A 65,294-nucleotide genomic window follows, 5' to 3' on the forward strand; every position below is an offset into this window, starting at 1 on the left:
CTTTGCTTCTTCCCTTTTCCCACGGTAGCTCTTCCCAGCATTTTAGCTTTATGTCTTTACCATCTTACCTCCTCCTGACTCATTCCCTACCTTCTCCTCATTATGTCTATGCCTCAGTTCTCCCTTCTAAATTCTCCTAAGTTTCCTCTTCTTTTCTTTAAATCTTCCTGGTTTTACTTCATAACAAAATGACCTTCCTTCAAAAAAGCCACTAGTAAATTTCTTAGACACAAACAAGACATCTTCTGACCTCTGACCTGCCTGCCAGCCCTATTTCTTATACCCTCACACACAAGCCTGGAGGCTCAGTGTCAAGACTGAGTCTTTTGGCCATCTCTGTGTCTTCTTTGGAGAAGTGTCTATGCAGGTCCTTTGCCCATTGACCCAGTGATTCCACTTCTGAGAATATATATGAAGAAACTCAAAACACTAATTCAAAAGAATATATGCACCTCCATGTTCACTGCAGCATTATTTATAATATATAATAAAAGCCTAATCTGAACAATAGAGATTTAAAAAAAAAAAAAAACTTAGTCAAAAGAGAAAAAAAAAAGCCTAAGCAACCATTATGGTGGAACAACCAGAACGACCCATAGCTATGATGTGCACTGACCACCAGGGGGCAGACGCTCAATGCAGGAGCTGCTATGAAATGCATTGGCCATTTAAAAAGAAATAGCACCAAAGACCTGGCACCAACAAAGTAACACTCGGCTTCCCCCAAGTGGGACGCTGGCCCCACTACCACCCTGGAGCGACAGCCCACCATATCACAGTTAGGCCCAATCCCGTAAGCCAGCAGGCAGACATTCCCAGAGGGGTCCCGGATTGTGAGAGGGCACAGGCCAGGCTGAGGACCCTCCCCCCCACACACACACACACACACATTCCAGTGTACAAATTTTATGCACTGGGCCTCTAGTTATTTGTAATAGCCAAGATTTGGAAGCAGCCTAAGTGCCCATCAGTAGGTGAGTGGATTAAAAAGCTGTGATACATTTGTATAATGTAATACTACTCAGCATAAAAAAGAAGAAAATCTTACCCTTCGTGATAGTATGGATGGACCTGGAGAGCATTATGCTAAGTGAAATAAGCCAGTCAGAGAAAGACAAATACCATATGATTTCACTTATATATGGAATCTAATGAACAAAATAAACTAACAAACAAACAAAATAGAAACAGACTCAGAGATACAGAGAACAGACTGACAGCTGTCAGAAGAGAGGGGCTGGGTGATAAAGGTAAAGGGATTAAGAAAAAGGAAAAGACGTCATAGACAGACAATAGTATGGTGATTAACAGATAATTAGTATGGGGGCTGGGGGAAAGGAAGGAAAGGGTATAGGGGAGATAAATGGTGATGAAGGGAAACTTGACTTGGTTGGCAAATACACAATACAATATACAGATGATGTATTATAGAATTGTACCCCTGAAACTTATAAAGTTTATTAACCAATGTTACCCCAATACATTCAATAAAAATAAATTAATTAATTTAAATTAAATAAAAAAGACCGAGTCTTACCTCTGCCTAAAATGCTTTTCCCCTTTCTCTTCTTACCTCCCACTGTTCCTTCAAGATTATCCAGGCTGTCACCTTCCCCAACCACTAACCCAGTTAGTCAAATATTGTCTATGCTTCTGGGTTTAACCTCCTCACCAATCAAAATTCAAGGTGGGACTATAAATTTAACCTTTAAGAAAGGTGTTAACGATTTTAATGTCACACATAGCAAAATATGAAAAAAGTGCATACAATGAACATACAGGACATCAAATAATTATTTAAAAAATCCGTACAACCTCCTCCGAGGTCATCACTCCCTGAAAGCTTAAGTAGTTAGGTTTAGTCACACCCTGCTTACTCTCCTGAAAATAACCATCATCATGACCTTTATACTAATCACCACCTCGCTTTTCTTTAGCCTTTTACCAGCTTTGTATGCATTCCTAGGCAATAAAGTTTAACTTTGCCTGTTTCTGAATTTTATAGAAATGGGATCTTTCTGGAGATGGCTCTCTTTTGTCTTCACTCAAGGATGTGTTTAAGATTCCAAGCTATTACATTCAGATGCTGTATGATATCTTCCCTCTGTCAATTTTTCCATTGCATGCAATATTCCACCATTTGTTTATTCATTGACGGACCAGTTTGGGGCTGCTAGGAACATTCCTGTGCAAGGATCCTGGCACACAGGTGCATGCATTTCTCATGAATGAGAGAGAATAGTTGAGTCATGATCAGCTTTAGTAAAAAGTGCCAAGCTGTTTTTCCAAAGAGGTTGTAATGATTTGCATTTTTACCTGCATGCAGTCTGTGGGAATTCCTTTTGACCCAGAAACTCACCAACCTTTGCCCATCTGATGGGCACGAATGGACTTTTTCATCGTCTCCGGCTGCCTAGAGCTACCCAGTGACTAACGTGTAGAAGGTGCTCCCAAGAATTTGTTAATTCAGAAAGCTCCCTTATGTTCATGAATCACCACAAATTTATCCCAATATCTGAATATTTACAAGGATCTATCCTAGGAGGACTTGTGGTCAAGTGTGTATGGACAACATCTACTCTGATCATTTGTTTTTCTTTAACATGTAAAAAGATTTGCTGCACTAGTGTTATTGGTATAGAGGACAAAGTTGTATAAGCCTTTTACAGAGCAGAGTGAGGGAGGCTGCAGTGCATCAACCGGCCAGTACCTTCAGCACAAAGACAAAGGATGGAGAGCACCACTGAGTTTCCAAACTCTTGGGCTCAGGGGGAAACTTCCCACCTTGGCCTCACAAAGCAGTTCTGCATTCAAGAGATCTGAGCTTTCCAGGGACTTCTGTGGGGTTCTGCTACCTCCAGAGGCACAATAATACATTCTTAACCTAGCCCATGGAGTCCCTCCTTAAACTCTCACCTCACAGTAAATTAATACATGTCCACCAGCAAATTTACTAAAATTACAAGTCTTTATGGGTTGATATTTTTATTAAAAGATGTGAAAATGGAACTTTTGGAAAGACCTGACACCGTGTGTTCACGCTTCTCCGGAGATCATTTACTAGAGTGGTCATGGAAGGGAGACAGAGTGAAGCTGTGGAGCATAAAAGAACTGCCACTTGTGAACACACATTCAAGAATTTTTGTTAAATGCCAGTGAAGTATTGCTAATAAAAATTTCCCCACCTACAAATGATGTTTCCCTGAACTCAGATGTTCATTGAATGTATGAATTAATACTCCATAATTTTCTTAAATGCCTTTTGGTGAGAGCCTCTGTAATAAGTTGGTCTAAAAATACATATCTCTAAATCTCTTCCACCTTCAGTATTTTCTCTTTTAGATAATGTGTTTTTAAAAAGGTTCTTCAGATTGAATGGTAGGTATGTGGGTATCAGAGAAGTTATTCCCTTTAAGAAGAAATTGCCAAAAAGTTGACAGGAAAAGGGAATATTTGTTGTTAGAAATTTTTGCCCTAACATTCTCAAAAAGTGATGTTTGAGATGTGTAAAATGAAAGAACCTCCAGGCTTTAACCCTTTCAGTTGTCAGCCCCTACAAATCATTTCCTAATTGATGAATGAATCCTTCTTAGTCAGTTACAGTTGAGTCAATGAAACAAGAGGTTAAAACTTCATTCAAAACAATCGCATTTGTCATCCTCATCAGCTATGCTAATTTTTTAAAGTCAGGATTAAGCAACTAACTTTTTGCAAGAAAAAAAATGTCATCACCAAGGTGGAAAACACGTAATCAAATGGCAGGGGCTTTTACAATAGAAAGAGCACTGGGCTGGGGCTCTGATGGTTCACATTCTAGAACGTTCTCAGTATATGCCTGAACAAAATCCGTGAGCCTCATTTTGTATACCTGTAAAAAGAGTGAATAGGTAATATCTAATTTGGGTTTTTGGTTTGTTTTTTTAGTCCAGTCCCTACCTCTTTTTAAATTATGTGTAACTCAAAAAACCTCTCAGGTAAAAGTCAATAATGATTTTCAGAGTCTCAATGGTATGAAACAAATTCATGTTCTTAAGAAAATAAAATAAAATCACATGGAAGCATTAATTTCTGTAATTGATTGATACTAAGTCTCCAGAAATAATGAAAAACTAAAACTTTTTTAAAAATCAGAGAAAGATCATAATCTTTTACACATTCAAGAGATAAAACTAAACAAACAAATATACTACACACTTACCAGAATGGCTACCAAAAAAATGTTGGCAAGGAGGTGGAGCAACTGGAACACCATGCCTGGTTGGTGGGAGTTTAAAATGCCATAACCATTTTGGAAAAATGTATGGCAGTTCATTATACAGCTAACTATACATTTGTTCTCTGACCCAGCAATTCCACTCTTTATTATCCAAGAGATATAAAAATATAGGTCCACAAAAAGACTTTACAAGAATATTCATGGCAGCTTTATTCATAGTAACTGGAAACTCTAACCTAGCCTGTGTCCTGTAGTCAAAATGACCTTTCTAAAAAGATCTGGTCACTTTATTCATCCCTCCGTGATTTAGGGTGAAATTCCAAATCCCTTTGCCTGCCTCCTGACATACTCATTTATATTCCCCACAAGAATCAGACAAGTGACTTTGCTTTACTTCATAGAAATGCTCCTGATACCAAAGATTCCTTTGTTTTCTCAGTGTGATGAATATTGCAAATTGGCTCACTCAACCTTCATTTTACATTTCTTTTTCTATTTGGAGAGTTTGGGAAATGAGAGCAACATTTTGCAAACATCCTTTCACCTGGGGTATAAGGATCTAATGTTATCTTCCTATTAGATATACTACTTCAAGATTTGGAATGTAGGAATAAGGCAGGGTCATCTTTACTTTTGTTATATGGCAAAGCCACAAAAACAGGAGTTTTCTCTGCTAGCATTCCCCATCCAGGGGCATGAGCTATTGAGGTCCCTTGATGAGGCTTTCTAATGCCTGGATAGCAGGTCAGGGTTTCCGTTTTTCCACTTTCTGTCTAGAGGTGGTTGAAGAGGTGGCCACAGTGGCAACAATAGCTGTTGGTGATTCAGCCAAGAGTCTTGCATCCAACCTAGTTCCCCTGGTGGGTCAATTCTTTATGGTTCTAGAATCATTCCTGGAGACCCAACTTTAAACCCATTCTCTCAGACCTTCCAATCATTTTCTAAGATCTAATTTCCTTTATTAAAAAACTTTCCTAATTAAAATAGCCACAGTGGTTTTCACTTTATACACTGAACTCTGACTGATAACATTGTTTGAGTCTGAAACACAAGTATCTAAAAAATAAGATGTTTTGAAATAACATGAACTTATACTTGAGCAGGGATTTCTAAATCTGGAACATCCAACTACCTTAGACACTTAAGAAAAAAATAGATTACCTGACTCCACGCCTAGCCTACAGGAAAAGAATCTCTCTAGGTGGAGCCTAGGATATATTTTTAAAACCTTTCCAGATGCATATGATGCAACCTGCTTAACACAGAAGTACAAGGACAGGCACGTCAGAACTGAAGCTGTAAAGGCTCAAAGACGTCATGAGACCAAATTGGCCATCTGATGCAAGTCTCAATACTGACATTTTTATATTTCCCAACCTTCCTCTCCCACAGATTACATTATTGTCTGCAGTAATTTATCAGTTTAGCAGGAATTTTATTTTAAAAAGCCACCTTCACAGAAGAAAATGAAATAACCTCTTTCAAGACTATGTAGTAAAGTAAATACCCAAGTTAAACTGTGACTTAAAAATCCACAGTTTAATAGTATGACATGTACTACTAAGCTCTTTAATAATATTTTATTAGCTTAAAGCATATTCCAGATATTGTTAATATAACCAGAATAGGATCTCAAAGTAGTATATCATCAAATGAAGGAATAATAAGATTCAAGATTAGAAGCAATATTAAAGATAATTATTTTAAAACAGACACTTAGACTAAAAGGTACAACTTAAAAATAAACACAGAGGTCCTTACCTTGGTCTTTTACTCAGTTGTTGGATGAGCAAAGAGCAATGTATTTAACACAGCACTTGGGGCTCTTTTAAAAGTACATGCCAACATATGTTCACTTGCCTACTTTATGATTCTTTCATTTTCACTGAGGTCTTACCTTGAGATGCTCATTAATCTTTCTCCTTCTGTTGATCCAACTCTATCATAAATAGAGAGTAGAAAAAAAACAGAACAAAATAACAAAAAACAAAAAACAAAAATCTGTGCTTTAAAAAAAATGCAAGTGATAATGGAAATGTTTATAATGAACTTAAATCACAAAGCAAAGGTGGAAGGACAGTTTCTTCCAAAAGCACCTTTGAGAGCCTGAGGTATAATTGAGAATGGAAGCCCATCCAACCTTCCAACATGGACAGTTGCTTCCCATTGATGACAAAGGGAGACCACATCTGTGCCCAAATTCCTTTAAATGTTCACCCCTCTTTTGATCATCAACAAAGTTGAGTTCTTTGAAAACTGAAAGACTGGGTGGCTAACGTGAGAGTTAAATATCATAGGGATAGTCTGATCTGAGTTGTAGGGTAGAGAATTTACATCAGTAAGTAAATAAACACAAGAGCCATCTGGGTCTGGTCAGAAGTAGGTTCATGGTTGACAACTTCATACAGATTCTGCATCTGATAAGCAGGGTGAGCAGGGTGTCAGAGTCTGGGGTAGAAACGGGTCCCTGCTTCCTAAAATAGTGATTGTCAATAAAGATTAACTTTACTTGTTCAAACCACATAAAGAAAATCACGCATTCATGCGTTGTAGTTCAGCGGGTGGACTCTCGATCATTCACTAACTTGGCAGGTATTTCCTGGGCACCTAGACTGTGACAGTCACTCTGTGGAGCCCTGGGAGAAGGTGGTGAACAGAAGGGTTTGACCCTGAGTGATTGGAGAGAAAGAAAGAAGAGAGAGAGACAGATGAACTGACAGACAGACAGACAGACAGAGAGGCGTATTAGTCTCAGGTGGAGTTTGAGGAGAGGGTACTTATCGTTAGTTGAAGGTTTGTTTGGTTGTGTGTTTGTTTTCCAGCTACAGTTTGTTTAAAACCTTTTCAAAAGTCAGGGGAGAAGATATTGAAGAAACAGGACAAAGAAGGGAAAATTTTGGGAGCCAGATCCTGGGAAGGCTCACAGGCTGGTTCTGGGAAGTCAGTGAGGGAGGCCGAGGATCCCTGTCAGATGATGTCAGTGTTCCTTGTGGAGCAGGAAGCAAGGCTGTAAGAGGACCACCCGGTGGGGAGCTGCCTGGCTTCACGGGCGGTGCCAAAGCAAGCCCAGCCTGGAGTCCACACAGAGGAGAAGCTGCTGAGTTTACCTAAAGGGGATCACTTGGCCGAAACCTAGTTTCCTCCAGTTGGAGGTGACTTTCAACCTGTATCTTCCTCCCCATAGGCTTCTTTTCTTGGAGCATCTACTTTAGAAAACTTGTCATTAGAACTATTCTCTGATGCTTTGAAATGTAAATTCTTTTAAATGCCTCCTGTTAGTTCTGGGAGCTACTCCTTTGAAATATAACCATCTAAGACAGTGGTTCTCAACCTTCCTAATGCCTCGACCCTTTAATACAGTTCCTCATGTTGTGGTGACCCCCAACCATAAAATTATTTTTGTTGCTACTTCATAACTGTAATTTTGCTACTGTTATGAATCGTAATGTAAATATCTGATATGCAGGATGTATTTTCATTGTTACAAATTGAACATAATTAAAGCATAGTGATTAATCACAAAAACAATATGTAATTATATATGAGTTTTCCGATGGTCTTAGGCAACCCCTGTGAAAGGGTCGTTCGACCCCCAAAGGGGTCGCGACCCACAGGTTGAGAACCGCTGATTTAAGACCATAGTGTTTCTTCCTCCCAGCCTCTGTGGAAAGGTGGGAGCCCAACTTTGGTGGGCACCTTGCTCTAAGTTACAAAACTACTTCTTGTTACTAAAATGCAAGAAAATTTACTTTTCTTTGGGTAAAGCCAGTTAGCAAACACAGATGGACAATAGTACCCTACCCAACTCTGAAAAAAATTTCTCTGACCTTTGTTTCAGCGGAATTGAGTTGAGACTTTAGTTATGGCCTCGCTCCCTCATTGTAATAGCCTTGGATAAAATCATCTTTGCCTATTGAACTTTGTCCAGTGCAACTTTCTCTCATTAGCTGGTGAAAGCCCAGCTAATGAACTTTCAGCAGTACCAGGCCCAACATTGTGGGGCTCATTGTGACCAACAGTTAGTCATCTGCAAATTAAGATAAAGGACTGGGCTGGACCTGTGTGGGGTTTTATAGCACAAGGAAGCAAATGACAAGGATGATGACAGGAAAATTGGTTTGGTGACACATCGTGAGGTTTAGTTAGCTGGGGAAAGAATCAAAGCCTGCTGATAGACTGAAAGAAAAGGGAGGAATCAAGAAATTAAAGAATTGCATGAGATTAAAAAATAAAGCAAAGCAGATGTAAGAAAATTGAAGTAAGTAGCAAGAAGAGAGGCAGCCATTCTCAGAGAGGAGTTGACCCAGTCTGACCATGTCACTCCTCACTAGAATCCCTTTGGTGGTTTTTTCATTGTCTCATGGATGGTTCCTTCTTGTAACGACCGCCTCTTCCAACCTCATCTCCAGCCATTTCTGCAACACACACACACACACACACACACACACACACACACACGGCATATGTGTGCTTGCGCACACATGTCCCTTCCCCCACCTAAAACAACCTGAAGCATACTGTTACATGCTCAGCTTGGGTCTTTCCTGAACTTGGATGACTTCTGCAAATTCAAGGACTCATGGCTTGCCCTTAACTTCCTTAGCAGTTCTACTACAGATAGTGCTTTTATAGGTTTTTAAAAAAGTTTCTTTCTCCTTTTTCTTAATTGTAGGTTTTTTAGTTTGTTTTGGAGAAAACAAGATTTTTTACTCCCTGCCCTTAGTTGCAAAATGGAAAACATCTCTTAACTCCAATGAACATTTCCACAGAGGCTGACTCATCTGCCGGCAGGGTTCCCATCTAGAGATTGTCCTGATGGTTTGAACAGCAGGGCGGGCAGAAGAGTGGCAGGCCCGGTCGGGCCCAGACAGCATCAGAGCTAAGCTAAGCAGTGTGGTGGCAGCAGGAAGGGGCAGAGGGAGGGCAAGCTTCACCACAGAAACCCTGAGGGTGGAAACCAAGGAAATCAAATCCCTGAAACAAGTGAAACTCAACATCCGGGCCAGATGAGATTGCACCTGATATGCCGAATGCAGGGCAACACTGGAACACAGTGACAAAAGGTCAAGGGAGTCAGTGCAACTGCCTAAGACTGGATGTTGTTAAAGAAGGTAGATGCCACCTGGTCTTTTTACTTGAAGCCTCCACCCTACATGCATTAAAGCATGAACAGATCATCAGGTGCTGAAAAACAGAAGAGAGGGCTTCTTGTCACTCACATTATTGAGGGTGGGGTGGGGGGACTCGATGCCATCCTTTACATCTTCCAGATAAGAACCATGTGTGTCAGCTCCTGCCTTGAGATGTGAATAAAGTGCTAACAGATGATTCAAGTGAGATGGGATTTTCATTAAGTTTTCCCAGGACTATTCCACTCCATGAACATAGTTGCATCCCAATAACAGGGCTAAGACAGATGTGAGAAAACTTCTGTAGTAGAAGAATTCACATACAGAACTGAAGATCTCATTCAAAATGTGGTTTTCATGAACGGTGTTAAGAGTGAATTTATGAATACCGGTGCAAAATCCCAAAGGACCTGGGTTCAGCATCTATTTGCTCTTCTTGGTATCTGTGTTAGTTTGCCATGATTGCCAGAATAAATACTACAGAGTGGGAGGCTTAAACAATTAATTAGTTTTCTCATATTTCTGGAGGTTGAAGGTCCAACCAAGATCAAGGTGTCAGTAGGGTCGGTTTCTTCTTTGGCCTCTCTCGTTGGCTTGTAGATGGCCAGCTTTTCCCAGTATTTTCACATGATCTTTCCTTTGTGTGTATCTGTGTTCTAATCTCCTCTTCCCATAAGGACACCTGTCATTGAATTAGGGCCCACCCTTATGACCTCATTTAACCTTAAATACCTCCTTAAAGACCCTATCTCTGCATATGGTCACTTTCTGAGGTGGTGGGGATTAAGACTCCAACATATAAATTTTGAGGAGATGACACAATTCAGCCCATAAGAGATCCCCATTCTTTGGAACCTGTACCCACCTGGGTTATCCTCTAGATTTCATGACTCAGGAATCCAGCAGCTCTTGTCTTCCATGGATTTGCTCAAAGTTCTAAGCTCATTATGGTCTGAGACTGAATGAATCTAAATCTAGCAATTTCCTCATCCCCTGGAAATTTAGGTGAATTTAAAATTAACATAAGGATACTAGAGGCCCCATGCATGGGTGGGTCCCTCAGCCTGGCCAGCAATCGGGGTCAATCAGGGCCAGCCGGCCAGGGGAGGGACTGTGGGAAATTGACCGGCCGCAAGAGGTTGGCTGTGGGAGCACACTGACCACCACTGGGCAGCTCCTGCGTTGATCATCTGCCACCTGGTGGTCAGTGTGCATTATAGTGACTGGTCAACCAGTTGTTTGGTCATTCAGTTGTACAGTCACTCTTAGGCTTTTATATATATAGATTGATATTCAAGTGAAGGTGGAAGGGAACAGGAAGAAAAGTGAAATAAGTTTCCCCTACCAACTTTTCAAACTGTGACCATTCACTGTAAAAAAAAAAAAAATGCCTCAGTTCTAATAATGGAGACTATGTTGTATCATGCTAGAGCCACGTTATTGTACCAGATTTATTCATAAACATTATGTATTCAGAGCCAGAAGAAGACAACAAATTTGAAAAAATCAAACTCTGTGAATATAAATAATGCTATCATAGGCAAATTCAGTCACCAAGTTTGAGTCATATTTAACTTCTTCTAACTTGAGTTAGCCCCCTATTTTTTTACTGTGAAAAAAAAAGTCAACCCAATGAAGAATAGTTTATTTGGCCAGCAATCGGGGCCAATTGGGGTCATCTCGTCCAGTCCCGATCAGGGCCGATAGGGGCCAGCCGGCCAGGGAGAGGGACCATGGGAAGTTGACTGGCCACAAGAGGTTGGCTGTGGGAGCACACTGACCACCATGGGGCAGCTCCTATGTTGAGCATCTGCCCCCTGGTGGTCAGTGTGCATCATAGCGACTGGTCGACCAGTCGTTCAGTCATTCAGTTGTGCAGTCACTTAGGCTTTTATATATGTATTTATAGATTGATATTCAAGTAAAGGAGGAGGGGAGCAGGAAGAAAAGTGAAATAAGTTTCCTCTACCAACTTTTCAAACTGTGACCATTCACTGTAAAAAAAAAAAGCCTCATTTTTAATAATGGAGACTATGTTGTATCATGCTAGAGCATGAGCAGCATGTTCTATAACCATGTTATTATACCAGATTTATTCATAAACACTGTGTATCTGTTTCGATTCAGTTAGAGTAAGAGGAAGACAATAAATTTTAAAAAATCACCAAACTCTGTGGATAATAATGCTATCATAGGCAAATTCAGTCACCACGTTTGAGTCATATTTAACTTCTTCTAACTTGAGTTAGCACCCTATTTTTTTACTGCGGAAAAAAAAAAGTCAACCCAATGAAGAATAGTTTATAGTCCTAGGGATTCTGATTCATGACCTACCCTTTCAGTCAGAGGAAACCAAGGCCTAGCAAAGCAACCCTCCATGGACCTTATTTTATCTCAGAAAATTAAGACCAAACTCTTGGGTGGGTTTAATTATATTTGTCTTCCTTACCTTACATTAGCATTATTTATAAGGGAGCAGGAATAAATTGTTATAGGTTGAGAACAAATATAGTGAAGTTCTCCATCCCCAACCCCAACCCCAATCTCTATTCCTTTACCTGACTTTAATTTTCTTTCATAGTAGACATGTCTTTGGTTACTTGTTTGGTTTTTTTGTCTCTCCTTCCATAAGTCACATGAAAGCAGAGACTTTGTATTGTTTATTCCAAATGACCAAAACAGTACATAGTAGGTGTTCAATAAATATCTGTTGGTTGAATGGGTGGAAACATAACTTTCATTCAATTAACTATGATTTAATGAGAGAGAAAAAAACACAAAAGTTTGATATAGGTCTGGCACTGCTAGGGAAGAAGGTGCCCACGTCACAGATGTAGCTTATTCCTTGAAGAAACATACCTTTTAAGTTTTTTGATACAAAAGAACCCAGCTAAGATATTCTATATTCCAATACTTTGATATTTTATAAGATAGCAGAGCACATAGATGACTATGAAGATAACAAAGAACCAATAAAAGAACCAACATCGCCTCATTTTTAATAATGGAGACTATGTTGTATCATGCTAGAGCATGAGCAGCATGTTCTATAACCATGTTATTATACCAGATTTATTCATAAACACTGTGTATCTGTTTCGATTCAGTTAGAGTAAGAGGAAGACAATAAATTTTAAAAAATCACCAAACTCTGTGGATAATAATGCTATCATAGGCAAATTCAGTCACCACGTTTGAGTCATATTTAACTTCTTCTAACTTGAGTTAGCCCCCTATTTTTTTACTGTGAAAAAAAAAGTCAACCCAATGAAGAATAGTTTATAGTCCTAGGGATTCTGATTCATGACCTACTCTTTCAGTCAGAGGAAACCAAGGCCTAGCAAAGCAACCCTCCATGGACCTTATTTTATCTCAGAAAATTAAGACCAAACTCTTGGGTGGGTTTAATTATATTTGTCTTCCTTACCTTACATTAGCATTATTTATAAGGGAGCAGGAATAAATTGTTATAGGTTGAGAACAAATATAGTGAAGTTCTCCATCCCCAACCCCAACCCCAATCTCTATTCCTTTACCTGACTTTAATTTTCTTTCATAGTAGACATGTCTTTGGTTACTTGTTTGGTTTTTTTGTCTCTCCTTCCATAAGTCACATGAAAGCAGAGACTTTGTATTGTTTATTCCAAATGACCAAAACAGTACATAGTAGGTGTTCAATAAATATCTGTTGGTTGAATGGGTGGAAACATAACTTTCATTCAATTAACTATGATTTAATGAGAGAGAAAAAAACACAAAAGTTTGATATAGGTCTGGCACTGCTAGGGAAGAAGGTGCCCACATCACAGATGTAGCTTATTCCTTGAAGAAACATACCTTTTAAGTTTTTTGATACAAAAAACCCAGCTAAGATATTCTATATTTCAATACTTTGATATTTTCTAAGATAGCAGAGCACACAGATGATTATGAAGATAACAAAGAACCAATAAAAGAACCAACATCAAGGAGCATCAGACATCGTAGATGCTACTGTCTTCATTGACACAGAAGCACCTTTATGCCTGATGCCTTTTAGAACTTTGAAACCAACTAATTCTATCACATCTCTAAAGTCTGTGTGACCTTGTGCAAATTCCTTAATTCCCTTACCTTCAGTTTCTCTATTCATACTATGGCATAAAAATAGTACCTACCTCATGTTTAAAAGAGATAATATATTAGCAATATTAGCAAGTGATACTAGCACTTAGTGCCTAATAGTTTTGATATTATATATGACACTAGAGGCCCATGCACAAAAATTTGTGCACTCGCGGGGTCCCTCAGCCCCAGGAATAAATTGTTATAAGTTGAGAACAAATATAGAGAAGTTCTCCATCCCCAACCCCAACCCCAATCTCTATTTCTTTACCTGACTTTTTTTTCATAGTAGACATGTCTTTGGTTACCTGTTTGGTTTTTTTGTCTCTCCTTCCATAAGTCACATGAAAGCAGAGACTTTGTATTGTTTATTCCCAATGACCAGAACAGTACAAAATAGATGTTCAATAAATATCTGTTGGATGAATGGGTGGAAACATAACTTTTATTCAATTAACTATGATTTAATAAGAAAAAAAAAGCACAACAGTTTGATATAGGTCTGGCACTGCTAGGGAAGAAGGTGCCCACGTCACAGATGTAGCTTATTCCTTGAAGAAACATACCTTTTAAGTTTTTTGATACAAAAAACCCAGCTAAGATATTCTATATTTCAATACTTTGATATTTTCTAAGATAGCAGAGCACACAGATGATTATGAAGATAACAAAGAACCAATAAAAGAACCAACATCAAGGAGCATCAGACATCGTAGATGCTACTGTCTTCATTGACACAGAAGCACCTTTATGCCTGATGCCTTTTAGAACTTTGAAACCAACTAATTCTATCACATCTCTAAAGTCTGTGTGACCTTGTGCAAATTCCTTAATTCCCTTACCTTCAGTTTCTCTATTCATACTATGGCATAAAAATAGTACCTACCTCATGTTTAAAAGAGATAATATATTAGCAATATTAGCAAGTGATACTAGCACTTAGTGCCTAATAGTTTTGATATTATATATGACACTAGAGGCCCATGCACAAAAATTTGTGCACTCGCGGGGTCCCTCAGCCCAGCCTGTGCCCTCTCGAAGTCTGGGACCCCTCTGGGGATGTCCACCTGCTGGCTTAGGCCCGCTCCCCGGGGGGATCGGACCTAAGCTGGCAGTCAGACATCCCTCTGGAAGCCCGGGAGCCCTCGGGGGATGTCTACGTGCCAGCGGGGAGCGGGTCTAGCTGCAGTCGGACATCCTTAGCGCTGCTGAGGAGGCGGGAGAGGCTCCTGCCACCACCACTGTGCTGGCAGCTGTCAGCCTGGCTTATGGCTGAGCAGAGCTCCCCCTCTGGGAGCATACTGACCACCAGGGGGCAGCTCCTGCATTGAGCGTCTGTCCCCTGGTGGTCAGTGTGTGTCATAGTGACCAGTCATTCCCAGTCATCCCGCTGTTAGTTAGGGTCAATTTGCATATTACCCTTTTATTATATAGGATGATTAACATCAAAATCCAAACCCTTGCATTCATCTTCTCTTCTCCTCCTTCTCATTATTCCATCCCAATACTGTTTTGTGCCTCCAACTCATCTCCATGATGTCCTGCTCTTGGACAACTCTTCCATGTCCTTCCATCTTTCACTCCCCTGACTCCTTGCCTCAGTTCAAACCTGAGTCTATGGCAAGAACATCACCTATCCTATGATCTTCTCAAGTCAACCACAGGGCCAGGAGCAGGTGGAGATTTAATTCCCTTACCTTCAGTTTCTCTATTCACACTATGACATAAAAATAGTACCTACCTCATGTTTAAACGAGATATTAGCAATATTAGCAAGTGATACTAGCACTTAGTGCCTAATAGTCTTGATATTATATATGACATGATTAACATCAAAATTCAAACCCTTGCATTCATCTTCCCTTCTCCTACTTCTCATTATTCCATCCCAATACTGTTGTGTGCCTCCAACTCATCTCCATGATGTCCTTCTCAAGTCAACCACAGGGCCAGGAGCAGGTGGAGACCGGCATTCTTGTGCTTCTTGACGGGATTTCTCCATTCCTACACACCTTTCCCATCGCCTCCTTTGAAGGACATGTATGACCATCTACCTTTCCTCCCTCCGGCTGTGAATTGGACTTGATCAATTCTTCACATTCCTTGAAGACTTTCTCATAGTCTTAGAGCTTCCCCTTTTACTTCTGTTTCTGGCATCAGTTTAGACAGCTTCACACCAGAATGCACTTATAAAGTGGTTTTGTCCCCCACCCCCAGTGAAGTTTTAAGCCAGCCTTTATTTCTAAGAGTCAGAGGACATGCTAAATGACACCATAGAAATGCAATCAACAAAACCCAAAAGTTGGGAAACTTTAGAACAATTGTCCTGGTTTCTCCAAAAAATAAATTGCAAAGGAAAAATAGAGGGGATGAGGGTGATGATAAGAAACATAGGTTAAAAGTAAAAAGAAACAAACAAATGCAGTGTATGAACTTTTTTGGATCTTCATTCAAACAAATCAACTACCAAAAAATAAAAAACAACCTTAAAAAAAAACACATAGAAATTTGAACATTGACTGGATATTTGGTGATATTAAGAATTTAGTGTTCATCTTTTAATCTATGATAATGAAATTGTTATTGTATTCTTAAAAATCTCCCATAGTAACAAAAATGTTACTAGAAATTAAGAGGAAGTTCTAAATTGCAAAGGAAAAATAGAGGGGATGAGGGTGGTGATAAGAAACATAGATTAAAAGTAAAAAGCAACAAACAAATGCAGTGCATGAACTTTTTTGGGTCTTCATTCAAACAAATCAACTACCAAAAAATAAAAATAAAAAACAATCTTTAAAAAAAACACATAGAAATTTGAACATTGACTGGATATTTGGTGATATTAAGAATTTAGTGTTCATCTTTTAATCTATGATAATGAAATTGTTATTGTATTCTTAAAAATCTCCCATAGTAACAAAAATGTTACTAGAAATTAAGAGGAAGTTCCATAATAATAAAGGATCAATCCATCTGGAAGATACACCTCAAAATACATGAAACCAAAACTGACAAAACTGAAAGAAAGAATAAGAGTTGGATACATCAATACCATATATTCAATAATAAGTAAAAAAAAAAACAAACAAAAAAAAGCTAGACAGAAGATCCACAAGAAAATGGAATATTTGAACAACATTCTAAGCCAAGTAGTTCAAATACCCTCACACTTGACACTGTAATGTTAGTATTGTGATTAATATATTAGCATTCTGGCCTAGAAATTTCAGGCTCCAGAACCTCAGGTAATAGTTATTAGTATTTCTGGTCCCAAAAGATTCAGACACCATCACAGCACTAAAAAAAATATGCTCCTTTTCTGGCTTTGCTGGGCTCACCTGGTGAGGCCTCCCAGCAATCAGCAATGGACCTCACTGGCCATGTGGTTCAAAGAGAGGATGGCTGGTGGGGGTGCAAGGGAGGGTGGTCTGAGATGATTCTCAGAAATCACAAAACTTTCTTTTCTGTGCCCTTTTTTTCCCATGGCTTTTCTGAAGTCTCACCATTTCTCACCTTGCTCATTGAAACTCTCCCTGGTACCTCTGCTTCCATCTTCCTTCCTACTGCCCCTTCGTCCTCCTTTGACTTTTTCAATGGCTCCCAAGTTTCCACATTCAAGTTCAAACCACTACACTTAGTTGAGGTAACAGTTTCATTTAATCTGCAACTACTCCGCTCCTACCTCTGCTCCACCCAAGATTGCTCAGTTGGTGGCATGGTTAGTATATTGGGTGAGGCAGTTCTTCATTTTGCAAGACTGTCCTGTGCATTTCAATAGGTTTAACATTCCTGTCTCTTGCCCACTGAATACCTCTAGTACCCCTCCAGACATTGTGACAAATAAAAAATGCCCCCAGATATTTCCAAACACCCTCTGTTGTCCCTTTACAACTGGGTGGCTGCTACTGGTCCCTCATACCTCAGCTCAAGTATGAACTGAACCATACACAAATGCCATCATCATAGTTCAAGAACATCATACATTGGCCATTTAATATGGTTCAACTGATTATTCTTTCCTTCTGGAAGCCCTCACGTCGAATGCCCTTCAGCACTCTGTGACTTTCATTATTCAAGTGCTAATCACCATGTGTCATAATAGCTGGTTCACCTGTCATCCCCTCCTTCTAACCACACTTCTCAACCCTAATTACCTGGGAGCAAAGATCAAGTCTTGAATTTGCCTCTTGGTATCTCAGTTTCCTTTGGCTCAGGGCCTGGCATATAGCAGATACTAAAGCCATGTTCTATGAATAAACAAACAGGATATTGAGCATACTTTCCCTGATGATTCAGTGTTACTATTCCTGGGAGATGTCTTCAGAGATTATTGAGCCACTTAACAGGTTTGGGCTCTCCACTAAATAACCCACCACTGCTCTGCTTTATGGATTTGTGTGTCTGGGTTTTGCATCATATCATCCGGGTTCCTGCCTCCAGTGATCTTCCCAGGGGCCTTTGGCATCTGAAGCAGATTGCCCAAGTGCAGTGTGGGGGCACAGCATAAACTTTGGTAACTACACTGGTTCAGGGTCCTTTTGTCTTGTTTCTGGGTTCTCGCTAGCTTTCACACATCTGAAGTCTGTCCTCTGGTTAGTGAGGCTCTATCAGGTTCTAAGAACATTTTGCACGGTCATGTTCTTTTTGGAAACAACTGAAAGATGCCTCAGTAGAACTTTTGAAGTAGAAGAATATTCCTGTGCTGAGATGCCCATTTCTAGATCCCTAGCTGGTGACAAAATGATGGACTAAGAGATTTTTCTCAAGGCAATTTCAAAATGGTTGTTCTGTCTCTGTAGTCACAAAGTATCTGGGTGCATTTATATATATTTTTTCTCTTTTGCAGAATGCTGTCCTTTTTAATGGTCTAAATGTAGGAAGGGGCAAACATCTAGGAATGTTACATTTTAAAAACCTTCTAAAATATCCACATATTCCAAGATTTTTACATCAATGGACTTTGATCATGCAGACAAATAGGTGCAATTTTTATTTTAAAAGTTTTATATCAATAAACACTGAGCTATGAAACTCAGCTATAGGATCTTTCTAATTTCTGGTTTGGATGACTCTGAATCAAAAAACCCACTTTCCATTAGAATTCACAGAGAATGAAGTCCTAGACCATCACGGATAGAGATAAAAGTAATAAGTAGGCAGAAGTAAATAGGAAATACAAATTTTCAGAAAATGTTTATATTTCCTACTAGATCTTTAATTTTTTATCTGTCTTAAATACCATATAACTCAAGCAACAAACAATTTTTGGTTATTTTAGTTTTAGTATTTATTCTCATCATTTTTCTCTTTTACAGGTAATTACAACAATTTAGGAAACAAAACTACAAACAGAAGAATGTTAAATAGTTTTTTAAAAAGAGCTGCTGCTTGCAAAAAACGTTTATATAATCTTATTCCTCCATGCATAATTTTATACCTCATACTAAACTAAGTAGTTTATGAGAAATTATTATTAAATAGTAAAACATACACAACAAAAGGCCCACATATATAAATAACTTAACATGAAATAGTTTGGCTGTAATGCAATGTTTAACAAAGTAAAGTATGATGCAATATGTATCAACTTCATTAACTGGATAAGTCCAATGACACAAATCAGATAACTGCTAAACCCTCAACAATGTGCAAGTGAAACCACCAACTCCAGCGAGGTTCTTTTTGTTTTTGGGCTGTATCCAATTTCATTCCAAAGAGCATCTGTTTTTACATCTTCTTGACTCTTTGGCTGTAAAGAAAAAGAGAAGAAACAATTAAGCAAAAACAGGGTGACTGGCTGGTAGGAAAGGCTGTGGTACCTAACAGTTGCCTCTCGTTCCCTAATCTCATCTCAGGATGCCAACCAGCTCTGAGTGCAGATGAGGACATTGAGGTTCAGAGAGGAAGGGCCTGGACCATCTTAACTCAGTTAGTGATGACAGAAACAAGATGTGAACACTTATAGTATGTCTTCAAATTCCATGTCTATAGCACTGTGAAGTTAGGTGATTTCTGTCCATTGATAAAAGGTGGCTCTATTATCATCAATGTAAATCAACACCATTGTTCTCTTTTTCATTGTTTATATTTCAGTTTTTAACAAACGAATGTAAATTATATAAACAGGAGATATTTTTGCAACAAGAATCAAATAGCTTGTGACTATCAAATGCATAGAGGAATTTAGTATGTCGTGTGAGAAAATCACTAAGTTTAAAAAAAATAAAAATGATTTCTAAGTGGGAAAAAAGTGAATTTTTGTTTTGATTGTCCAATTCAAATTTCCCTTTTAAAAATTCCACAGTGCATAAGCTAGAAAACACCAGCAAGCCTAGGATCCACTGCTCTGCACACTGCTCTTGCCCCAGATGTTCGGAGAGAGGCTACTAGATTGGGAATGCTTCATACCTGAGGACGTGCACAACATGTTTCACCCATTTCTTCTTTGGATCTGCACACACAGCCAACCCTTTCTTTGTGTAAAAGCTGAAAAATCAGAAAATTTGATTTGTGTTTAAAGAGCTTCAAATGGCTTTTTCACCAAACATGCAATGGAAATTTCGTATTCAAATTGATAGTTCTATGCACTAAGCATTTCATTTATATCACAGGTGAAACAAAATGCAAAAAAAAAAATCCATATTATCTCGATAAAGCTTGATGCAACAAATAAAAGGGATGCTTCTGGAAACGAAGGTCAACAGTAATTGATATAAATGTGAGGAGTCCATCAGAAGGCTGGCCTGGATTCCTTTGATATTCACAGGGTGAATATTTACATTTTATTACCTACTGCTGACTCAATGGCCCAAAGCAAACTCCCCCCAAACCTGGTAATCTTACTGTTTACTAAACATTACCATTGATATGTCTGTTTGCATTCCTAAAAGGCAATTGTGTACTCTAGTAAATAAAAGCAGCTGGGAAACAGACTCAGCGGAACTTGACTACTATAGTTGAGTTTTTCCCTGGCTTCCCCCCATAATTTCAAAACTATTATTTCTTATCTTGTATGTCAATTTGCTCGTCAGCTCTTTCTCCAAGCCTTTGAACCCGAAAGCCACGCTGGCTCGGCAGTTTAACAAATGCATTTTTAATGAAATTTTCTGTTCAATGGCAGAAAATAAAGTCCCAGAATATATATATGTGTGTGTGTGTGTGTGTGTGTGTGTGTGTGTATATGTATATATATATGTGTGTATATATATATATTTTTTTTTTCAATAACAAATTATCCCAAAGTATAAATCAAGACTATTATATGTGACAGTACAATTACTCTGAGTTTTTACTTATAGCCTCAACCATTTTCTGGTAGAAGACTATCATTTTAAAGTCTAGTCTATGTTTTATATATTTTCTGGAGCTATCACGTTAGTAGCCTATTATTTTATCTCGAAAATTATTCTGCCCCCTACTGTGCTGCTTTTTTTTTAAAGCAAAAACCTTTGCCTTAGTCCAGTCTTATTTAAAGTGAGCTTTGAGTCAAGTCTCCTTCCGTCACCATGGAAGAAGACTTGACTTGGGGTGGTGATCACACAATGCACTATACAGACGATATTCTGTAGAATTGTACACATGAAGCCTATATAATTTTTTTAACCAATGCCAACTCAACAAATTTAATAAAATTAAATATCTATAAAAAGTGAGCTTTGAAATAGACATGCACTATTAAAACATATCTTTGCCACATCTCATATTTCTGAGTGAAACAAAAAAGGCAAAAATTTTTATGCCTGAAATTCCCATGTACTTGGATACAATTGAGTTAAAAGCAGTTAATAACTTACATGACTGCATCGATGTCACAAGCATCATTGGCCCACTGCTGTGTGAAGCCCTTGATAAATCTGCTAGGAATGGCTTGTTCTCTATATCGAAGGCAGCAATCGAAGGAGCTTGCTGCTAAAAAGAAATGAACAGTGTTGAGTCCATATGAATGAACTATTCTGTGACAGGTATTATGAAACTACTTGTAGTTGTGGGGAAGCCTAGAATCTGATCTATGTGGTAAACTATTTAAAGGAGGAGTTTCAGTGTCTTTGAGACTGAATTAAACATAGTTCTCAGTTCTCAAAAAAAATAGTTTGTGTGCTGGGAAATTTTGGTTCAATAATATAGTTTAGAAGCACATGACTTCTCATAAAGGGAAAATCTTTAGTAAGAAACACAAACTGGCCCTCTTATTTCAATCCACTATAATTACTCAAGAATATGAGTAACTCTCACATGAAGAAATTCATAGATAATCTTTTAAATTGGCAGATTTTCATCTATCATCTTGGTGCTGAGTACTGAGAGGAATGAAAGGATAAGACTTTACAAAGGAAAGTGTGATTCATGAAAGCTGCTTTTATATGAGCTATAAATAAAGCATTTTGAAATTATAAGAGTTCATAGAAATTTTTCATTTTGTTCATTTTTAGGAATGCACCTGTTGCTAAAAAGTGATGCTCTCTTACAACAATAAAGCAATACTTGGACACTCCTCCTATTGAATTAATACCTGCTATAAGATAGGGAATAAATGTTATCACAGAGTTGGCAAGTGATGTTCCAGAGGCCTTGCAAGCATGAAGAACTCGGGTGCCATAATCCACCCCTAAATAATGAGTTTTGAATTTTGCTGAAACTATTTAGTTGGGAGATGAGAAAGTTGGGAAAGTGGGAGCATTCCTTACATTTCAGAATGACCCCATTCACTGGTAATGCTCCTCAATTTACACCATCCCAGAAATAGCAGTTTGGCAGTATTCTGGAGCTTAGGGGTCTCTGTGAGCCCACCCACCCCCCAACCTGCTGTGATTGACAGCAAAGAAGAAAGCCTGGCCAGCAGCAGGAAACTTTCCCTCCTTCACTCACCAATGAGCTGACAACTCCCATGACTCCCTTTTGAAAACTTTCTAACAGGCTTCTATCCTCTGGGGACACCCCAGATGAGTTCAAGGCTTAGAAGAAAATGAAAATAGTTCTTCCTGCCCTGCGAGCAGAAAGAGTGACACCTACCTTCTGTCTCACTGCAGAAGTGGAATAGCAGCACTGACATCAAAGCAGCCAGGAGCAAACTCTTGCTATAGCCCATCATTTTCAGCTCAAAGAATAGAAGTGCTCAGTGCTGGGTACCCAGTTCTCTGGGGTGTTGTGGTGTTCTGATTGCAACCTGGGACTGAGATGGCACTACTTATAGCAAATATTGGGAATGTACACAAAAGGCGTGTTCTCCCATGGGGTTTTCCCCATTGCTGGACCTGCCCCATCATGTTGTCACACACACACACACACACACACACACACACACACACACACGGAAAACTTCCTGCCTGGGAAGGTATGAAGGTCAGTGTTGGGGTGGGGGGAGAAGGGGGAAATCCTGTTACATCCTTTGAAGATTCCCATCTAGTTTTAACTTAATCTCTTGTCTCTGAAAAGAGAGGATAAGAGTTAACAATAGTACAAACACACAGGAACATTCCAGAACTCCTATTGTTATACTCTATTTGCTTTCCAAAGCCAATCAGAGAGGGGGAGGACGGAGTAGGATTCCAGGCATACTCAGGAACCATTCACAATTGCAAAACTGGAACTCAGCTGCCACCAAAAACCTTGAATTTCTAGGCTACCTTTCAGAGCTGGTAATATAACAATGCTGTAGTAGTTCCCCAATTTTTGTGGAAAATGCTAACCCTTAAGTAAGACTCAAGCTTAAGCTTCATCTTGAATTTGTGACAACTCTTCTAAGAATCTACTACATTTACATGACTCTAATCAATATTTCAGCCCAGAAAGTAATTCCCACCAACCCTAAACGCTTCATGCTAATGTAGTTATATCATTAATCCAAAGTTCAGAAAGGTTGGAAAAGAAGAAAGACTATCAGCAATGGTTAATCAACAAAAGAAATGTCAAATAATAGTGATAATGATAACAATGGCAATAAGCATTCCTAACCTATGATGGTGTAATAAAAATTTTCCACTAGGAAGAATATCATTGTATGCTAGGGACTGGCTTGCAGGACATGTGAACTGTAAAGAAACAACACAAGGGAGCTTTGGGGGTGATATAATTAGTTTCTGTCCTACTAAGGGCATCTACACATGTGAAAAATCATAAAGCTGAACATCAAAAAAGGGAATTGCATTGTATGATCATCTATACTAATAAAAGGGTAATATGCTAATTAGACCGGGAGACCTTCCGGGAGCCTTTCCAGACAAAGCCATGGTGGTGGGGCCAAGGCAGAGGTGGTTAGGGGTGATCAGGCCAGGAGGGGAGGGCAATTGGGGGCAAGCAGGCTGGCAGGGGGCACAGTTGGGGGCAAGCAGGCTGGCAGAGGGGGGCAGTTGGGGGGGAGAAGGCCACTGGGGGGGCAGTTGGGGGCGAGTAGGCCAGCAGACAGAGTGGTTAGGGGTGATCAGGCAGGCAGGCAGGTGAGCGGTTAGGAGCCAGTGGTCCTGGATTGTGAGAGGGATGTCCAACTGCCGGTTTAGGCCCGATCCCCCGAGGGGTCCCAGATTGGAGAGGGTGCAGGCCAGGCTGAGGGACACCCCCCCACCAATGCATGAATTTTGTGCACTGGGCCACTAGTTTTTAAAATAAAAATATTGACATCATTAAAAAAAAAACTGTGCACTAAACACAAATGAATTAAAAAATATATACCCTCAGCTCTAACTGATTTGGCTCAATGGATAGAGCATCAGCCTATGGACTGTAGGGTCCCAGATTTTATTGAGCCTCAGTTGCATGCTTGATCCCTGACCCCATTCAGGAGGCAATCAATTGATGTGTATGTTTCTCTCTATGTGTCTCTCCCCCTCCCTTTTACTCTCTAAAAATCAATGGAAAAATATCCTTGGGTGAGGATTAACAATAACAACAACAAAAAGATACACCAACAAATAAAAATAAAAAAAGAACTGGAGTTGCTGTGCCTGTAGCTTAAAAAGCATATTTTAAAACAGAAATGTTACAAGAAATAAAGAGGAATTTCATGATGAAAGATCAATCCATCCAGAAGATATAAAAATTATAACCAAATATACATCAACAACAGCACCTCACACTACATGAAACAAAAACTGACAAAATTGAGGGAATAGACAATTCAACAACGAAAGTTGGTATGTCAATACCATATTTTCAATAATAACTAGAAAAACTAGACAGAAGATCCTCCAGAAAATAGAATACTTGAACAACACTCTAAACCAAGTAGACCTAACAGACATCTATAGAACACTTGGCCCAACAGCAATAGAATAGGCATTCTTCTCAAGTGCATATGGACCATTCTCCTAGCATACATCATGTGCTAGGACATAGACCAAGTCTTAATAAATTTAAAAGGATTAAAACCATAAAAGTATGTTTCAAACTACAATGGAATTAAATTAGAATTCAATAACAGAAGAAAATTTGGGAAATTCATAAATACATGGATATTAAACAATACATTCCTAAGCAACCAATGTGTCAAAGAAGAAAGAAATAAAGGAGAAAATATCTTGAGAGGAATGAAAATGAAAATGCAACATATCAAAACATATGTGACTTGGCAAAAGCACTGCTCAGAGGGACACTTATAGCTGGGATAAAGGAAATAGGGAATAGCAAAACAATAGAGGAAATCAGTGGAAACGCTGGTTCTTTGGAAAGATCAAAAAAATTAAGCATTAACTGCACTAATCAAGAAACTAAAGGGGGAGGGACAGAAGAATGGAGAAAAGACATATTGCTAAACTTGAGAATGAAAAAGGGATATCGCTACCAACTTCAAGACATAAAAAAGGACTAAAATGGAATATTATAAGCAACTATATGCCAATAAAGTAGACAATATAAGTGAAAGGGACAAATTACTAGAAAGACACAAATTGCCGAAACTGACTCAAGTAGACATAAAATGTTTGAGTAACTCTATAACAAGTAAAGATATCAATTTAGTAACTAAAAATATTTCTACAAAGAAAAGGCCAGACGTAAATGACTTCACTGGTAAATTCAAACATTCAAAAAAATTAAAATCAACTTTTCACAAACTTTTCCAAACAGTAGAAGAAGAGGAAGTAATTTCTAATTCATTCTATGAGGATAGTATTACACTGATATAAAACTAAGAAAAAAAATCACAAGAAAATTATAGGAGAATATCTCCTATTAATATAAATACAAAAATCCTCAACAAAATACTAGTAAACTGTATCTAGTAACATATACAGCTTAAAGGATCATGCACCAGAACTAAGTAGGATTTATCCTAGGATATGTAAAACACACAATATTAACAGAATAAAAAAAAACAAGAACCATACAAAAAATATTTGACAAAATCCAACTAGGAATTGCCTCATCAAACTAAGAATAGTAGAGAACTTCCTCAACCAGCTAAAGACCATCTATGAAAATCCCACAGCTAATAACATACTTAATGTTAAAAGACCAAATGTTTTCCTCCTGAGGAAAGTCCAAGACAGGGATATTTGCTCTCACCACTTCTATTCAACATTGTGATAGAAGGTCTAGCCAGAACAACTAGACAAAAAAAAAGAGGGAAGGCTCCCAGATTGGAAAGGAAGTAGTAACTATTTTAATTTGCAGATTAAATAATCCTGTATATAGAAAATCCTAAAGAATCCACTAAAAAAACTATTGGAACTAATAAGTTCAACAAAGTTACAAGATTCAAGACCAATATATGGAAATCAATTGTATTTCTATACACTACCAGTGCATAACCTGAAAATAAACTTAAGAAAACAATGACTACTATAATAGCATTAAAAATATTAAAATACCTAGGTATAAATTTAGGAAAATAAATTAAAACTATAACTGAAAAACTATAAAACATGAAAGAATTAAAGAGGCCTTCTAAATATATAAAAAGACATCTCATGTCACACATTAGAAGACTTAACATTGTTAAAATGGCGCTACTCCCCAAACTGATCTACAGATTCAACACGATTCCTATCAAAATACCAGCTAGCATTTTTGCAGAAATGGTAGAGCCAATATTCAAATTCATATAGAATTATAAGGGACCCTAAAGAGCCAAAACAATCTTGAAAAGGAAGAACAAAATCAAAGGACTTACACTCCCTGATTCTAAAACTTACTATAAAACTACACTAATCAAGACATGTGGTACTGGCATAAGTGTAGACACACAGATCAATGGAACAGAATTGAGAATCCACATATAAATCCCCATGTCTATGGTCAATAGACCTATTCAATGGAGGAAATAATAGTCTTTTCCACAAATGGTGATGGGATAACTGGGTATCCATATGTCAAAGAATGATGTTAAACCTCTACCTCATCTAAATATATTAAAAAATTAACTCAAAGTGGATCATATACCTAAATATGAGAGCTAGAACTATGAAACTCTTAGAAGAAAACATGGAAGTAAATCTTCATGACCTCAGGTTGGGCAATCATTTTTCAAATACAGCACCAAAAGTTCAAATAACATTATAAAAATAAATAACAATACAAACCTGAACTATATTGAAACTATAATCTTTCATGCTCCAAAGGATACTGTAAACTGAAAAAATATCCCATGAAAAGGTAGAAAATACTTGTAAATCATATATCTGATAAGGATCTTATACTTACATCCAGAATATGTGAAGAGCTCATGCAAATTGAAAATAAAAAGATAAATAACCCAACTCAAAATTGCATAAAATATCTGAATAGACACTTCTATAAAAATGTATAAATGATCCCACTTCTAGAAATATATACTAAGAATCTCAAAACCAATCAGAAAGAATACATGCACCCCTATGTTCATAGCAGCACTATTTACAATAGCTAAAATCTGAAAACAGCCCAAGTGCCCATCAGGAGATGGTACATTTACACAATAAAATACTATACAATTGTAAAAAAGAAGGATCTCTTACCCTTTGAGACAGCATGGAGGGACCTGGAGAGTATGATGCTAAGCAAAATAAGCCAGTCAGAGAAAGACAAGTATTCCATGATCTCACTTATATGAGTAATCTAATGAACAAAATAAATTGACGAGCAAAATAGATACAGAAACATGGAAGCATGGAACAGACTGATGAATCTCAGAGGGAATTGGGGAGGTGGGGGCAGGAAGAGATTCACCAAAGAACTTATAGGCATATATGCATAACCCTTGGACACAGACAATAGTACACTGAAGGCCTGGGGGAGGGGGCGGGTGCTGAGTGGAGGGGATCAAAGGAGAAAAAAAGGGGACATAAGTAATACTTTCAAAATAAAGATAAAAATTTTAAAAAGATGTATAAATGGCCAACAAGCACAGGATAAGATACTCAATATCTTTAGTCATTAGGAAATTATAAATAAAAAACACAATGAGATATCACTTCACACCCACAAGAATGGCTATAATCAAAAAGACAGATAATAAATGTTGGCAATGATGTGGAGAAACTGAACCCTCATACACTGTTGATGATGAAATATGATAAAGTCACTTTGGAAAACAGTTTGACAGTTTCTCAAATGTTAATCATAGAGTTGCCACATGATTGAGCAACTCCACTCCTAAATCTACAGCCAAAAGAAATGATAACGTATGTTCACAAAAAATCTTGTGTATGAATGTCTGTGGCAAAATTATTCATAATAGCCAAAAAGTGGAAACAATCCATGTGTCATAAACTAATGAATCTATAATAATAAAAGCGTAATATGCTAATTAGACTGGACGACCTTCTGGACGACCTTCTGGATGAAGACGGGCCTGCAAGGGAAGTCCAGGTCCCAGGTGCCGGAGGGAAGCCAGTGCCGGCAGCAGGGGGAAGGAAGGCCTGCTCTTGCATGAATTTCGTGCGCATCGGGCCCCTAGTAGATAAATAAAATGTGGCGTATTCATACAATGAAATCTTATTTGGCAATAACCATGAAGTTTTAATGGATACTACAATATGGATGAACCTTGAAAACATTATATTAAGTGAAAAAAAACAAGCCCAAAAGGCCCCGTGCTATATGATTTCATTTATAAGAAATGTTCAAAATTGACAACCCTATAGAGACAGGCAGTAGAATAGTGATTATCTAGGGCTATTGGGGTGTCATGGTAAAAGAAGGGGTATGGAGAGTGACAGCTAATGGCTATGTGGTTTCTATTTTATTATTTTTTTCTAAAAAGAAATAGTGATGGTGTTTTCATAACCCTATGAATATACTAAAACTCATGAGTTGTGCACTTTAAAAGGGTGAATTTCATGGCATATGAATTATACCTCAATAAAGGTCATAACAAACAAAAGAATCACCTACACCTACCTACATTACCTCTCACTACAGCCCACGGATCCTCTTTCTTTCTTCACGACAACTCTTAGTTGCTTGCATTCCTACTCATTTCTCCTTCCTCCATTCCCATTGTCACTCCTCTTACCCTCCCTCTCTCTCATCTTTTAATCACATTTCTCTCTTCCTCTCTCTTTAATAACTGTAAAAGAGAACTGATATTTGATACTTTTTAATATTAATTGCAATTGTATTTCCCTATGCTTACTTTGATAGTTGTGTCATTTTAAAGTTATCACTTAAAAAATGTTTTAAATGTGAGCTTCAATTGATTTTTTGGGTCAATGCTCATACTAGTGAGAAGGTTAACAGAAAATTATTTCAAACCTAATTTGTTAGAAGGCTATTTAGCACACTAGGCTTTATTTTCTAGCCATTCTTTTCAAATCTCAGCCACATTCCCGAGTCCTAATTCCTACTGCAGTAGAGTCTCTGTTTCTTAATCTTTTTTTTCCACAATTATTCTTAAGTGAAAGGTACTTAGTAGTATATACCAATGGATAGAACATGGTGACTGAATTCAAGAGGACATTTAATAAGAGCATTAAAACACACACAAACAACTAGAAAACAAGGCAATATGGGGTGACATATTCATATTATATAAAATGTTTTCAGAGAAATTGTTCACAAAATGTGATCACTTGAAAGTCACTTAACTCCCCTGCCATATCTGACAGATAAACATAAACTATGTCCTGCTAAGGGAGTTCCATCTTTCTATTCTTTCTGATAGGGGTTCCATTCTTTGAAAAATGGTAGGAGTTCCAGCATTTATTGAGCACCGACTAGGTGACAGATATTTTAGAAGGAACATGCTATGAAAGCAAGGAGGCCTGATATCGGGCCTGCAAGGGAAGTCCAGGTCCCAGGTGCCGGAGGGAAGCCAGTGCCGGCAGCAGGGGGAAGGAAGGCCTGCTCTTGCATGAATTTCGTGCGCATCGGGCCCCTAGTAGATAAATAAAATGTGGCGTATTCATACAATGAAATCTTATTTGGCAATAACCATGAAGTTTTAATGGATACTACAATATGGATGAACCTTGAAAACATTATATTAAGTGAAAAAAAACAAGCCCAAAAGGCCCTGTGCTATATGATTTCATTTATAAGAAATGTTCAAAATTGACAACCCTATAGAGACAGGCAGTAGAATAGTGATTATCTAGGGCTATTGGGGTGTCATGGTAAAAGAAGGGGTATGGAGAGTGACAGCTAATGGCTATGTGGTTTCTATTTTATTATTTTTTTCTAAAAAGAAATAGTGATGGTGTTTTCATAACCCTATGAATATACTAAAACTCATGAGTTGTGCACTTTAAAAGGGTGAATTTCATGGCATATGAATTATACCTCAATAAAGGTCATAACAAACAAAAGAATCACCTACACCTACCTACATTACCTCTCACTACAGCCCACGGATCCTCTTTCTTTCTTCACGACAACTCTTAGTTGCTTGCATTCCTACTCATTTCTCCTTCCTCCATTCCCATTGTCACTCCTCTTACCCTCCCTCTCTCTCATCTTTTAATCACATTTCTCTCTTCCTCTCTCTTTAATAACTGTAAAAGAGAACTGATATTTGATACTTTTTAATATTAATTGCAATTGTATTTCCCTATGCTTACTTTGATAGTTGTGTCATTTTAAAGTTATCACTTAAAAAATGTTTTAAATGTGAGCTTCAATTGATTTTTTGGGTCAATGCTCATACTAGTGAGAAGGTTAACAGAAAATTATTTCAAACCTAATTTGTTAGAAGGCTATTTAGCACACTAGGCTTTATTTTCTAGCCATTCTTTTCAAATCTCAGCCACATTCCTGAGTCCTAATTCCTACTGCAGTAGAGTCTCTGTTTCTTAATCTTTTTTTTCCACAATTATTCTTAAGTGAAAGGTACTTAGTAGTATATACCAATGGATAGAACATGGTGACTGAATTCAAGAGGACATTTAATAAGAGCATTAAAACACACACAAACAACTAGAAAACAAGGCAATATGGGGTGACATATTCATATTATATAAAATGTTTTCAGAGAAATTGTTCACAAAATGTGATCACTTGAAAGTCACTTAACTCCCCTGCCCTATCTATGACAGATAAACATAAACTATGTCCTGCTAAGGGAGTTCCATCTTTCTATTCTTTCTGATAGGGGTTCCATTCTTTGAAAAATGGTAGGAGTTCCAGCATTTATTGAGCACCGACTAGGTGACAGATATTTTAGAAGGAACATGCTATGAAAGCAAGGAGGCCTGATATTTGAGTTCTTTGGGGAAGATGGGGACAAAGGATCAGACAGCCCTGAGCTTTGTGGCTTCCTTACCAGTGGGTCCTGGCCTCAGCTGAGTTTCAGGGACAAACATGGTCCTTAGAATGGTTTTTTAATACCGACTGAATTATAGAAGGTCTAAGCTGGAGAAGCATGGAGACCGTCTAGCTCTATACTTTTTAAAGATGAGGACCCTGAAGCAAGAAAGATGTTTGCCTTTGTCAGTGTCAAACCATGAGGACTGGAGCTGAATCTAGAAATTGGGTCCTCTTCCCTAAGTCAGTGGATTCTTCCTCATTTCCTCCTCGAGGGTTTATTTTCTGATTATCAAGTGGATGGTATTGTATATCATTAGCCAACACTTTCATTTCTTTCAGATAGTAATATAAATTATACTTTCCCTGTGGGTTTAACCATATGCACCAAATACTAAGATTATTAAAAATAAAAATAACCAACCACAACTTCAGTGGAACAATACAGGTTCACACAACAACTGATTAAAACAAATCAAGCATCTTGTTTCATCCTAGTTTGGGTCCCCTGAAAGCAGAGCTTGAGGAGCAAGTAATTTATTTGTGATATAATCTCAGGAACCAAAAGTGAGGGAGGGAGGTGGAGAGGGGACAAGCCTTCAAGGTCATTCTGTGGGCACTGGGGAACTTATTCCACTAGTACCTCCTGAGAAACAAACCGCTGCCTTCCAGAAATTATTTCCCTGAACAATGGTGGGTGAAGTATTTTTTAGCTGATTCACATCCCTCATTATTTGGGGATTGTTGCCAGAGCATTAATTGCCCCCAGGGTCTGAAGCTGTGCTTGAGGTGGGGAAATTGGTTTCAGCCTTCTCCCTCATCTTCTGAGAAGGTCTTAGAGCAGAAAGACAAGCAAAGCATGCTCAAGGTAAGTTGTTGTCAGTGTGATGTGGTCTAAACTCATGACACTATAGCTGGGGCTGAAATCAAAGGTGGACTGGGGGGGAAAAGTGACCTGGATTCTAAGATAGCCCCTACGAATGACTTTACAGAGCTGTTTTAGAAACATCGATGTTTAGGTAGCCAATTGGGAAGAAAATTACCCCCTGTGTATGCTAAGGCCAGATGATTCCTCCAGACCCCAGAGGACAGCTTGGTTTGGTATTCAGTATCTCCAGAATATATTGCATAGCCACAAGCCATGTGTCCCATGTATCCTTAGATAAAAGCTCTGGCCCGTAAATTCATTACGTTGCAAAGCTGTGTAGTCATACTGATAAATGCTTATGTATAAGATGCAGGAAAAGTGAGACCTAATCATCCTGGAGTTCTCAAAGAGGCCTGAAAAAGTCATCATTACTACTAAAGAGACAGTCAAGAGAGGAGTGGCCAAAGAATGTCACTCCAGCATGCAGTGACAGCCAGAGCCAAGGTGCTGGGACTCAGTGAAGCTTCCTGAAGGAAAAGCACTGTGATAAAGATGGTTCCACTGCAGCTTCAGGCCCAACATTAAATACAACCTATTTGTCAGTGTATGATACTTCCAAGAATTCTTACAGATATCAGTTTTCCAAAAAATATGATGCTTCTCTATAAAAGCCACTGACAGACTCATAACTTGCTCCTTTTCAAGAACCAAAGAGATGCCTCTGAGAAACTGTTAAAGCAATGGTTACAGGACAAGTAAAACCAGAAGCCAGCTCCATTCTAAATTTCTGCAGGGTTGTTGTTGAAACCAAAGTCAAAGACCCCGATCACCAGTCCACTGACAGCAGGTGTTATTACCTCAGGAATGGAGCCTTGAGAGTTGCCAAGTCAATTTTTTTGAGTGAGCATTCTTTGCAGACACCTGAACTGATGACCCAAAAAGTGGTGTATGCTCTATATGTGAAAACCACGTGATCCATTTTTGAGTCTGTGAGCGACCATCCAGTTCAGATTTCATTTCTCTGTAGAAAGAGGAATTGATATAAATTCTCCTAACTCCTCCCTGCATTGTTTATCCTGACCTGGAGGCTTTTCAGTTGCCTCCAGTTTTCCACCTTCTCAATTTCCTGGAGCCTCAGAAAAGGAATCTCCAGTAATGACATGCAGGAAGAAATCCACAAAGTCATTAAAGGACTCACACTAGTCACCAGCTGATGCAAACAGTGACAAAGTTCCCAGTGCATGGCCATAAAACAGCCGTGGGCAAACTACGGCCCATTTGAAATGAATAAAACTAAAAAAAAAAAAAAGACTGTACCCTTTTATGTAATGATGTTTATTTTGAATTTATATTAGTTCACACAAACACTCCATCCATGCTTTTGTTCCAGCCCTCCGGTCCAGTTTAAGAACCCACTGTGGCCCTCGAGTCAAAAAGTTTGCCCACCCCTGCCATAAAACATCACCTTTCCCAAAGCCATCAGGTGAGAAGATGGTGCAACAAGGCTGATGAACGAAGAAGACAGTGGTCCTTCCCTGCCATCACATCTTCTCTAAGAGCAGAACTGCCTTTAATGTGCCAGCATTTCAGCCAGTGGTGGCCTCATCCAGATACACGTGCTTGGATTTGTCTGTAACCGCCTTCCCTGCCATGGGGTCTTCTTTCTCGCGCCTCTAGACACACCCCAAGTGAGCTGGTTTCCCACTGAGGTGTTCAGCACTTTGCTCATGTCCAGCTCTTCAATGATTTTATTAACGTGTTCATTCCTTGCCTGACTCTTCATTTTGGCCAAAGGGCTGCTGAAAACTCTGTGTTCTCTTTCCATCATCAAAGTCCCCATTACATTATCATCTAGGACTACATAACCTGTGGTATATTTGAAAATGGTAGGTTGAGGGGTTCCATTCAGCAGAATAGTTCCAGAGAGACCACAGGGTCCTCTTATGCAGCCAGTATGCCTAAGAATGGGGATTTGTCTACCCTCTAGGGCAGTGATGGCGAACCTATGACACGTGTGTCAGAGGTGACACGCAAACTCATATTTTTGGTTGATTTTTCTTTGTTAAATGGCATTTAAATATATAAAACAAATATCAAAAATATAAATCTTTGTTTTACTATGGTTGCAAATATCAAAGAATTTCTATATGTAACAAGGAACCAGAGTTAAGTTAGGGTTTTTCAAAATGCTGACACGCCGAGCTCAAAAGGTTCGCCATCACTGCTCTAGGGTCTCAAGGTAGCATTGATAGCAGGTTTCATCATCTCACTAACATCCTTCAAAATCTCCTCAACGGTTCTGACCACCTACGACATCATTCTTCCCCTTCACTTAATAGCAAATATTATGAAAACTTAACACAGGTCAAACAGATAACATTGCACTGTCTTCAGAGGGCCCAGCAGATGAAACTTTGGTGCTTATTTTTGACATTGGAAAAACAAAAACATTCTTTGCAGACATCTAGAAAATGCTTTTTCTCCACTGCGCTGCCATGGGATGAAATAAATCTTTCCGATAGAATTCTCAGGGGGATTCTGATGTATGAAATTGCTAGGGCTACTTCTTTCCTGCTGTGGAGAACCACCTCTGCTTAGTCTTGGGTTATAAAACATACACATGCGTGCAGGCATACACACAATGTACACACACACAAATATACACATAAGCCCAAGAAATGGAATTTGAGGGTCAAAAAAATGTGTACATATTTAATCATTTTTGAGACTGCAAATTTACCTACCAGAACTCTACAGTTGGGAAGGCCCAATTCCCTGTACATTTCACAACATCCAGAAATAGACACAGTAGGGTTTTGTGGAAGCAACTACATCTTATTCTTTATTAAATATGAGTGTAAAATGTGGCAAATGCCTGAATGTTATCAGCTACTGTGATATGTCTTAGCCTCTACCTCATTAACTGCTGGGAACTTTTTGTTGTTATTTTTTTCTGGCACGAACAGAACATTGTCTGTGAAATGTATATGCTCCACCCTGAACTCATAAAGTGTATGTTTTGCCAGGGAAATCGAAGAACCGGAAGAATAGGACCAGTGGGAAGGTGGAGGGCAGCCCTTATCACTCCTGTACTTTCCAAAGGAGCCTCTGGGTCCTGAGTATATTTATTTAACAGATCAAAGATTTTAAATATGTGACTGAGTTATTGCTCTATGATGAAATCTGGGTAGCTCCCTATTGTAAATGTGAAAATTCCCCTGCGTGCTTTCTCGAAGCTGACATACAGAAGCCATCTATAATAATCTGACGAGGCAGAAAATATTTGCAAAGGAATGCTGCTCCGTCAGGGGCCGAGGCCACGTGTTCCACCAGAGCTCTTAGCTTTGCGTCAGAGCTGGCAGTTTCCACGAGGTCCTTATGAAGGGCATCAGTTCAATGGCCGTGTTCCAAGTTCTAATACGTGGTGTTTAAATACTCCAATATGATGTAAGCTCACTATGCTTCTGTAGAGGAAGGGTCAGCTGTCCAGTGGTTGTCCGTTTCTAGACTTACTCGAGGAAAGACTAAGACTGATTGATCACTTATTTAAGGCAATCGGATCTACTAAGAAAGTAATCAGAAATGTTTGCAAAAATTACACACAAAACTTCTTTGCAGCACTACGTAGAATAGAAAATAAAGTGGAAATACCCAAATGCTGAATAATAGTTTGTGATTAAAATAATTATGGGATTGAATAATATGTTGCCACTTAAATAATTTTGAAACATTTTAGGCAAGGGGAAAAATACTAGTAACATAATGATAGTGAGAGTAATAGGATGCAAAATTGTAAATAACATGTTAATCCACTATGGAAAATTCTGAGTGTTTATACTGACGCATGACAAAAACAACACTAAGACCTTAAGGAAATTCACCAGAGTGGAGAAAGAAATTATCTCTAGTAGTTAGAGGCTATTCCTCTTTATTTTCATACTGTTTCTATGTTTATCATTTTTTTTACAACAAACACATTTTGCTATTATAATTAGGAAAGAATAAACTATTTTCAAGACTACATATTAAAAAGAGCCACATTTCCTAGTATATGCAGTAATGAACTTAAAAATATGACTTTAAAGAGTGACTTTTATTGATAGTTTTAATATGTTCTAGTAAAAAAAATGCCACTGCAGGAAAAAGAATAACCTTGTTTCTTGGAATACCTCATACCAGGCTTCCATGAAAGTATTACAGTAAGCCTTACAAAATTTTCACTGTCCTCCTAACTTCACTGATAGCCCCAGAAGAGACATAAATATTGCAGGAGAACATCAATAATACATTATATTTTGTGTTCAAATTTGCAGGATAAAATAGGTAAACACTAACTGGAAATAGCTTAATGGGCTAGTAGCTTTTTCAAAATTCAATAGTGAAGTTACTTTATTAGGTTAGGAAAATATGTTCATAAAACAGTTTTAGAAAAACAGGTTGCTTTGATAATGAGAACTCAAGCATGACTAATTAGCCACACCAATAACTTGCTGTGTGACCTGTGACACACACAAACCATGTGGCCCTGACCAAGCCACTCCATGTCGCCTCAGCTCTGCATCTAAAGTACAAATAAAATGCATAGCCATGTGTCACTGCCAGGACTGCTGAGGCAATCCAAGTGAAAGCGCTTTGTCCCACCTAAAGAGAGAATCAACGCAAGCTATTATTATTGATATTGTTCCCACCACACTAAGTAAAGGGGTCAAGGGAAAAGACGGCCTTGGTGATTGAGCTCATAATTTAGTTAGAAAGATAAAACATAAATCAGTGAAAAAGTACGAACAGCAAGCACTTATGTTAACAACTTATTGAGTCACTTTTATAAGTACTTCATATACATTAATTTAGTTAATTTTTACAATAACATTATAAGATTGATGCCATATAATATGCTAGTATTATTTCTAGTTAACAAGTGAGGAAACTGCAACAGAGAAATATGAAGTAACTTGCCCAGAGTCACAGGTGGTAAGTGACAGAAGTGAGATTTGAACCCAGCAGTGGAGGGCGAGACAAGAGGGGTGGGTGGGGAGGAAGAGCAGGAAAAGGGAAGAGAGGAAGAAAGGTAAAGAGAGGGAAGAAAACAAGGTTCTAAATTCTGTGTTTCAGATTTTATGTTATTAAAGGAGATTTATTATTTAGGAAACCAACAACCTATCAGAAGCCCACTCTGCTAAGCACTCTCTGGGAAACAAAGATATTTATCTGAGAATTTAGTGATGCATGAAAATATTAAAAATAAGGTGGCAGGATATGGAAATCTAGTGTGTGATATTTTTCAGAAAAGGAGAATTGTTCACTTTTTCTCTCACTAGTATTTATAAATTTTGTCTGAGGCATTAACAGGAGTTGGTGTTTCCTTGGCTAGGAGAGAAAATACATACTCAGAATGGGGAAAAGGGCTAAAAATAAATAAAACACTCTCCATGTTGGTACAAAAAACTTCAGAAGTTCCCCTATGTGGAAGACCACCTCCTGGCATCTGTAAAAATTTCTTGTGTAAAATAAAACAAAAAAAGCAAGTCACACTCCACTCCTATCCTGTTATTGCAGAGGGTGTGTAATCCACCCACGGTGTGCATGACACCCTCTGACAGAATTTTCCCCAGCACGTGTGCCATTCCGCCAGGAGGGCTGGCAAGGACTCCTCCGCGCTAGCTTCCTCCTCGGCTTCCCCTCCTGCAGTTTCAAGACTGCTGATCTTTTTGGTCTTGCCTTTCTTGTGACCTATTTACCATTTCCTGTATTCCAGGAAGAGACTTGATTTTGGGAGTAGAAAGTATCTGTCAGCCTCCAGGCACTGCAGATGCTTGAGCACTTGAACTGAATCCAGGGTGCAGGAGTGACTAAGAGCAGCTGAGCAGGATCCCCCCAGGTAGCACCCAACCCCTTTCTCTCCCTACAGCTGGGGGAAAGAGGCTCCCAGACTCAGACAGGTATTCCAGATGAGCTTCTCAGAACCAACCCCTGGCTGTGATCAGCATAAAAGAGGTAAAATCAGTGTGATTCAAATGAGGATTTGGAGATGAGGAGGGAAGGGAGACAAATTAATGCCAGATACGTGTTTGCCGCAGACGTGAGAGAGAGACAAGCATGGAGGGGAAAGGGACTGTGCTTCTGTCTCTGAGGATTGCCCACCCTTCTTGGAGCCAGGTATTCAGCCTCCCCATCCCCACTCCCTACTCCCCACTCCCCACTCCCCACTTCCCACTCCCCACTCTCCACTCCCCACTCCCCATTCCCCATTCTGAATGTGTCCATAACTAGAGTGGATAAGATTCACCACACAGATCTACAGGTTGGGGGAGACCCTTGGAAGGTGGGAGGGCCCTCAGTTGCTGAAGCTCTGCCCACACCTGTTGATGTGCAATGCTATCATCCCAGGAAGTATCAGGAAATTGATAAAACTCAACACACACACACACACACACACACACACACACACACACACACACACAGTCCAATTTAAAAGTGGGCAAAGGACCTGAATAGACATGTCTCCGAACAGGACATACAGATGGCCAATAGACATGTGAAAAGATGCTGGATGTCACTAATCATCAGAGATGTGCAAATTAAAACCACAATGAGATATCACCTCACACCTGTCAGGATGGCTATCATCACTAAATAAACAAACAACAAGTGTTGGCAAGGATGTGGAGAAAAGCGAGCCCTCCTCCACTATTGGTGGGAATGCAGACTGGTGCAGCCACTGTGGAAAGCAGTATAAGTTACCTCAAAAAAATTAAAAATGGAACTGCCTTAAACCCAGAAGTTCCACATCTGGGAGTATATCCTAAGAAACTCGAAACACTGATTCAAAAGGATATATGCACCCCTGTGTTTATTGAAGCATTATTTACAATAGCTAAGATTTGGAAGCAGCCCAAGTGCCCATCAATAGATGAGTGCATAAAAAGCTGTGGTACAGTTACCCAATGGACTACTACTCAGTTGTGAAAAAGAAAGAAATCTTACCTATTGCAACAGCATGGATGGTCCTGGAGAGTAAAATGCTAAGTGAAATAAGCCAGTCAAAGAAGGACAAGTACCATATGATCTCACTTATATGTGGAATCTAGTGAACAAAATAAACTAGCAAACAAAATAGAAACAGACTCATAGATACAGAGAACAGACTGACAGCTGTCAGAGGGGAGGGAAGTTGTGGTCCTGGGTGAAAAAGACAAAGGAATTAAACAAACAAAAAAATTCATAGACATAGACAACAGTGTGGTGATTATCAGAGGAAAGGGGGGGTGCAGGGAGATAGAAGAGAGTGAAAGAGGGTAAATGGTGATGGAAGGAGACTTGTCTTGGGTGAACACACAATATAATATACAGGTGATGTATTATTGAATTGTACACCTGAAACCTACATAATTTTATTAAACCCAATAAATTCACCAATTTTTAAAAGAATTATTAATAAATCTAAGAATCCTTCTGGTCTTGCCTCTCACCCAGAAATATGGACAAACTGATTTAAAGGTCTTTTCCCCCTATATCTTCCCTCATTTCTGAGTGTCTCCTACTATTGCCTCACCCCCACATGGCCCATCACTATTGTTAGATATTCATGTCTTATTGATCATTCAAGACCTAATGCAAAGGCTACTTTCTCAGGACAATTTCCATATTTGGATGAAATAGTTTTTAACTTTGAATTTCTGTGAGACTTTGCTTTTTATCCACCATAAGTACCTGCATTATCCTGTCTTTATCTGTACAACACCTCACAGGGGGTAGAGGTTCAAGATGCGTACCAGATGAACAAACCAACTTAAGTCATCTTCTATGATTCACACCCCTTATTTCCCATATCTATTGCTCACAAATGACTTTACACACTTCACACTTGGTTTCCAACTCATTTCCCTCTCTTCCACCACAGCTACCCTGGTCTTGGGTCTCAGAGCTCTGTGTCTGCATTAATATGGTAGTTATCTGAAACAACCTTCTCACCCATGGCAGAATTGAAGAATATTATCATAGTCCTGGCTGGGTAGCTCAGTTGGTTAGAGTGCCATTGGTATATGTCAAGGCTGTGGGTTCAATCTCTGGCCAGGGCACATACAAGAAGCAACCAATGAATGTATAAATAAGTGGAACAATAAATCTCTCTTTCAAAAAAATTGATAATATTTTAAAAGCATCATGGTAAGAATATTATGATAATGACATGGAGACTTGTTCTCTATTGTTCCAGTTGGTTGGTTCCTAAGAACAGAAAATGAGGATGGTGGACTAGTCCACCTTCCCTAGGGGGTTGTTTTGGAGGAAAAAAATCAGGAAAGATCATTTTATAGCAGCTTGACTTTAAGAGAAGGAATAAATGGGAAAGAAAAATGATGATGGAGAGGTTACATGAAGAGAGTGAGGTAAAGAGTTTTGGGGTTTTTATGTTGTTGTTATGGCAGCAACCATGAGTTTGAAATTTTAAAGAAAGGGAAAAATTAAAATTAATAGCTCTCCAATATTTACAATTTGGCATTAGGTCCTTCATAGATCCACCATGTCCTCTCAATATATACTTTCCATTGAAATAAAGTTGGCTTCCTTTGTCATAACAACGGCTACTAATTATTGAGTATTCTCTATGTAACATTGTGCTTATACTGTATAGTCATCATTCTTTAGGTACATCTTTCTATACCTCCCTTAGAGAGATATTCGGAAAATTTAGTACCTGATCCAATGTCACTCAACTCATAATATCAGAGCAGAGATTTAAACTCTGGTCAGTCCGGACCCACCATCCATGCTGCTTCTCCAACAGCTGTCTCTTCCATATTGGCCACAGAAGGAGTAAGATGGGGGTTATCACTGCACATCTTACTGTCAAGCATCAAGCTAAGCCACCCAAGTTAACATAGCTAGACTACAATAGAATTAGAATTTCAACCCTGATCTACCTTATTACAAAAATCCATGGTTCTTTAACTATTCTGCTTTGATTTAGCAACCTTGCTTCTCTCTGTTCCCTATTTTCCTTCCCAAACTTCCATGGGATTACTATAAATAATCCTGTCTTCCACAAAGCCTTTTCTTACTATTCTCACTTTATAATTAGTTACCACTTACTGAGGTTTGTTATAATACTTCTCAATTGCAGGATTATTTACCTCAGTTTTATGAATACCTAGGACCCATGGATGGACTTTAAGATATTTATAAAAACCCAGTTATTGTACATCTATATTGGGTCCAGCCAACACAATTTTGAAGAACAAAGTCAGTGAACTGGCACTACCCAATTTCAAGGCTTACAATAAAGCTACAGTAATCCAGACAGTGTAGTGCTGGTGAAAGAATAAACAAGTCGACCAATAGAACAGAATAGAGAGACTAGAAATAGACCCACATATGTATACTCCATTGATCTTTGACAAAGAAGCAGAGGTAACACAGTGGAGCAAAAATAGTCTTTTCAACAAATAATAGTGGAAAATTTGGACATTCATATTAAAAACAAAAATCTAGACAGAGACCTCAAACCTTCATGAAAATTAATTCAAAATGGATTATAGACTTAAATATAAAATGCTTTTACATCTATAAAACTCTTAGAAGATAAAATAGGAGAAATTTTAAATGAACTTGATTACAGTAACAACATTTAGATAAAATTCCAAAGGCATAATCTATGAAAGAAATAATTGATAAATTAGATTTCATTGAAATTAAAACTTCTGCTCTGTGAAATATTTGGGATTTCCCTGATGACATATGATGTGGAGCATCTTTCCATATGCTAATTTGCTATCTGTATATCTTTTCTAGTGAGGTGTCTGTTAAGGACTTTGGCCAATTTTTTTTTTAACTTTCTTATTGTTGAATGTTAAGAGTTCCTTTAGTATTTTGGATAACAGTTATTTATCAGTTGTTTCTTCTGAAAATATTTTCTCCGAGTCTATGGCTTATTTTCTCATTCTCTTCACATATTTTTTAGCACAGCAGACATTTTTTATTGTAATGCTGGAGAGGATGTAGAATACCAGAAACCCTTACTGCTGGTGGGAATGCAAAAACGATAGTTTGACAGTTTCTTATTAAACTAGACATAAGTTTATCATTCGATCATCAATCACACTCCTCGATATCTATTTAAATGAGTTGAAAACTTACATCCACACATTGATGTTTATAGCATATTTATTCTTAATTTCCAAAAACTTAGAAGCAATCAAGATGTCCTTCAGTAGGTGAATGGATAAATAAGCTGTGGTTCATCCAGACAATGGAATATTGTTCAGCACTAAAAATAAATGAGTTATTAAGTCATGAAAAGACATGGAGGAACTTTAAGTGCGTATTACTAAGTGAAAGAAACCAGTCTGAAAAGCCTTACATACCATATGATTCCAACTACATGACATACTGGAAAAGGCAAAACTATGGTCACAGTAAAAAGATAAGTGGTTTCCAGGGTTGGGGATGGTGGGAGGAATGAATAGGTGGAACACAGAGGACTTTAGGGCAGTGAAACTCCTCTGTATGATACTACAATGGTAGATACATGTCATTATACATTTGCCAAAACCCATTGAATGTACAACACCAAGAGTAAATCCTTATGTAAACTATGGATCTTGGGTGTCAATGTAGGTTCTTTGATTGTAAGAAATGCAACACCCAGATGCAGGTTGTTCATGGTGGGGAAAGCTATGGAAAAACTTAGGGGGTGGAGGAGGCAGATAGTATGTGGGAAATCTCTGTGTATTTTCCTCTTGGTTTTGCTGTCAACCCATAACGGCTCAAAAAAATTAAGTCTTAAAAAATACGTTGGGCCTATGTATGTAGCTGCACTCATTTTTCTGAGAAGGCAGGTCATAATTTTCATTAGAGTCTTCATTGATTCTATAACTGCCTTGGGGCATTTCTGCTAATCCTTGGATTTACTTTGGGGAAAAAAAAAAAAGTCCTTACTATTCATGTCTCTGAGTCCACCATGCAAAAAGGACTTTCAACTGCCCAGTGTTTTCTGTAACACAAAGTGGGCTCCAAATTGCCCACACTTGTTTCCTTTGGGCAGAATTCCAGGATTCCTATTATTGGATACGGTAATTTCCCAGCCTTGGCACTGCTCTCCTTTCCTCATTCAGATAATCATGCTGTGCTGTTGGACTGTAACTTAATTCCATCTCCTTAGAAAATCTAACCAATACACTGTTCCCAGGCGCATTATCCCCGGCCTTCCCCACCCTCACTCTGCCAGGCTGAGCAGGCAGTTTCCTGGTACTGGGATCAGTGCCAGTCAATGCTGGTGGTTTTTGTTCATTCCCGAAAAGGAAACCCCAGACTTGTTGAGAACTGGGAAGAAAGTGGACCCATTTTATTCCTCTCATCTATTTTCTATCAGTTCAGAGCTTCAAGTTAAACATGTAAAATTGGTCTGGAGCAAAGAGGGTTGAATGCTCAAATCCACAGTAAAATTTCAGTGTTGTGAGTGACTTTAGAATTCACTCCCTTAACTCAACCAATGAGTCACCCATACACTGAAGAGTTTTGTCAAACTCTTAATACAAGTTCATTGCAGAGTCAAGATAATATTTTTCCAAACCACCTGCACCACCAACTCCAAGTTACACACATGTTCTTTTCTTACTTAAATCAGTATTTTTCTAATTCTATGTTCCGAAGCTTCTTCGTCATTAAACCAGGAATTTGTGGACGCATTGAATGGGACCAATTTTCCTGGCTAGATGCCTAAGTTGAATAATACAGATTAGATATAAAAACTGTATAGTACCCAATCTGAAAAAAAGGTAAATTAAGGCGGGGGAGGTAGAAGACGGTGAAGGGGGGTATAAATGGTGATGGAAGAAGATTTGACTTGGTGTGGTGAACACATAATACAATATACAGCTGCCAAATGGCTTCATGGTCCAAAGTCTAGCAACTGACTCTCTTCTGGGCTCAGCTGCAGGATCGCTAAAATATTGCATCTCAAAGAGAGCAAAGAGAGCTCTGGTGCAGAAGGCTGGCTATGCCGTCCAGCAAGCCCCCCAAGGGCAGGGTCGAGGTTCTTTGTTCAGCAGCTCACATGTTCAGTTTCTTTATGTTGGGAAACGACCCATCCCAAAAAGTTCTATCAGCTCAGCCAAACCTCTTTGCCTCGAACTGCAGTTTCCCCGGGAGAGATAGATGTAAGGGAGAAACTGCTGACCAGATTCTTGTCTTACTCTTTAGAGGACTCATGAAATCCATGTTCAAGAAAACACTGAGATAGTCAAAACATACTTGCCCTTAGATATTGGAATTGTCTCTTCCTGATGTCATATGGATCTAGGGGACAGAAATTGGGGACAGGAAGCAGGTTGGGGGACAGGAGGTAGGTTAAGGGGGCAAGGTTGTGATCCTGGGGTTGAAGCTGAGTGGATGCAGGGAGGCAAACGGCATATCCTAGTGAGAAGGGCAGCGGTCTTAAGACAGCACTTGAGATGAGGGTGGGTGCATAGGGATTGCTACGTAATTTGAGAACCAGAAGCATGCTGGATATCTACTTCATTTTTCTTTCCTTTGGGTGAGAGGATTTCTTTAAAAGTACAATGAATTTCACCTCTCAGCTAACCCGGTTCCCAGGCCTTCCATGCTGTTTGGAGTTCTGGTTGTCTTCTGTGGTCCAGAGCAGGGTATCGCCCCCAAGTCCTGGTGTGACTAGCAGCCCCATAGAAGTGATTTTTCCAATGTCCTCTAAGTCAGTGGGCCAGGATCCTTCTATTTAGAAGGAAGAAGATGGAGAAATGGTCTCTTTTCTAAACACTTACGTAGTTCTAGCACACATTAGGTACCAGGCTTGTTCTAAGTGTTTTTCAAATATTAACTCATAATATATGAAATTTCTTTCTTAGGGAATTTCGTATCTATTGTTTATTCAGTGTCTCTCAAAATAATATGTGAGAACTGCTCATACCAAAATCACGGGATTCTTGTTAACATGATGGTGTCTAACCCAATTCTAAGTCAATCCTTGTAACAACCATGTGAGATAGGCTTATCAATCCACATTCTACAGATGAAAAAAAGTGAAACTCAGAGAAATTTGTATCTGGTCCGAAGTCACATCGTTATTAAGTGCCACAACCAAGATCAAAACCCGAGTCTGCTTGACCCTAAAGCCCATGGTGTTTCAGCAACAACACAGCACAGCATTAAACCCTGAGGGCGGATGAGCACATTGATGCTACCCTGCTACAATCAATGTCAGCAACAAATCTGGAGCATCTACCTTATGCAAAACACTCCAGAAGGCACTGCCCATATTTCAAACATGGTACCTTGGGATTAATGAAATATTCTGGGACAAGGATGACTGGAACCAGAGCCTGGGGTGGAGTGGATGGAAACTACAGCAATTGGGAGTTGTGTAAGTTGTAGGTCACCCAGGAAGAAAAATGTGTTGTCAAGATACAAAGCATGAAAGAAACCGGAGTGTCCCAAGAGATGTCAAGTAATCTGTGGAGGGGCCTTCCCAATAAAGTAGGTAAGGATGCAGAGAACAAAGGGGAAATCCAACAAGAGTTTTCAGGACAGCGTTGGGGCCTTGGGGTGAACTGATAAAAGCACAATGACATAGAGACTAAGACAGGGGCAGCCTCCAGGACTGTGACCTGAGACACAGCGTTGGCCCCAGCAATCAGGGCAGAAGCCCCATAATCACAGCAGCAGCACGGGGTCAGGCTGGGTCAGTGGCAAGGGCCAGAGTCCTAGTGCCTTGCTCCGAAGAAGCATCTTCCAAACTTTTCTGTGGACCACCTTTGTCCCTGGAGATGCTGAAGGGTAATTTTGGGTGGCCCTGGGCTACCCAAATACTTTACTGATGTGTTTGCAGAGGCATCCGCATACTCAGGTTCATTTTAAATCTCCAGGAGGGGAACATAGGCATCTCCCAGATGTAGTTGATCACAGAATTCCTTCTTTTGTTTTCTAACAGATCATCTATTGTTACCTTCTGAAATATCAAAACACTATTTGTGAAACAGTAAGATAATGTTTCTTAAATCCATTCCTCATGCCCCTGGCTGAAAAGAGGTCCCTACAGTGAGCAGTGCTGTGCCAGCAGGTGGGGATCCAGGTGTCCCAGCTGTGCAGGGGAGGCTGTGGGGCTGGGAACCAGGCAGGGCCCGACAACACAAGGCCCAAGATCGATAGAAACTATCATTTCTGCTTTCAAGAACTTTCCACTCTACAGAAATCCACTCCTTCCAAGGCAGCAGCTGTCTTTTTCTCCTACTTCACCAGATCACACCATCATCTATATGACATGTCTGCCAGCTTTCTTCTCCTTTTTTCATGAAATCAATCATTAAAGCCCTAACCAGTTTGGCTCAGTGGATAGAGCGTCAGCCTGTGGACTCAAGGGTCCCAGGTTCGATTCCGGTCAAGGGCATGTACCTTAGTTGCAGGCACATCCCCAATAGGGGGTGTGCAGGAGGCAGCTGATCGATGTTTCTCTCTCATCGATGTTTCTAACTCTCTATCCCTCACCCTTCCTCTCTGTAAAAAAAATCAATAAAATATATTTTTTTAAAAGAAATCAATCAATGACATATTTATCCGCAAAAATTTAAAAATAAAGTACATATGCCACAAAGTGGATGAACCTCAAAAACTTCATGCCAAGTGAAAGAAGCGGGACACAAAAGACTACATAGTGTCTGATTCCATTTGTATAAAATGTCCAGAAAAGGGAAACCCAGAAAGACAGAGGTGGGTGAGTGGTGGCCCGGGGCTGGGCGAGGGGGAAATGGGGAGTGACTAGCAAAGCACTGGGATTTCTCTTGTGGGAGATGAAATGTTTTAAAATAAGATTGCGATGATGATTGCACAATGCTGTGAATATATTCAAAAACCATTGTACATGTTGCATGGCATGTGAGTTAAATATTAATAAAGCTGGGAACCTCCCACATGCCCAGCTCACCCTGGGAGCTAAAACAACCTTTTCTTTCCTTGCTATATGCTCAGGGTTTGAAGGAATTGGCACTCCTTTTTGGGTTAAGTCACTAAAACTCTGAACTGAGGAAAAACAGCCTCCTCCTGGCTCTAGCCCTGTAACACTTAACCTCGATAAAGTAAAGTGATTTTCTAGATACTCTTCCTAGAAGCCAGCTGTCTGCTAGGCACGTCCACCGTGAGAGATAACGGAGCTCTGGATGCTGTCACTCACCAGGTATTCGGTACTTGTTTAAGTCTTTCAATAAAACAAACTGATTAAATTCCAAAGATAAACCATTTAAAAGCTTTGACTCCTAGAAACTGTCATGATCATGAAAAACAAAGAAAGACAGAAGCTGCCACAGGCCAGAGGAGATTAAGGAGACAGGCTGACTAAATGCAATGTGGTTGCGCAGAGGAGAGCCTCGATCGAAGGCTGTGCGTGGAAAAACAATGAAATCCCACCAGATCTGCTGTGGATTCACACGACTGTGCGATGAGAGTCTCTCAGGCCTCATCCCTGTGCCACAGTTACGTGAGCTGGCCACCTTTGGGCAAACCGGGACCCGTCACTATGTCCATACTTTTCTACAAGTCTGAAGTTATCCCAAAAGAGCAAAATTTAAAATAAATAAAATGTCTATGCACAAACTTGAGCTCAGACAAAGCACACTTCTTTTGAAAATATATACATATGTTTTTATTGATTTCAGAGAGAGCAAGGGAGAGGGAGAAAGAGATGGAAACATCAAAGATGAGAGTCATTGATCAGCTGCCTCCTGTAAGCCCCCTACTGGGGATCGAGCCCGCAATCCTGGCATGTGCCCTTGACCAGAATCGAACCCGGGATCCTTCAGTCCGCAGGCTGACGCTCTATCCACTGAGCAAGACTGGCTAGGGCTGGAAGCAGACTCCTTTATTGTTATCTTTTTGGCTCTGTTTTATCTTTGCTCCTGTTTTGTCCTTGATCAGCTGCCTCCTGTAAGGCCCCTACTGGGGATCGAGCCCGCAATCCTGGCATGTGCCCTTGACCAGAATCGAACCCGGGATCCTTCAGTCCGCAGGTTGACGCTCTATCCACTGAGCAAGACTGGCTAGGGCTGGAAGCAGACTCCTTTATTGTTATCTTTTTGGCTCTGTTTTATCTTTGCTCCTGTTTTTCGGGAAATAATTTAACTTTCACAAGACCTTTCTCCACAGTCTGATCCAAGAACCCAGTCTATAGTCACATCCAAGAACCCGGTCTTCTTCCTACTGGTTCCTAATGCCCCATGTAAGCCTTTCTGGTCTTTTTCTCTCTGTCTCTTGAGAGAATACTTCATCTCTTTTTCTTACCATCTTCACTGCGCAAAGAATTCAGAGGAAACTGAGGCACTGTGGGACGGTGGCCTTGGTTAGCTGGGTGGCTTTTAATCCCTTCTAACTCCACCACAGACGCACCATCTCAGCAAGAATTGGATAATACTTCAACCATTGTACAATCCCGGCTGCTCTTTACCAGGGTCTTTTTAAAGGTCAAACCACCCCCTGGAGATCTAAAACCTTGGAACAGAAGCCATGAATTTGGACTGGCACATTCTTGTACTTTTTCTTTTTTAAATAATTCTTTATTGTTGAAAGTATTACATATGTCCCCTTTTTTCCTCCATTTACCCCCTCCAGCCTGCCCCCACCCGAGGCCCTCAATGCCCCATTGTCTGTGTCCATGGGCCATGCGTATATGCATACAAGGTCCTTGGTTGATTACCTTTTTTCTTTTTAAATGAATGACTTGTTAGAAGTGATGCAAAGAAAGAACAACAGGTAGAAAATGAATCATGGGGATTGGGACTGCACCTGTCAGCACACAGGCAGGAAGAAAAAGCTGAACCAACACATATAAATGTCAACTTCTTTTTTTATTATTATTATTACAAGAAAGACCTTTACTGTTAGTATCACTTTCCATACCAGTGTTGAAGGTGTGAGAGAGAATTTTCCCAGTTTCTATCAGAGGAGGTAAACTACCACAACACCAAGGATAAAAATTTAACATCAATGTTTCTTGGAAATCGGTGTTGACAGTGTTGACACTCTTCAGTCATCAAAAGATTAAGAACATAGAAAACTCCTATAACTCCAGGTGGAATGAAATGGAAGATTATTACTCAATGATGGAGACAAATGAGAGCCCAATACCCTTTTCATGATTAATGGAAATTCTGATTGATTTACCAGAACTTTAATTTTAAAAATTAAGAAATGGAAAACAATAGACTTGTCATTTCCTCTTTTATATTATTTGTCTCCTTTTTCTCACTAGCTTACCTAGAGTTGAACAGTCTTTCTAGGGTCAACTTAGATGTGGGAAAATCTGCTATGAAAAGTGACCTACTTAGAGTGCAGTAATATTGTCATAGAAACTTCAGAGTTAGAGTAGGACGACTGCTCATGTTTCAGACAATGAAATGGGGCCCGGGTTGGTGAGTCACCTTTCCAGAGTGAGCTGTCTAGTGTGTGGAGAGCCAGGACTCCCATCTAGGTTTCCTGACACTCTGCCTGAGGATCTCCCCTCTCCTCCTCCATCTCCTTTCTTCTCCTTTTTCTTTTTCTTCTTCTTCTTCTTTCCTCCTTCTTCTTCTTCTTCTTCTTCTTCTTCTTCTTCTTCTTCTTCTTCTTCTTCTTCTTCTTCTTCTTCTTCTTCTTCTAGCAAAAGCAAATTTATTTCATTTCAACCACAGAGTGAGTCAAAAGCAGATTCAGAAATAAAGTCCCCCAGCTATTAACTCAGTGTTCTACTCACTCAACTAAAAAGATAAAATGCTCAGATATGGAGAAAGGCTAAAGTAATTCAGGGTTACATTTTTCAAAGAGGGGTATTCATAATTATAAGAAGAAGGCCAAAGGATAAATGAGAGATAATAGGTGCCTGTTATTAAAAAGCAACTATTTAATTATCATGTTATAAGAAGTCTATTTATTTTGTACTATTTGCTTCAGAGAAAAAGTGATATTTTCAAAGAAAAATTGCATTCATATTCTAGCCCATATTCCAGCAATGTTTCACCCCCCGTCTATGAAAATTATAGAGTAACTAGGTATGCAGAAAGCAGAGTACCATGATCTTGGCACCTGCTACTCGAAATAACCTAAGAGAGGGAATTGTTTCCCTAAGCAAAATGTCATGGTAAGTGGATAAAATGACAGTACAAAATGACAAGGACACAGAAGAAACAGCTAAAGTGCTTTGCATTAAAAGTCAACAGAAACTAAAGTACAAAACTGTAAAACTTCTGGAAGATAACATGGAGAAAATCTAGATGACCTTGAATATGGCAATGATTTTTTAAATATAACACCAAGAGCACAATCTATAAAATAAATCATTGATGAGCTGGACTTCATTAAAACTGAAAACTTCAGCTCTGTGAAAGACAGTGTCAAGAGAATGAAAAGACAAAAAAACCACAGGCTGGGAGAAAATATTTGAAAAGAGACATGTAATAAAGGATCGTTATCCCAAATACACAAAGAATTCTTAAAACTCTAACAATAAGGAAAAAACAACCCAATTAAAAAATGGACCAAGACTATAACAGACTCCTCACCGAAGGTATACAGATAACACACAAGCATATGAAATGATGCTCCACATCCTATGTTATCAGGAAAATTCCAAATTAAAACAATATTGAGAAACCACTCCACACCTAGGAGAATGGCCCAAATCCAAAGCACTGCCAACACCAAATGCTAGAGAGGACATGGAGCAACAAGAACTCTTATTCATGCTGGTAGGGATACAAACAGTGCAATTTGACAGACAGCTTGGCAGTTTCTTACAAAACTAAACATACAATCCAGGAATTGCACTCGTTGGTATTCATCTAAAAAAGTTTAAAACTTATATCCACGCAAAAACATATATGTATAGAAGCTTTATTCATAAATCCCAAACTTGGAAGAAATCAAAATGTTCTTCAATAGATGAACAGATAAACAGTAGCACATTTCAGCGCTCAAAGAAATGAGTTATCAAGCCATGGAAAAGACAGCGGGAACCTTAAATGCATATTACTAAGTATAAGAAGCCAATTTGAAAAGGCTACATAATGTGTGATTCCAATGATATGTCATTCTGGAAAAGGCAAAATTATGGAGTCAGTAAAAAGATCACTGGTTGCCAGGAAACTGGGGGGTAGGGAAGAGGGATGAATAGACAGAGCACAAAGAATTGTTAGTGTTATGAAAAAAATAATATGATGCCATAATAATGGATAGATTTCATTATACATTTGTTCCAACCATAGCCTGTATAACAACAAGAGTGAACCGTAGTGTAAACTGTGGACTTTGGATGGCAATGATGGGTCAATATAGGTGTGTCACTTGTAACAAATGCATCTCTTTATTCTAGGATGTTGCTGGCGGGGAGGCTGTGCATGTGTAGGGGTAGGGTGTACATGGGAAATTTATCTATGCAAATATTATGGCAGAAGTGCAAACTATTCATACAATATAACCTACCCCTTTCATCACACCAGCCAAGGAACAAACAAATATGACTCCCTATAGCTCGCTCTCTCTCTCTCTCTCTCTCTCTCTCCTTCCATTTTGTTTCTGGTTTGGTTGCTTGTTTTGCACTTTGAGTGGAACTTGCATTACCCTGGGGACCTCAAGGAGAAATGTAAATAGAATTCACTTATACGCATCCCAGCAGGGGACGAACAGATAACCCAGAAATGTCCTTTGCTTTACCGTGAGGAGCCAGTGGCTAAAGGAGGCAAGTAGCTGGCCCCAAATTATTCAGTTGGTTGGAGTCCAGCCAGAGCTCCTGATCCTGAGATCAATGCTGAGACCACTACATTTACTCATTCTAAAACCTGCCTCTAGTCCACCAAGCATTCGAGCACGTTCTCGGGGCCGTCCAGTGTTTCTGACATGGAGGAAAGGAAACACTGCCCCGAACTCCAGGAGCCTTTTCCCCGGCTGAAGCTTGTGGCCTTCTCGAGCTCATGTGGGCAGAGCAGAACCTCAGCACAGCTCAGGGGATGCGTGGTCAGAGGGGAAAGGAAGTTCCAGAAGTGGGGAAACTCTGAGGAAAGCACCTACCCTCAGAGCTGGGAAATCAGCGGAAGTCCTCATGACAGGGCCAATTGTAACAAGACATGAAATAGAAAGGTAAGCATTATAATAAAAAGCGCTATTGCAAAAAAAAAATGTATTTCCAGCAAACAGATGTTTCGTTTGCTAGCAGTTCAAATTCCTAAAGTATTCTAAAGGAAGTCCTTTCTTTGACCAAACTACCCTTCCTAAAGCTAAAACATTTGCTTTTAGGGTAGTTATGTTGGCCCTATATTTTGCAAGTATTTTTCACATCTGTGAGATTTTCCCCCTAACTGGACATGATCCTCTCGGTCCTCCAGTTTGACTCCTGTTAAAGGAAATGGCTCTGTTACTGAGGGTACCCAGGGGCTCAGTCGGGCACCTGTGACCATGACCTTAGCAGGCCAAGCTAACTTGGCAGATGTGATGAAAGCTTTTAAGCTGGGAAGGTTTCCCTGGATCATTAGGGCAGGACCTACATGGAATCATAGGTGTTCTCTGCAAAGGAGAGGAGGAGAGCTGACCCCAGAAGAGGACGAAAGTGACATGGCAATGGAAGGGAGAGGTTGAAGAGATGCCAGGACAGTTAGCGTCAGGGAATGTGTGAGGCTTCCAGACACTAGGAAAGGTGGGGAAGCAGATGGTCCCCCAGAGACTCCAGCTGGAGCCAGCCCTGCCCACGCCTTGTTTGTCGGTCACTGGTCAGCCAGGGGGCTGGTTTCAGACTCCTGGTCCCCAGAACTGCAGGAGTATAGAGGCGTGCTGTTTGGAGCCACCATGTGTGTGGTTATGCGACACAGTAGCAATAGGAAATTAATACAGTTCATTAATGATTAACTTCCACAGGGTGAACCAAGGCATGTTATCATTTAAACACAAAGAAACAGAAACAAACCTGGGCTGCAGAGAAATAAATAGAGGGTGCCTGGCACAGAGGGAGCTCCCTGCCCCTCCCCCCCGCTTCCTGGTTTGGTCCCTGAGGCCTCACTCAGAATCGGTTTACACATTAATTACCCCAGGGCCTTTTCCTCCTGCTTTTCAAGCTGCTCTCAGGACAATCCCAGGGCCTGGAAAATTCCCACATTAATCAGTGAGCCTAGAGTATAATATCACTGACAAATCGTAAGCCACACAGGAGTGCCCTGGCCCGTGTGGCTCAGTTGGTTGAGCATTGTCTCATGCACCCAAAGGTTGCCGATTCGATTCCCAGTCAGGGCACATGCCAGCTTGTGGATTTGATTCCCGGTTAAGGTGTGTGCAAGAGGCAACCAATTATTGACATTTTCTCACATCAATGTTTCTCTCTCTGTCTCTGTCTCTGTCTCTGTCTCTCTCTCTCTCTCTCTCGCTCGCTCCTCTCCCTTCCTCTCTCTTTAAAATCAATAGAGATATATATTTTTAAAAAGAATTTAAAAATAAAGCACCTATGAACAATTTCCAAGCAATTCCTTTTAAATCCTGATTTAAGTCGTGAACAAGTTGAAACCATCCACAGTATTCAGCCAGAGTGAACTTTAGCAGAAAAGGAAGGTCACAGAGTTCCCTGCTCTGCTGTACATCTGATAGTTCCCGATCTTTCTAGATATATAAATTTTAAAGGAATTTAAAAATTAAAAATAAAGCACATATGAACAATTTCTAAGCAATTCCCTTTAAATCCTGATTTAAGTCGTGAACAAGTTGAAACCATCCACAGTATTCAGCCAGAGTGAACTTTAGCAGAAAAGGAAGGTCACAGAGTTCCCTGCTCTGCTGTACATCTGATAGTTCCCGATCTTTCTTCTGGAAGTCTGGCATCCCATAGCCCGGCCCCGGGTGTCAGTCAGTCCTGTTCCTATTAGTTAAAGTGACAGGAGAGTTTCCACTTCACCAGGCTCTAGCCCCAAGGCCCACGTTCTGATCTCCGCTTGGGACCCAGGCCTCAAAGCCTGGCCGTCCACACCAGCCCTGGAAGGAAGAACACTCCTCATATGAAGAATGTGAAGGCCCCTTCAGCATCAGTCATCAGTAGAGTAGTTCATTTAATCTCTTTATCCTGTTATTTACTAAATAGAAATAGCTCAGGAGTAAAACGGTGAAGAAAGTTGATAATAGTTACGGCATTTGTGAAATTTGTAAACCAATGAGACTTCGTAGCACCCCTCTCCTTTCCCTTTCTCCATCCTATATAATAAAAGGCTAATATGCAAATTGCCCAAACTGCAATATGACTGGTTGCTATGATACGCACTGACCACAAGGGGGCAGACGCTTAACGCAGGAGCTTCCTCCTGGTGGTCAGTGCGTTCCCACAGGAGTAGCACTGCTTAGCCAGAAGCCGGGCTCATGGCTGGTGAGTGCAGCGGTGGTGGCGGGAGAGCGCTAAGGATGTCTGACTGCCGTCAGTCGGATATCCCCTAAGGGCTCCTGGACTGTGAGAGGGTGCAGGCCGGGCTGAGGGACCCTCCCCAGTGCACGATTTTCAGGCACGAGCATGGGGCCTCTAGTTTCATGTAAAGCACTAGCCAGGCTTTCCCCAGGGTGTCTGAAGACAATAGAAATTAACATTTTGTAGCTGGAGGAGGGACATAAGAGGAGGAAACATTTGGATATTTGCTGACAGTAGGAACAATGTGTATCATCTCTGGCCCCAACATTCTGCATTTTGTTCCCCTCACTGCCTCTGTCTTCTTATTACAAAGCATTTGAACAAGGCGCCTACGCCACCCCCTGTCTCAGCAAATATTGTCATTCTTGAGACCCAGTGGAGAAACCGAGTCAAGCAGCGTTCCAAAACCACAAAGCCTGTTTCTAGCAAACGTGAGCTCGGCGTGCCTCACACACACTGCCTTGCTTTGTCTTTTATGTCATAAGCACCCAAGAAGAGTGTCTTTATCTTAAAAGAATCTCCATCTTATTGCATCAGCCGACTAGACTTCAACCTGTGGTCTTCTATCTGAAATTGGTACCCAAGAATTGCAAACTCTTAAACATGGCTGTACTCCAAGAAAAGAAAGTAACATATTAGAGTCTGCAAGCTTTCAATGCTTGAAGAGTCTGTGAATTCCTGTAAGGAAGTTAGTTTTTTCTCTGTCCTTCAGGTCCTCCTGTACCTACAGGGTGTCCCCCCAAAAATGTATACATACTTTTCAGTAGATTCTATTACATTTTGAAAATGAAATGCATTTTAATAAAAACTGCCTTTAAAATTATTCAAAGTGTATATATATTTTGGGGGACTATCCTCTATACTAATAAAAGGGTAATATGCTAATTAGACTGGGTCGACCGGCCATCTTTCAGATGTCCGAATTCCTTCTGGACAATTAGGGGGTGACCAGGCAGGCAGGGGACCAGTTAGGGGGCAATCAAGCTGGCAAGAAGAAGCAGTTAGGGGTGACCAGGAAGTCAGGCTAGTAGTTAGGGGCAATTAGGCAGGCAGGCAGGTGAGCGGTTAGGAGCCAGTGGTCCTGGATTGCGATAGGGGTCCCGGATTGGAGAGGGTGCAGGTCAGGCTGCAGGGACCTTCCTCCCCGCTCCCCACCATGCACGAATTTCGTGCACCGGCCTCTAGTATATGTATATTTCTTAGAGGGTCCAGTGCTGTCACTGGAAACAACTTACTTTCACCCTGATAGCATGGGCAATGTTAGGGGTCAGAAGGGGATCTATTTCTGCCTGGTCTGAGGTTTCAGTCAAAAGTTGCTGGGCCTTGGCTGGTTTGGCTCAGTGGATAGAGTGTGGGCCTGTGGACTGAAAGGTCCCAGGTTCGATTCCAGTCAAGGGCACATGCTTGGGTTGTGGGCTCGATCCCTAGTGGGAGGCATGCAGAAGGCAGCCAATCATGATTCTCTCTCATTATTGATGTTTCTATCTCTCTCCCTCTCCCTTCCTCTCTGAAATCAATAAAAATATATTAGCAACAACAACAAAAGTTGCTGGGCAGAGTGGGGGGCATATGGTGTCTTCACATGATCATCTGTGTCCTAATCTCCTCTTCTTAGAAGGACACCGAGGCCCATCCCGATGACCTCATTTAATCTAAATTATTTCTTTAAAGGTCCCTTCTCTAGATGTGGTCATATTCTGAGTCCCTCGGGCTTAGAGCATGAATACATGAATTTGGGTGGGGAGCACAGTCAGTCCATAGCAATGCCTTTTGCAGGAAATCGTCTATGGTCAGTCATCCTTTTGTCTAGCCCCGACTGCCGAAGCACTGGGGGTTACATACGCAGTAAATGACAAGGCTGGCCATTCTCAAATGCATGGACCCTCTGCCTAATCTGAGCTCACCCAGAGCAGCCACTTTCCTGTCTCACCAAGAACTCTCCTCAAGGCTGCTGACCCACATACCCCACCGTGTGGCCTCAGACACTCTCTGGATGCTCAGGGTGGCAGCGCGCAGACTTGCCCTGGGAGGTCATCTCCCTGGAAGCTCCGATTCAGCCCACCACGCTTCCCAGCCTCCAGGTGAGCAGAGAGATGGCACAGCCTCGGCTTAGGCTGCAGGGAGTCTGGGAGACTGACCACGCTGCCGCCCACTTACTTCTTGAACCCACGCTTTCGCCCCTCTATGGTCCTGGTGATTCAGCTGTTCCTCCTCTCGGCTCCTCTCCATCAGGCTGCTCCTCGCTGGCCTCCCTCCCCTGGCCTTGTCTCCCACATCCATTGTCCTCGTAGCAACTAGGGAATTTATTTAATCTAAATTAGTAATCAAATGCAAGTCGCATCACATCACTCCCTGCCTGGAAGCTGCAAGATAAAGTCCAGGCCTGTCACAGGACCTAGGAGGTCTGCGCAGACCTCTGGACATATCTCCTAACACTCCCCACTTTCCTCTTGACTCACCCAATCGTCCTGTTCCCCACGCAAGGCTCCATGACTGCAGCCTTTGGGCCTTGCGCTTGCTGCTCCCTCTGCCTGAAACATCTTTCAGGCCAACTTTGCTAATTTCCTTCAATTTCACATCTTCCAGGGTGCCTTCTGTGACCTTCCCAGCGGGCACGGCACAGCTGTATGGTTACACTTTCCACTTACAACCACCAGGTGGCAGCACAGGGCTGTGTTTAAGAGCTTCCTCTCAGACCAAATTGCTTACTACCAGTTAAATGACCCTGGGTAGGCCATCTCATGCCTCTCTGTGCCTTGTTTTTCTTTACCTGTAAGATGGAGGTAAAATGGAATCTATTTCATATAATCATTGTGTGGATGATATGGGCTAGCAAGTGCAAAGTGCCCAGACATTCCCAAGGCAAATGTCCAACAAGAACTAACTGTTGTTAAAATTTTCTGTTGAGCTATCTGCCTCCCAGAAGACTGGGATCAATATTTCATGTTTAAACATTAATAGCGGAGAGGCCACTTCACAGTTATCTCTTCATTCAGTCCTTAGGGTTTACATTTTCCAAACGACTTGCAAAGCCTCCTGGCCATTTGTAATAACACCACCCTCCCTTCACCTCCCACCCCCACCCCAGCTGTGAATTGCTTTCTCAAACGCTTTACTCGTTTATTTCTTCATCAAAGGGGACTTTCAAAAACAGCTCTGATCAGGCCACTCCTTGCTTCAAAGTCCTGCCTGGTTCACGGTTGCCTGGAGAATAAAGTCCAAATGCCTGAGCCCAGCTCTCAAAGGGTTTCCAGGATTAACTCGAGGTCGTCTCCACCAACTGTCATAACCAATCCCACATACTTCCTAGCTCCACGGGCCCTTCTTACACTCATGGCTGTGTTTACACAGAGAGTTCTGCCTGAACACACTTACTCTTTTCCTGGGGCCTTTCCCCTTCGTCACAAATCAGTCTTCACAGCCACGCTGAACATCTTCTGCATTAGTTTCCTATTGCTGCTAAACACACACACACACACACACACACACACACTTAGTGGATTAAAATACTAAGTTATCATCTTACAGTCCTGAAGGTCCAAAGTCTAAAATGGGTTTCACTGGGAGAAGTCAAGGTGTAGCAAGGACATCTCTCTCCTGAGTCTCTAGGTTAGAATCTGTGTTCTGCCTTTTCTGGCTTCTAGAGACCTGCAGTCCTATCTCGTGGCCCATTTCCACAATCACATCATTCTGGCTTCTGCTTCCATTGTCACATCTTTCCTGACCCTGACCTTGACCCTCCTCCCTCTTATAAGGACCTTTGAGATTACAAGGGGTCAGATCGGATATTCCAGGATATCTCACCATCTTAAAAATACTTAATCAAACTGCAGAGCTTTTTTAATCATATAAGGTAGCATTCATAGGCCTGGGGATTAGAAAGTGGACATTTTGGGGGACCATTATTCTGCCTCCCACTCCCACCAATGCATATCATATGCCAGGCACAATGGAGACCCCAAAAACATTTATAGATAGGTCCATGAACTCTAGAAAATTTGGGCAGTATGAGAAATGTCTTCATCTCTCATTGAGTATGTAGATTCCTGGGAGCACAGTTGCCAGGATTCTGGTCACTTAAGCCCAGAGCAGAGCCTATGAACCTGCATTTAACTAGACTCTAAAGAGAAAGCAAAGCAAAGGGCCCCCGGGCCACACCTGACAAACAGTTTCTAGAGACTAACAAATACTACGAAATAGTCCATGAAACTGAATCTAGTAGATTGACTAGATTTACATCTCTAGGGAGCTTCTTGTGGGAACTTATATGACTGATTTTTAATGTAAACAAAGTCTATTCTGTAGGTAATATTAATTTACCTTTAAGGGCATAGACTAATCTACTTGTGGTTCTGAAAAAAAATTGTTTAAAGCATAAAGAGACCAAAAAACACAAGGCATTCCTTGGCTGCATTGCCAGCAGTTACAGATTAGAGCTTGCCTTCTTGAAATCAAGTTAACAGGGCTGATAGAAAACCCTTTGTAGTGGTTCTGAATTCAAATACACGCTGAAAATTTAATAAGCAATTAGGGATACATGGAAAAAATAAGCTTCTAGGACCATTGCTCTTTCTCACATTTTACTAATTAAGGGAAGCATTCTGTCCTATTTCTCCAAATACGGTAAATCAGCAGCTGTATCTTTTTCTAGCTCATAGGAGAAATAACAAATTAAGTAGGAAAATATTACAGATAGAGAACTTTGTCATAATTTCATGTGTATTGTTTCATTCTCTCTACTCAGATTCCAATAATAATAGAAGAAGGAATTAATAAGATAATTCAGAGCTATGTGATGTAAGTTTTAGAAGATCCTTCTCAACAATACAGAGACCTCCGGAGACACATTTGTGAGACCAGGGTTCTGCTTTTGCTGGCAACCTCCACTCGGTAAAATAGTCAAGTCTTTTCTTTTTTTTTTTTAAGGGCAGTTTCTGGTAGAATCATATGTTCATTTGTTCAAGGATTTTCATTGCAGCAGTGTTTACAATAACAAAACATTAGACACAACCTACATGCCCATTAATGGCGACAAAATTTTTAAAAATATGTATTATGGTACATTTATAAGATAGAAAACTTTGTAAAAAAAGACATCAGTGGGACTACCTGGGAAATTCAAGTAAGGTTTATAAGTTAGGTAACACTATCTCCTGATTTTGATCGTTGTACTGTGTAAGATATTAACATTTAGATAATCTGGACAAAGAGTATATGGGAATTCTTTGTACCATTTTTGCAACTTTTTGGGAAGTCTGAAATTTTTTCAAAATTAAAATTGACAACAAGAACAACAACAAAAAAAAAACAAAAACAAAACAAAACAAAAAAGATAGAAAACTTTGTAAGAATTCTAAAAGCTATTGGGACACCAGAGAGATGGCATGTTGTACTAACAAATGAAAAAAATCAAGTTTCACAAAAGTATGTAGAAGGTAGTCTCATTTTGCAAATGTTAACTATACATTAGTATATGCATAGTGGGGGGGGGGCGGGGGGGCGAGGAAACCCTGTGAGTCTAGCCGCCAAATGTAAAAGTGTTTCTGTTTAGGTGATGAGATTCCCAGTGGACTTCCACTTTTTATTTTGCCTAGTTCTGCACTGTTTAAATTTCTCCACTACCATGATCTAGGTTTGCAGTATAAAATTTACACAGTTAGAATGGTAGGTAGACAGATGTGGGCATTCTTTGTAAAGCTACATTGCCCGAGGATTCCCACCTATATCCTTTCTTCATCTAATCCTTCCCTGTCCTCCAAGTATGAATTGATTTCCTCTTTTTGGAATTAATGTTCAGTTCTCTGCTTGCAGGAAAGCCCAAAAGCCCCGGGGTAGTAGGGGGACAAGCATATTTATCCACGCCTGGCATTTACTTTATTTTAAAAGCACATGCAAACACACATTTGCACATATTCAGCAATATACCGCATGCTCGTTTAAAGACAAAGGACAGTAGTTATCACCTGTGTTAATCATTAAGGAAGCGATTTTCCCTACTGTTGAAACAGAGCCCGGGGAAATGGATATCAAGGTGGATTGGAATGATTATTAAACTTTGGCCTTTCCTGGATCAGATGCCCTTTACTCTCCGGTGATTTGTGCCAGAGTGTCAGCACAGAAACGCTGGATGATTATCTAGTGGGCCATTAACCCTTCTTTTGCATAATTATTAGTTGAGCAAATCAACATTCGTTGTGCTGTCTATGCAGCCAGTTTTCCTCTCTAGGCCAGAACTTGTGCAGAATTTCAGAAAAGTGCTCTAGCAACAACTAGTAGCCATGGCTGACATTCCTTCGAAGGCAGACGGTGCCCAGTTATGAGTAAAATGTTAAATGAAATGTTAAGTGTCTGGGACTGTACCTTTAAAAATTCACACAACTTTTAATAACTGATTCCTGCTACCAAATATTTCCTGGGAGCAGGTTCTGAAAAAGAAAGGGAACACATACGTAGCTGGACCCATGTGAAAGCACCAGCCCTCCCACCACCATCACCGCCAACACAAGGCACGGGTGGGGCAGGAGTGAGGACACCAAGGCCCACCTCTATCTTCTTCACCAACGGCTTCAGGCTGACCCTGAGAGGTCCCTGTCTTGGACTCCAGCCATTGCCCCTCATGAGATAGCATCACTGGGAGGTACAGCAAGTGTGGGCACATCTATGTGTTCCTGAATGTGCAAATGACAAAGATATATTTAATGACAAAGATGACAAAGACAGCCATCTGTAGGGAAGAAATGGGATCGGGGGAGATGAAGGGTGCTACGTTCAAATATAGTCACACTGGATTAGAACTTCAAAGTATAAACTTTGAGGGAACACAACAATTCAGTCCATGACATACGTCATTATTGTAAACACACAGAGGGGGAATAGTTGGGACAGAACACATAGTATTAAGGGAGCCCCAAACTAGAATCAAAATTAACCTCTAATAATAAAATCAGGAAGATCTGAAATATAATTTATGCATCCTATGATATACAGCAACCACTGTACTTGAAGCCATATGCTCTGCAAATGACTAGCTTTACAAATAAATGGGAAGGGGGAATCCTCTGTTGAGTCATAAAATTCAGACACTGAGAATATATACATGACTATATAGATAACATATATAGATGTGTAAACATTGTAAATAACATATAATGCATTAACTGTATGCATGTATGTATGTATGTGTATATAACATATGCATAATTTATATACATGAATAAATATGACATAAACTATGATAAATATGAATAACATGTAAATATATATAAATGTAGGTTATATATGTATTTATATATGTGTGTATAGGTATATACACACACATATATAGTATCTACTCACTCTAACAATATTTATTAGCATACCATAATGTATACCAAAGCCCTGTGATTCATACAAAGCATGTTTTCAGTCTACAATTTGAATCCAAATATTCCTCTTAGAAAAAAATGTAAAGGATCAAGATTAGATAAATAGACCAAAAACACAATTTTTTCAAGCCTAGGTCTTTCAAGGTTAGCCAATATAGCAAAAAAAAACACCCCTGCCTGTTCTCACGATGCCCATGCCAATGGAATAGAATAAATATTTCATGAATAGGGCCAGAGTTATTTATGAGCGACTGTAACATATAAATTATTGGACCACTTTTTAAGGTTATCAGCTCCCTTTACCTCTACACCTTAGAGAGTGAAGCAAATACCCTTAAAGGAGATGGTCAGTTCTTCACCTAGTGGTTGATATTATTTACTATAAATTTTTTAATGGGCCACCTTGTGCAGTATCTCAAGTCTCTCAGGAAAAAAAGAGCAGAAGTCGCTATGCATTGTTACATCACTGTCTTAGTTAGCTCAGGCTGCCATAACCAAATACCTTGCCCTGGAGGGCTTCGACGATGAAGACGTATGTTCACACAGTTCTGGAGGCTGGAGGACCGAGATCAGGCTGCCTTTGTGCTCGGGTCTGGTGAGGGCTCTCTTCCTGGTCTGCAGAGGGCCACCTTCTTGCTGCGTCTCTACCTCTTCTCATAGGCACTCATCCCTTCGTCAGTCCCAAGTCTCAGGACTGATTACCTCCCATCTCCAAGTACCATCACCCTTCTTCTTGAATATCTGTCTCCAATTATCTCCATGTGTCAGAACCTTACTAATTCTCAACCCACCCCCCAAAATGTCATCTCTTTCTTGAAGTTATTTCACCCTTTACACCAAGTTCCCACCCAATCACAAGGAGTCCCTCCTGTTGTGACACACAACGCCAAGGCCTTTTGACACGTTTATTATTATTCCAACCTGTGTTCATGGTTATTTATGTGGGGCTGGATTGTAAATCATACCAGGGCATAATTATCTGAATCTCCTTTGCCGCCCCTTCCCATGGAAGACCATAATTAATGTTGGTTTAATAAAAATAGCTCTAAGAATAACACAAGGGAAACTGCTCAGGGTTTATTTTTGCATTTATTAGATTTTTAAGAGAGCATCTCGAAAGACTCTATGGCCACAGAAAGGACAGGCCATTTGTGGTACAGACAAGACTTAGTGCATAGATAGGAAAGAATTTAAAGAAGAAAACACAGTAGAAATCATTACCATATTCTGTTGAGCTCAATAATCAATATATTCTCCATCTTTCTCCTTGGATATCATTGTATAAAATGTCCATGGGACTACCTTAAAAACAGAAAAAGTTACTAAAATTCAGAACTAAGGAGGACAGTGTCATGAAGCCCATGTGACAGGGAGTCGGTCTGGAGCAGATGGACAGAGGGAAGCCCTGGCAAGGGAGTAAGAGGACTCCCCAGGAGCACCTGTCCGGAGGCTGGCCCAGCCCCTAGCAGCAGCATTGCTTCTTGCAGCAGCACTTCTGCTGACAACAGCACTTCTGCTGACAACAGCCTTTCCCACAGCAGCCACAGCCACCACCGCAGCCACCACAGCCACAGCCACCACCGCAGCCACCACAGCCACAGCCACCACCGCAGCCACCACAGCCACAGCCACCACCGCAGCCACCACAGCCACAGCCACCACCGCAGCCACCACAGCCACAGCCACCACCGCAGCCACCACAGCCACAGCCACCACCGCAGCCACCACAGCCACAGCCACCACCGCAGCCACCACAGCCACAGCCACCACCACAGCCACCACAGCGGCCACCACAGCCACAACACCCCATGATGTCAGTAGAGAGGATTCAGAAGAGATGAGGAGAGAGACTCAGGAGGTAAGGGAGGTCTTGTGCCCCTTCTCCTGGGGGAGCCCTTATATACCACCTCCACGAGCCGAGCCCGGAATACACAGTCAGCGTCTTGTTGTTTATCCTACTTCCCATAAAAGACCTCAGGAGGCCTCTTACATCCTTCCTTGTTGGAGTCTTCACTGGATAATACTGTTAATTTTAACCTTGACTCAACTCTTAAATCTAAACTTGGATTAGAACACACTTCTGAGAGTTTCAAGCCCACGAGGACTAAGCGCGTGCGTGTGTATGTGTGTGTGTGTGTGTGTGTGTGTGTGTGTGTGTGTGTGTGTTTTGTCCCAGGGCCTAGAATGGTGCCTGGTTCATTGTAAGGATTCGATAGATGTCTGTCAAGTTAAATAAATGTCTAAAATATTGAAGAATAATGTTTATTTTTTCATAACCATGAAGGTCTGAATGTAGAGCCAGGTAAAATCCCTCTGTTTCTGCATATATTTTTTAGTCATCACAGGTTAGGAAAAAAACAGTGACAAAACAGAGGGAAGACTAAACATCTCTAAATGTGTTATATATCACATCATATCTCAGCATTAAAAATAAACAGGTGCTTTTTCTGGGTCTCTGTTTTTTTGTTCACAAGAATTTTTTGGTTATTAGAAATTACAAAAAATAATAATTGTGTGATGTCAGATGTTAAAAAATATAATTTTGCACAGCTGGCTCCTGAGTCAGCTGCCTGGAGTGAAGTTTCTGCTTGCTGTTAGTCGGTTAAATCACTGGGAAAACAAAAATGAAGGTTTCATCAGTGGCCGGCCCCTCTCCTGCCTCTCAGGTTGAAGACCTGTGGCCAGGCCCAGCGTGACAGCCGACCATGGCCAGAGGGCTGTTTATTTGAATTGACCCGTCTCTGTGTGGCTGACTCTACCTGCCCGCCCTCCACTCCTGCAGCAGGTAGCCCGTGGGTGTGGTCAGTGGTCCATACAGGTAGGTCTTGATAATTGAGGCCCAGCTAGTCCATGTACTCCAGACGACACCACAGCCTCTCTTGGGACTTAAACTTCTGGATCGGAGATGACCTGGCTTGGCCGGGTCTGCCTTTCCCCCTCAATGTTGGTGTCCCTAGATTCACACCTGGCATCTCTCTCATAGGCTCACCTTTGAAAGCCAGAGAAGTGCCCCCCACCCCCTTGTTCTACTTCTCATCAAGCAAAAGGTTGGCGGGTGTGTCTGGCCCTCCATCTCCACTGCCCAGCGCCCTGGAGAAGCTGCCCGCCGGGGAGACACAAACTGTCCACGGCAGACCGTGTCCGTGACACAGGCATCATTTTCAGGCTCCTGGGACGACTTTTTCCCTACACTGTGGCAATCACTGTTCTACTTCTGGACTAAAGATACAACACACAACTGTTTCATTCACAGCAGAAAACGTGAGGTTTTCCAAGGAGGCTGCAGCGTTAAAAATAGCAATGTTATCATAGCAAAAGGACTCCAGAAGGAAGTAAATAAAAGGTCTTGTGAGGTTCCTCCAAGGAAATCGGGCTAAACAAGGAGAGGTGCTATATAAGGGCTCCCCCAGCAGAGGGGCATCAGACCTCCCTCACCTCCTGAATCTCCCTGCTCACCTCTCTTGAGTCCTCTCTACTGACAACATGGGGTGCTGTGGCTGTGGTGGCTGTGGCGGCTGCGGTGGTGGCTGTGGCGGCTGTGGTGGCTGTGGTGGCTGCGGTGGTG

General features: G+C 40.3%; 1 protein-coding gene across 2 annotated transcripts; it reads right to left on the minus strand.

The window, feature by feature from the left end:
* Positions 1 to 18,713: 18,713 nt before the first annotated feature.
* Positions 18,714 to 56,967, minus strand: CCL20 (chemokine (C-C motif) ligand 20). Of its 2 annotated transcripts, XM_005882546.2 has the most exons (5): positions 56,825 to 56,967; positions 22,459 to 22,618; positions 21,243 to 21,357; positions 19,858 to 19,935; positions 18,714 to 19,198 (listed from the first exon to the last, which is right to left on the minus strand). In XM_005882546.2, the coding sequence occupies exons 2-5, from the start codon at positions 22,535 to 22,537 to the stop codon at positions 19,177 to 19,179; spliced, it is 294 nt and encodes a 97-aa protein (XP_005882608.1). In that variant the 5' UTR covers positions 22,538 to 22,618; positions 56,825 to 56,967; the 3' UTR covers positions 18,714 to 19,176. The 2 variants fall into 2 exon arrangements, with proteins under 2 accessions (XP_005882608.1, XP_014385691.1); XM_014530205.1 differs by lacking the exon at positions 56,825 to 56,967 and having other exon boundaries at positions 21,243 to 21,354; positions 22,459 to 23,284.
* Between the last annotated feature and the right edge of the window lie 8,327 nt (positions 56,968 to 65,294).

The sequence above is a fragment of the Myotis brandtii genome, unplaced genomic scaffold, assembly GCF_000412655.1.
Source record: "Myotis brandtii unplaced genomic scaffold, ASM41265v1 scaffold727, whole genome shotgun sequence".
Lineage (NCBI taxonomy): Eukaryota > Metazoa > Chordata > Mammalia > Chiroptera > Vespertilionidae > Myotis > Myotis brandtii.

Coding starts and splice junctions, on each gene's coding strand:
- CCL20 (XM_005882546.2), bottom strand. CDS start 22,537: ATGATGGGCTATAGCAAGAGTTTGCTCCTGGCTGCTTTGATGTCAGTG. Junction 21,358..22,458: donor CTTCTGCAGTGAGACAGAAG/GTAGGTGTCACT, acceptor ATTTCTTTTTAG/CAGCAAGCTCCTTCGATTGC. Junction 19,936..21,242: donor TGTGACATCGATGCAGTCAT/GTAAGTTATTAA, acceptor CTGATTTTTCAG/CTTTTACACAAAGAAAGGGT.